At 41.0% G+C, this 60,948-nt stretch overlaps 2 protein-coding genes across 10 annotated transcripts; one reads left to right on the top strand and one right to left on the bottom strand.

Annotated features, from left to right (window-relative positions):
• Window positions 1-632: 632 nt before the first annotated feature.
• Window positions 633-8,318, bottom strand: RSPH1 (radial spoke head component 1). The gene is made up of 9 exons (XM_027448666.3): window positions 8,123-8,318; window positions 7,863-7,976; window positions 7,631-7,736; window positions 6,686-6,776; window positions 6,352-6,487; window positions 5,509-5,580; window positions 3,024-3,249; window positions 2,476-2,619; window positions 633-823 (listed from the first exon to the last, which is right to left on the bottom strand). The coding sequence occupies exons 1-9, from the start codon at window positions 8,240-8,242 to the stop codon at window positions 774-776; spliced, it is 1,059 nt and encodes a 352-aa protein (XP_027304467.1). The 5' UTR covers window positions 8,243-8,318; the 3' UTR covers window positions 633-773.
• Window positions 8,319-15,492: 7,174 nt separating this feature from the next.
• On the top strand, window positions 15,493-51,717 carry SLC37A1 (solute carrier family 37 member 1). 9 transcript variants are annotated; one of them, XM_072028444.1, is made up of 24 exons: window positions 16,045-16,198; window positions 16,601-16,656; window positions 18,304-18,480; window positions 18,806-19,041; window positions 19,626-19,885; window positions 21,508-21,589; window positions 22,501-22,627; window positions 24,530-24,608; window positions 25,455-25,590; window positions 27,096-27,172; window positions 29,002-29,168; window positions 29,934-29,971; window positions 33,080-33,118; window positions 35,150-35,233; window positions 38,333-38,464; window positions 39,947-40,037; window positions 41,525-41,587; window positions 42,870-42,955; window positions 43,619-43,667; window positions 44,512-44,585; window positions 45,527-45,605; window positions 46,161-46,258; window positions 48,613-48,665; window positions 49,261-51,717. In XM_072028444.1, the coding sequence occupies exons 5-24, from the start codon at window positions 19,830-19,832 to the stop codon at window positions 49,274-49,276; spliced, it is 1,626 nt and encodes a 541-aa protein (XP_071884545.1). In that variant the 5' UTR covers window positions 16,045-16,198; window positions 16,601-16,656; window positions 18,304-18,480; window positions 18,806-19,041; window positions 19,626-19,829; the 3' UTR covers window positions 49,277-51,717. The 9 variants fall into 9 exon arrangements, with proteins under 9 accessions (XP_012964718.3, XP_071884545.1, XP_038028786.1 ...); XM_038172858.2 differs by lacking the exon at window positions 18,304-18,480; XM_072028438.1 differs by lacking the exon at window positions 16,045-16,198 and having other exon boundaries at window positions 16,275-16,656.
• Window positions 51,718-60,948: the final 9,231 nt, after the last annotated feature.

Here is a 60,948-nt window from a genome sequence, read left to right as displayed (position 1 = left end):
ACAGAGTAAGAGAATTAAGAGAAGGTGATCATAAACTGGAAGACAGGAAGTTATAACTGGATATAAGTAGAAAAAAAGTATTTACTCTGAGGATACCTAAGCTTTCAAATACATTGCTAAGAGGTTGTGTACCTTCCATCCTTAGAAGTTTTCTGGACTTCACTGAAAAAAAAAAATACTAGATCTGAATTTAATGTTGACCCTGCTTTGAGCAGGATTTTGGATTAAAGAACTCTTGAGTTTACTTCCAAATTAAAAGATTCTAAGGTTGCCTTCTAGCATGTTAACTAACTCCCAAGATGGACACCATCTTCTGAATTTTGGGGCAATATTGAGGTATTCATCAGGTTTGAAAGACATCTTCCTGTGAAGAAATGAACATAGATCTTCAAAAGCAATGTACTTGCCACAGGCACTAAGGGGTCTGATCTGTTGCTGAAGGCATAATATATTCCATTTTAAAACTATCATGAATAGTGTTTCAAAGGTTTGATTCTGCAAATGTGTAAGCACACAACTTTATGGACCCAGAGTAATCTCATACTGAAATCAACAACTGACTGCCTGCTGCGTGGAATAAATTGGTCTTGAGACTGCACAGTCTGAGATCATAAAAGTTTCAGAGAGATATATTCCAGACAGAACAGTGACAGAAATGTTTATTCAAAATATCTTAACTAAGGTTTTCATTAATGAAAATATTTCAGATTTACCATAACAAATGATTTACTCTGATTATTTTTTTGCCTGTTTTTGTTGTTGGTTGTATCCAATTACTCTGCTTCCTGTGATTCATCCTCCTTATCCTCTAAATTAGCAGTTCCTGTGGAAGCAAAGAAGAAAAAAAAATGGGAAACTGAAAAATAATAATATAAACTACTGGAAAATAATCCTAGTAACCTAAAACATAACTTTAGGATCACGCTGTCTACCACAATCCTCCTTCCCACTGCCTTTCACTGCCAATACTTGAACTTAACTGTTATACATTGTTTGTCAGCTGCCAGACAGACTCAGTACACACAGACTGACTGCCAGCCCGTCCATATGTAACTCTGGAATAGCCAAGGAATGTCTCCTATGTAGAGAAGTAGCACAGAAACATGGAGTAAGGATGGAACTGCTGTCTGGAAAAAAAATGATGGTAATGGGACAGAGAAGGCAAACCTGCAAGAAACCAGATTTTGTTACATCTGCTCCTTACAGTTTGCATATTTTCTTCAGATCATTTTCTTTTACTATAACTTAATCTCGCTAAATATAAAGACAGGGGAAGAATGTATAGCCTAAATAATTATGGCTGTAGACTTATGCTGAAAAATATGTAAACTCCGACTCGTTAATTCTAGAAATAAAGAGCTGGAAAGACCTTCAAAAACACTTATCACATTGCTATGTTTACATGCATTACAATATGCATCTGTACTGTCTCTGAGAGGGAGACATTTGTCCTTAAAATATACAAAAAACAATGGGGATACCAGAACTATTTTATGGTAGTAGGCCAGAAAATTTGTTAGAATCGAGTTCAGTCAAAAATGACTATTTGAGTCCAAAAGACTTTGAGACAAACCAGGTTCAACGAACTTTTGCCAAATCCAAAGCAGAGCTATTCAGGAAACCTACTTAGATTTCTGCTGGATTTGATCCAAACCCGGGGATCCTGTAAGATATCAGTCCTACATACCAGATCAGCTAGTTGGCTAGTCTGCCCTGAGTTACAAGAACTCTATGCAATTTTCAAGTGAATAGTCTTTCAGATCTCTATGGATAGTGCTTTGCTTTAATTTATTGTAAACTGGATGAATAACAAATGGAGAAATTTATCTGATGTTTTCCTGCATCAGAAGCTTGTAAATGGTAACATTTAACAAATGCAAAAAGCATGGTTGGGTGGAATCTTATCAATTAAATATGGGCAAGCATAGCTTTTATGTTGCTTTTTAACAATTTTGTACAAAAATAGGCTTCTAAAGTCCCCGGTAGAAAACCTTAGCGTCCAAATGCCAAACCAATTTGCTCTGCAATAGGAACAATCAACCAGACACTAACTTTTGGCTATCCAAATCATAATGTAGAACAATAGTTAAGACTTGTTTCTTCAGAAGATTTTGTCTGTGTTTCCTGAGAACAGGAACACACATTTCCAGTCACGACAGAAAAGTGGTGTGCTCAAATCCCTGAATTCTCCAGGGTCAAAAATCTGCTCTCTCCGTTTTGTACAGAAAGAAGCTTGCAAGTGCAGTCACCTCTAAACTCAGTTCAATCAAATTCAGTCAAATTGAATTTGATTACTCAAAAACCATTTATATCTTTAGAGAACTGGTCTCCTTACAAAGGGTGGAGCTTCCCACGTTCTCTTCAGCCTTAAAATGGGCCTTCCAGCAGGAGCAGCATGTCCTCAGCTCATTGACATGCACCATTTCCAAACCTGTTTGCTTATTGCAGAATGAGCATGCACGCCCCATTCTTCACCTTGCTCCTCCTGAGCTTCTTTGTTTTCTTCTTCCCCTCTGCTTCCCTCATCTTCCTCCTCTGCATGCTTTTCAGAGCTAAAAACTTCACTGGATACTTCATGAGCAGGCTCATCATCCCTACCGTCAGCGGTCTCATCAGTGACTGAAATATGAAAATTAAAAATACTGAAGAAAATTAATTCTTACAAATTTGCACTCATTGTTTTCACGCAGCAACTAATAACTGACTGAAGTCTGCAGTGTTCACTCACATGAGAAAACCCACAACATTTTCTGCAACTGTTTATAATGAAGTTTGTATTACAGGCCATGTAGACTAAAATGATTCACAGGCTTCCCAAGACAGTTGTTTCTTATTATGCCATGTGAGATAAAACTGACGTATATATATATTGTGCCATTTATGAACAGACTTGGTAGCTTCCAATACTGAATATATGGTAAATAATAGGGAAAAAACATCTCACACTACTTGAAATTAAACCTGAAAAACATGGTTTCAGGGGATAGTCAAAGCACAGTTTCCAGCTGTCTGTCAGAACAAACCTGCATTTGCTGGCATTGTCTCCTCTCCCTCTACTGCTCCTCCTGTTTCTTCCACTGCTTCACCTGCTGCTGCTGCCGCCTCTGCTGCTGCTGGGGAGGCTTCACTGGGAGGTGTTTTTTTCACACTGGGTGTCCAGAGTGTTAATTTAGTAATTTCTGTTGCTTTCCATTTCAGTGCAGCAGGTAATGAGGGCTCCTCTTCTTCTTCTTCTTCCTCCCCTTTATCCTAAAAGACAACTCTTAAAATCCAGGATCTCAACTTACGGGTATTAAGGCAGTAGCTAAGATGATGTGTGCTTATGTACTAAGATTTCTTTACCTGGGCTCAAAATGGCAATAAGACAGACTTTTAAAGCACTGACAGCTGGAGGAACTTCAGCAGTTGCACATCTTGGAAGAGAACACTTTGAACCTTGATGAAGTCAGTTTATCAATACTACTGATCTGTGCTTTCCGGACTTCTTTTTTAAAGGTAAAATTTTGTCTCCCCCTCAAACAAAATGGCTGTGAGGGGCGCATTGACCATGTCTCCCCTTCTATGCCTGTCTACAGCACAGCAGTGGCAAATTAAGACCTGATGCTCTGTCTGGTAGATGCTTCACTGTCTTTCTCATACAGGAACAGAGTGGTAAAACAGCTCATTCTGTCTTTGTCTTTGATTATGGAAGACTTTGGAATGGATCTAGGTAAATTACTGCACAAAGCTTATGGTTTTGAACTTTGAAGATAAAATTTTTCAATTAAAAAAAAAAAAAGCTTTATCAAAATCTGAAGGAGCATTAGCAATAAAATCACTACCTGTATTGTAAGCTAACTTCTCTTAAAGTGTTCTTTATTTTAAATGGGCCTTGATTTGTAGTTACTTCAAGTAAAACAAAAAGCAACATTTAATCTTACTTTAGTGACAGCACTGCTCCTTGCTCTACACAGTCACTGCAGTATTCATATGAGAAGAGAGGACTTTTCCTGAGAGTAATGATTTTCAGAATTTGGATGCTTAAACTTAGGTTCTTAAATTCGTATTTAAACTCCCACACTAATGGCCTAGTATTCCAAAATCAGGACATCCAACAATTCCCCATTGCCTGGGGGTATTAGATACACATCACATACTCATGCCAGCTGTTGCCAGGCACCTAAATACAAATCTGATACTTGATTAGAGGCTCCATTGCTTTTAGCCAAAAAAGCAAAACAGCCTCTGTGTTTTGCAAATCTCTATCACTAATGACTTTTATTATTATTATTTTGTCCTGTCCTAGGAATATTTTTACTTTGTTTTACATAATATTTAAAAAATAACAATTTTGAAATTACTTAACTAGGACTTAGAGAATGGTATTTATGTACAGCTACATTTAGTGGTGGAAATATAGGAACAGGTATCATTACTGCTGTCAGAACAAGCTGGCCTAAGAAAGCACCTGGAACAGAACCAGGGCTGCACATACTGCAGAATATGTATTTCTACTAATCACTCACTGCTCTTCCACCCACCAGAGAAGAGGGATCATGTCTCCTCCAGAGGCATAGTGTATCCAGCAGTACTTCCCAAAAAGCATCATTTCTACCACAGGAATATCATTCTGGTTCTTAAAGCTAATAGCCAAGCACTATTGATATAAAATTAGAGGTCCAATGTGGAGAGACAGAAAAATAAAAAGTAAATCTTGCTTGGAAAAGGTAAAATATACACAACAGAAGAAACTTGAAACTTAGTGAGATTATGTTATAAAACAATTGTTGCATTAGAGAATTTTTTAAGTTGGTATTGGGAACTAATGTAACAGAGGTAGGAAACTCTGAGGTAAAATGTGGCATATTTTATTGAAATCAAAACGGTAATATTAAAATATTTTTCTTACTTCTACAGTTATTTTGTATCATTTCAGTAAGAAAGTTCACGCTTGAAGAAGGATAAAGAGGCTGTGATACCAGTCGCCCCCTATGATTAGTAGCTGTGAATATTAAGTTTCCAACAGGACCAGGACAATGATGGGACATGTTCCAAAACGAGAATCTTCTGGAAATTACCTTTTACAGACATAGCATCAAGCAATTCAGAAATATAATAAGAAATGATTTTCATTGTTTTCTGGTGTGCAGAACAAAGTGGAATACAGGTTAAATGTACAGACAGACATTTAGGTTCGTTTGTGGTCTGAAACCACAGAAACCTAAAAATTTTGGGGTAGGTCCTGACTCTTCTCAGGTTTAAGGTTTAAGCAGAAAGCATTTCTGTCTGCAAGCAAGGCAAAATCACACCTTTTAGTTGTCAAAGTTTGTATAGTAGAGAAGCTAAAGAAAAATGTAAAATGAAACCTTATTTAGTACTAAAGAAAGCATAAATTTCCACCTTTTTTGACTGGTTAGATCTAAGATACTTTAACATCAGTATCTATAAGGCCTTTTATTAATTACTCAGCAGTATATTCAATTTACTGAATTCTCTGATATTCAGTATAACTTTCGTTATTTCATTTACCTCTGCTGACTGAATGTATTCACCTTGCTGTTCACATCCAATATCAAAGACATATTTTCCTTGACCTACAGGCTGCACAGAGAGATACAAAAAGGTCAACAGAACTATCAAGTCTGTAAATTCTAAGCATATAAATGTAAAATATGCTTTACTACAAAATTCATATAATAGTCAATAACAATATTGTACAAGTACCAGAGAGACATGGACATACTAGAAAAAGTCCACCACAAGGCCACCAAGATGAACAAGGGACTGGAGCACCTCTCCTGTGAGAAAAGGCTGAGAGAGCTGGGACTGTACAGGCTGGAAAAGAGGAGGCTCAAGGGGATTTTTTCAATATCTATAAATACCTGAAGAGAGGGTGCAAAGGCTCTTTTCAGTAGTGCCCAGTGCCAGGACAAGAGGCAATGGACACAAACCAGAGCACAGGAGGCTCTGTCTAAATATCAGGAAAAACTTCTTTACTGTGAGTGTGCCAAGCACTGGCACAGGCTGCCCAGAGAGCTATGGGGGCTCCTCCTTGGAGATTTCCAAAAGCTACCTGGGCATGGCCCTGGGCAGCCTGCTCTGGGTGGCCCTGCTTGGGTAGGGAGATGGACCAGATGACCTCCCTTCCCACCTTAGCCATTCTGTGATTCTGTAATACTGTTTAAAAGCAAAATTGCAGAAACTTGGCTTCCTGATCTGCAGATCAATGCAGTTTCATCTGCTACATTTATCGTACAAGAAATACTCCACATGAACAGGAGCCTACCTTGTCATTTTAAATGCAAACAGATGATATTAAGACAATTCTATGCTAACTGTTCAAATGAATAGAGAATTTTCCAGCACACTTACATTTCCATTCAAAAACTTGCCCCTATATCTGTGGTTTAGGTGAATAAGTTCAGCTTCTCCTTCCTGGTTTCCATTTACCCAACCACCAACATACTTAGATCCAGTGTCTTTATACACATATGTACCTTGCCCATGCCTAAGGAGAAAAAAAAAATCTTGCTTTATATTACCAAATAAAAAGAATGTAGGATGTTGTTATACATAAGGTATTAAGGCTTAATACCAACGTCATCCAGTAACACTTGATTTTCTCAGTCATCTACACTTTGAAAATAACCATCATATTGTAATGCTACTGGGTGACTTGAAACATCACTGTAAGAATGAAACAAACCTATAATTGTTAAACCATTCTCCAGCGTAGGTGTCTCCATTTGCATAGGTATATTCTCCATAGCCATGCTTCTGGTCATTCACCCAGCTTCCTTTAATGAGAACACATCAGAACTAGAGTGAGATGTGGTATATTTCATTGTGTTATATGGTGGCCGGTTTATAAAGTTATCATACATGGGTTTAGCTAATTTCTAAGTGAGTGGAAGATGCAACTTATTAGAGAAGGAAAAGAAAGCTATGACAGCATAATGACTGGCTACTAAAAAAAACAAATTACCACTTCCTCCCACTAAACACAAAAAATCTCAAATGAAAGGAAAACATGTCTATTAAACTCTAGGCATATCTCATTTGTCTATCAACCAAAATACATTAAATCAAAGAAGTACTGATACTCCTCGGCAGAGAAAAGTTTAATTTATCATGTATCTGACAAATGGGTGAGAACCCCAACAGACAATGAGAAGAGCCATCAGTGGATGTAACAGAGTAGACAACAGCTCCACGTGCAAGATTATCCAATAACTTTCCACCTTCTGATTTGGGTATGTGTGTAAGAGCAATTCTCATTTAGGGACAAAAAAAAAGTTTGAATGTTCTCACTTAAGATGGTTTTGTTCCTCTATTCAAATACTGTCTTTGCTGCCAAGGAAAGACTTCCCCATACACAGAATTTCCAGGTTCTGTTATCTATCTTGGAAGTTCTGCCTTGTGATTCCCTGCTCATTTACCTCCTTCTCACAATAATCCACATAAATCCCCATAAATAAATTTAAAAAAAAACACTGTTCTCAGAGCTTGTGAAAAAGGGATAAAAGGAAAATGTTACATAGCAAATTTATCTTCTTAAAATAATACACTCTTCGCCATCTCCTAGTATTCTGGGGGCTGCAGAAACATGTCTTTCAGTTACGGAAATCCTTGCTACTGCATTGTGTTTTACCTTCATATTTTGATCCATCTGGGTAAAAGAAAACACCATGGCCGTGCTTTTTGTTTTGAAGATACTGTCCAATGTAGCGAGCACCATTTTTAAATCTGTACGTCCCCTGAAACATATTGGGGATAGATAAAATACGTGTCAGTTCTCGCTCTTGTTTCGATAGTGACCAGACTGACAGTACTGTGGAAACGTGAGGCAAATGCTGTCTTGGGTGATTCTGCCTCCACCCTACCTGTCCGTTCCTCAAACTGTGCTCATATTCCCCATCGTACGTATCACCGTTGGGCAGCTGTGCTTTCCCACGCCCATGTCGTTCCCCAGCTGAATTGCGCTCACCATCATACTCCTGATGAAACGTGATAAAACACAGGTTTGTGAGGGACAGCCCTGCCACCACACACACCACTCAAGACCCCATGGCCGGCACCACCCGCCCTTTCCTTTACCTCCCGACCCTCCCGCCCTGCCCCGAGGCCCCGCACCCCGCCGGACCCCTAAATCGGCCTCGGCCTCCTCGGCCTCGCTGTCCTCGGTCCCCTCGGACTCGGACTCGGTCTCGGTCTCCTCGGGTTCGCTTTCCTCGGCCTCCCCCTCGGAGCTCAGCTCCGACATCTTGCGGCCGCGGCGCCGCCGTCACCCCGGCAACCGCGGCGCGGGGCGGGGGTGTGTGTGGGGGGGGTGCGCTCCGCCGCCATGTTGCTGCCGTGGCAACGGGCGGGGGCGCGCTGCTGTCCCGGGTGCTGAGGGGCGGCGGGGCAGGGGATTGCTGAGTGAATAAAGGATTAGTCTGCCATTCCCTGCTCTGTGCTTCTTCCCTTTGCCTGGGCGGGGTGGGCTTGCCTGTTTTGTGCTTCTTTTGTTTACCTAAGGGTTGTGAAAGCGGCTGGTGAGCTCAGATCTTTCCCCGTGCAGGGTGGTGGGTCCCACTGTAAACACACTTCCTCGGGTGAAGCCCAACAGCCTTCAGCCCCAAGATCTGAAAGCCCTCAGGATTTCACTTTTCACTTTCTGCCTGCTCCACAGAGCCTGCAGGAGCCTGGTGGCACTGGGGGCCTGCCAGTGATAGCAGGGCTCCTGCACAGGGTGACCTCCTGAGGTCCCTCCCAACCTCAGCCATCCTGGGATTCTGTGGCACAGGCAAATCACCTCACTGTCATTTTGTGAGGTGATTTAATGGCTAAGGTTTCACAACAGGGGGTTTCACAACGTGAGGGTGCGCGTGGTGAAAAGCAGCTAGCTAGCTAAGCACCGTGCAGAGGTGGCGAGGTGTCTGAGGTAGGCAGCAAAAGGAGTGCCAGGTGGCTGGCAAATGTGTTGTAGGTCAAAGATTTACCACCCAGAATAGAAGAAAAACAAAACCTCTATACAAAGATATGCCATATATCCGGGTCATTTTGTTGATTTTTACAGATAGGAATCTGAAGAGCCAGTATCAAGGTGTGTCACTTTTGTAGCACGTACATCTTCTTGTTTTCAGCTGGGCAAAGATGAAAAAGGCATCCTGTTCTTAGCTAGGAGGAACCCAGTGGGCTCCCAAGTTAGCACTCAGTCGTTAATTTGAGAGTGCTTTCTGTCTGAAATATTTAAGAGCACTGAAATTACTTTTTGTTAGCTGGCAGAGCATTATAACGCAGCTATATTTTTTATTAACTCAAAATCGTGTGGTTATTTCTGTTTCATCCACTTCCCCAGCATTTGACAAGGGAAGTCTGATTTGCATAATGGCTGCAGTGTTAATAAGTAACTGCAGAGTATGTAAATTACTACTCTAATTGCTTACCTCCTGCACAATTGGATCTGAGTACACCTTCCCGAAGCACTGGTGTTTTCTCCTTTATCACTCTTGATACCTAAGTTTCTTCTTTCACCTAAGGAAGGCTAAATGCCTTTATCTACAATAAGGTAATGTCTCTAACTACAAAAGCACTTACTTAGTCTGTGAGTGGCACGTTAGTTGGAAGCAGACACTGTGACTCAGAGCTATAAGGGAAAACATGTTTGGGATGCCTATAGAGGTGTGCCCTGCTCAACCCAATGACAGAAATAACCGGATGTGTGTTGTAGCTTCAAAGTTCACGTAGCCAAGGGGACCAGCTGTGACACACACAGGAAGCAGGGACAAGCTGTCAAATACACTCCCCTTCACTGTCACTAAATGTTCTTGCTGGATGCCTGGTTTCAGAGCCGTGAAGGAGGAAAGGATCTGAGGGAAAAAAACAGTTCACTTGGCTTGCGAACCAGACAGGAGCTCTTTCTTTATAATTTCTCTAGAAATGGCAGATAGCACAAGCATCTGTATTGCAGGATCACACAGCTGACCTCAAGCACCATTTGAAGGTTTCTACAGCTAGCTCTCCTGTGAGGACAACTACAGCTTGTATGAATGCACATAATGACAAGGAGGGTATATTTTGTAGCTTCTGTTCTTCCAGCTGCATTTTGGTGTATTTCAAAGTCAGATGAAAGTTAAGCTCTAAGTATGAAACTCTTGAAAAAAGGGCTATTACCATCCTTATTTTCTTGTTCTTTTTCCTTTTCTGTCAAACGACTGACATAATACTGTAAGTGCTCTTTAGGTCCTGCTGATCTTGGACCTCTGGAGAGGGAGCCCCAGGGAAGAAACCCCTGAGGCTGTTGCTGCCAGAGATGTTTGCAAACAGGGAGAAGTAGCAACACAGCAAAGCAAGAAGCTGTGAGACACAGGACCCTATCAAGTGCCTATGGCGGGAGAGGACAGCCTTGGCTTTCCCTTTAACCTGCTTTGCAGTCCTCCTTTTGAATTTAACCAGTGCCCTATGGGGAGGAATGGCCAAAATGCACGCGTAAAGCCTTGCTGTGCTCCTGCCTGTCTTTGGACTTTATTCTCAGTTAGGAGAGGGGAGACTCTGGGCAGTGCAGGGACTTGGGGAGGAAAATGTTGTGCCAGGCCTGGCCTCAAGGGCTCAATTCCAGCATGGGCTGAGCTATGAAACCACAACGAGCGTCAGAAATGACGGTATGTGCTACCTCTGATGTGGTAAAGGCGGCGTGCTCACAGATTCATGCTGGGCGTGCTTCGTTTTCTCTGCCCGCTGGGAGCTGCCTCTCCCACCCCCTGTCCTGCCAGGCGTCCTTTCCCCAGAGGCAAGCAACGCACTGTCAGTCTGCTTTTCTCCACCCAGCCAGGGACATGGCTCCAGGGGCTCTTCATTTTAAATCCTGCCATCAAAATAAACAGGGAGAGTGGGGGTAGCTTCCCTGGTTGCTGGTTTCAAAAGTTGCTGTCCTTGCTTTCCTACTGATAAACTGAGATTCTCAGGCCCATGCCTGGGGGTGCTAAGTCACTTGGAGTTGTGCTCTGGGCTAAATTACAGCTGCAAGTGACGAGTTATTTCTCTTGTTAGGGGAGGGGAGGCCCAGGCAAGATTATGGCTTTCGCCAGTTATTTAAAGAACAGAAATCTGCAGGGAAATACTTTGTTATTCCATAAAATATCTTCATTTACATCCTTCTTCTTTTAAAAGCCCAAACCACAGTCTGGTATATGGCATGGTCAGTATCATCTACTTGCAGACTGTAACCTGGAGTTGTCAGAAAAACTTAATGAAATCAGCTCACTTCCTCCTGAAACTGAAATATAAAGCAGGTTGACTTCATCAGCCTTTCAGAGGAAAATTGTGGGGTTAGGGAATTAAAATAATATCTTAAGGGGAGTTCTTGTTTCAGAATATACATTTCAGGTCTTTTTATTATTCTGCCATATATACTGTCAGATGCAATTAAAGAATTCAGAATATTCTGAACAGAATATTTTCTTAGGTTATGGAAGCAAAGAGTGGACAAAGTAGAATTTGCTGTCATTAACTTCTGTATATTTTTTTCTCTCCAAATCAGAATGAATCCAGATTCGGAACTGTCAAAGTCCTTTGCAAAATGGGAACTTCTCTCCATACAGCTCTGTTTTAAGCCCTTTACAGGCCAAATGAAAGCTGCTGCTTAGTTTGTTTGCATGCCAAGCAAAGATAGCCTCTTTCTGTGCTTACAAGCAAGCCAGAAAAACAAGTAAATGACCTTTCTAGCCACTCAGTTCACAACTGCCTCCTCCCACCCAGTACAAGTAACATTGGGATATCCTGAAAGCCAGATGATAAGGAAAGAAAAGACTGTGTGAAGGCTATTGTTGAAATATTGGCAGTACTTCTTTGTGTCCTGGCTAAATTTAACCCTTCAGCTCCTTCCTGTAAAATGGCCAAGGAAGAGCGCGCTGTTGTATTTATACCCGTATTTATACTGCCTCCCACTTCTCTGACCTTACTGCTAATTTTGAAGTATGGAGTACAATCTATTCTTCAGACATACGGGAAATTTTTCAAATTTTTCTTTTTCTTTCAGGTTTTCCTTTCCACTGAAGTGCAATTAGGATGCATACCTCTGCTACTCTATTTAGGAAATTATTGCTAATGTCTTTTCCCAAGCCTTTTAAGACAGTCAGCGTTGCTACTTCTACCAAGAAAGCAGTTGGCATTCATGAGATAAAACGTATCTTTTGGTCAAGTAGAAGAATAAAGCAGTGTTAATATTAAGTTTTTCTCTGCAAATGAGTTTGTTTATTTAAGGAAACAAACAAAAAGCAACCAACCAAACCAAAATGAAACCGCAAACCTAAGCTTCTTGTTTATGCACAGTTTATAATGACATAAAGATAAAACAGCCCAAACCTTTTTTCTTTTTTTTTTTTCCTTTTTTTTTTTTTTTTCCCCAAACATCTGAAGTTCTAATCTGGTATCTCAGAATGAATTCAACAGAGAAGAATGAAATGATTGAGGTAGATGGGACTATTTGGCTACCTCCTCATTCCTGTCAGCTTGGATACCTTCATATTTTATCTTCTTATTCATGACTTTCAAGGAGATTGCTTTAGTGTAGGCTCTCCTCTAGTCTGCTTTCTATTATACCATGGTATTTGTAACTGTTCTGGTATTTGATTTCTATCTCAAAATGCCACCGTCCTCCATTCTCATATGACTACTCTCCAGTGATCAAATCCACAACCAAGGGAAATGAAATCTATCAGTAGCCTACCTCCCTGGTTTAATCTGCTTACTCCTCAGTAATTGTTTCTATAGCTACTTCTTGCACATTCACTCAGCCCTCTGGCCAATTTAGGAAGGGTAGAAATAAGCGTAAAAAACAAAAGAAAGTCTCCTGTTTCCTGATGGAAGCAGAATGAATTCTTCAAGATAAGATCCTCAGAATAAACGTTTTTCTTTTGTAATGTTAGATGGTATATCTCTTGGTTTGCATATTCCATTTATAATAAAACTGCTTGATTATATGTATTAATTCGGCATTGTCAGTACATTCTTGACCATTTTTTCCTGTGAGCAGGTGGCTGAAGGTACAATAGAGCTGTTTGGTCTCTATCCAGCAATCTTCCATCCTAACTACAGGGCCACAGATCATCCCCATAACAACAAGACATATGCAGTAGATTTGCCTGGGACTTCATCCAGTAGGTCTTACCCTAATAGACACCCATGTTGCTATAAATGCTTTTTTTACAGGTCCTTCTTTAGAAAATATGAGGTGATTTCACAGTTCCACTCTCCACCCCTCTGGAAAGCCCCCACAAGTGTCAAAGTAGCGTCCTACCAGCAAGACTGACCCAATTTTTCTGATTCTGAACTGACAGGCAATTCTTGGGCTTCAAATAAATGCCATATTCCTAAATGTCTCCCATAGTTGCAGCAATATCTGTCTTTAGCTAGGAGTCATGGTGACAGTTCTACTGCCACCTCCATGTTCTACTGGCTACAGATTTTCTTTGTAAGCAGCCTTTAGTACCCAGGTACTGACCTGATCTGGTTGGGGGAAAGGCTGTGCTGGCACCGTGGTCCTGTCTGCCCATCTCTTTTCCTGAAGACAACTCCTGGTGTTTCTCACTAGCTTCGTTGAGAGCTAGATGTGGTGATAAGTACCGGTCTGGAAACCGTGTAGTCATACTATTGTGGCACCGTGCCAGAGCTAAAAATTCCCATCAGCAGGCAGGACACGCCGTGCCAACTCAGCTCTACAGCTCCCAGCCCAAAGCTGGCCTACCTCCAGCCCTGTCTGAGGATGGCTGAAATGGGGCTCTACCTGTCTGCTCCCGTCCATACAGACACATCCTTCACAGCCTCTTTCTTTTTTGTCTCTTTGGGTATATATATACGTATATATATATATGTTTGCCAAAGCCTGATATAGCCAGGCTATATTTGGATTGCACCCAAGCGTTGATGTGAATTGCTTATACAATATCCCAGCTGCTCTGTTGGGAAAACAAAGATGCAAAACCAATAAAGGCAACTAAAAGCCATGATTATACCAGTCCAGGGAATTCTGCTACTTGTGTGGAATAAAGTCTGAGTAAATATTACTTCCTATGTAGTAAAATGCTATCTAAAACCCATTATTATGTAAAGAAGTTATGAACTTTTTAGATCCCCTAAGACAATGAGGTTTCTCGGTGGCTATACAGATTAGCCTTTCCCATCTGTGCAACCAGGAATCATAAAATATGCTCATGTAATTTGCTGGAAAGAAAATAAATACATTAATCAGCTAAAGGATGCAATAGTTTGTATTCAGACCTCAGTTCGGCCAACGTCACCTGTGCAGCAAACAAAAGACTGTGCTGACATCCATTGACTTCAAAGTGTTTTGTGAAGTCGGGACTGGAGACGTTAAAAGCACCACTCTTGTTCAGCAGAAATACAATCTAGCTGTCCACCGGGAAATTAGGTTATATTTTCAGAAAGCAGTGCCAGCAGAGGTGTAAGTAAGCATCTGTCGGTGCATATACCTTTTCTTTTGTTTGGTTTGGCAGAAAAAAGCACGCCCTTTCCTATTTCTTTTACTACGAATGTTTCCAGAGGCTTAAAAAGCCAAGCTGCTGCCACAATTGCTACCAATACAACTATTTACTGGACCATATCCTTCATTTGTGTTTTCTTCTAGAAAGGAACTGGCAAAATTCCCTTTCTGTTCTTTTCTGCAAGGCTCTAGATCATATACGCTATTTTTAAAAATGTTTTTTGTGCCTTACTTTTTAACCACTCCCTCCAGGCCATACATTTCTGTCTGTCTCCAGCTGATGTCTGGCCCTGCTTTGCTGCTCCCCACCAGCACTCTGTTGCACAAGCAGCAGTACAAAGCTCCCGTCACCCATTACATGCATATTCTTACCCTTTTTTGCAGGCTTCTGTCAACTTTAGCTGCTAGTGACCAGTGCTGGCACAGCAGAAAGCACCTGTGCCAAGTGTAGCAGCCAGCAGGACTGGGAGAGTACCTGTATTTTAATGGGAAATGCAGTTTCTACTTTAAGTAGGAAAAATACAAGGTTTTTTATGTTGTTTGGCTTGTGCTTTTTGCAAGTTGCTTGTAATGGAAGACAGAAAGATACTTAAGCAAGGCTAAATTCTTTAAGGAATTAAAAAGAGCCAAGCCAAAATACATTTTAAAAATATGAGGATCCTGCATGATGATGGTAGTTGCCATGATAATTTGGGGTGACTAGCCACGTACACAAACAAATGCACCGTGATGGGTCTGACCTTCTCTGCTGTAAGGAGGTAAATCTTCATTTTGTGTGTGTGCTGACTGGGGTAACTGCTGCCTGGATGCCTTCCTGTGCTGGTGCAGAGGTGCAGCGACATGATTCATGCAAGCCGCTTCCTGGGGAGCATTCGCTTTCTATTTTTTTCTCTGCTGAAGAGCTGTTCCAGCAGAAATGCCAAGCATCAGCATACCCAGATGTTCTGCTCTGGCTGTAATTACCCCTCTATACCTGATGCTCGCCTGTGCCGTTCCACCTCGGGGCACAAATGCCCGCTTAGTGAGACAAGGGCATTTCCATGGCACACCTGCACAGCATTAGGAGGCCTGAAGTCCTTCCTTGGTCCGGTTCATGATGGTAAATGTGGAGGGCAACTATAGACACAGACACCAACAAGTTTTTTCCTATGTGTGTGTCGTGTTTGTTTTTTTTTGAACCTCAGCTTCAGGGCTCCCAGATCACAGCTAGACAGCCGTGAGCCTGAGCAGGAGCCAACATCTGCTGGCGACAAGCAGGAAAGCAGCAGGAAAGCAGCACCCAGCGGCATTGGCGATGGCGCAGTGTAACCCCGAGACCCTTGCCCTCGCTATTTGAAGGGAGAAGGGCTTGGTTGCTCAGCGATGAAACCACCAGAGCAGGGGCCAGCTTCTCACCCCTGCAAGCCGGGGACGGCACATCACACGGACCTTCCTCCATGCTTCCCCTTCCCTCTCCTCAGCCCAAACCCCAGAACCCAGCGGCAACCCCACGCTTTCCCCGTCAGTTTCCCGAACCAGCCTGCCCCGGGGGGCTCCATTTCCCCCTCAGGGCCCTCAGCGGGGCCCGGAGCCGAGCCGAGCCGAGCCGGGCCGTGCCCGCCCTGCCGCCGCGGGGCGCTCAGCTCCCCCCGGCATGGCTGGGCTCGGCTCGGAGCTCCGGGGAGGGGCCCGGGCGGCCCGGCAGCCTCGCCCGGCCGCTGTGGGCTCGGGCACGGAGCAGGAAGGCGGCGGAGGGTAGGCTCCGAGGGACACGGAGGGAGCGGGAGGGGACCGGGAGGGAGCGAGGGGGGGGTGCCGTCCACCTGCCGCGCCCCCCCGGGGGCCGATCGGGAGGCGGCGCCCGTGCCCCCGCCGTGCCTTTGTGCTCGTCCCGGTGCCGCTGCTGCCTCGGCCTGAGGCCGGCATGAGGCAGGCCGGGCTCCCTGCTGCTCCCCGGAGAGCCCAGCGGGTCGGGGTGCTGCTGGTTGGGGTGCGGGGTCCAGCGCCTGAGGTCTGTGCCTCAGGGTGTCTGCAGCCCCTGCCCCCATGAGGAACTGAAGGAGCTTCGTGTGGTGCCTCCCAGCACCCGAGCCAAGGCTTTCCAAGCATCTTCAGTGGGAAAAGCCGGTCCCAAATGACCCTGTTTTCCCTCAACAGGGGGGGAGCTGAGCTTCGTGTGGGACGCCTTGAAGGAGCAGCGTGAAGTTTGGGAGGTAAGTAGGGGCGCAGAGGATGGCAGCGTCGCCTCACGCGTGGCAGGAGGAAGCAAGGCTGCTCGCCTGCCATCAGGTAAAACGGGTACCGAAAATGAAAGGCCACGTCAAGAGGCTGAATTTCGTCCTCAGCCTTCATTAGTGAAACCGAAATACAAAGGGCACCCTGGTTATTTGTTGTGGCTGCAGCAGGATGTGTGCCTAATAACCCCTTCGCCAGTTTTACTGCTACGAGTTTCCTCGCTGTGTTGCGTTTATTTGTCAATAAATGCACAACCTGCACGGCAGGGGAGCTTGTGGAGTTACGGGGATGGAGACATGGAGCTGAGAAGTAAGTGAGAGCTTGGGTCACGCAATAACTCTCCAGACACGGTAAGGCCAGTGTCTGCGTCCCCGCCTGCAGAAGATAAGATGAAATCAGCCCCTGCCAAGTAGAGTTAGGGTGTAGCTCCCAAAAGGCTGCTGATAGTTCAGCCCTTGGACTGCTGGGGCCTCTGGACTCTGGATTTACAGTAAGGAGTTAGGAGGTGGTTGGTGGTGGTGTGTTTTTTGGTGTTTGGTTTTTAGAAAAAGCAGGAGGGGGCGTGAATATGCGCTGTGCAGCAGGTGCGCAGCCTCCTGCGAACACCTAGCAATGAAACCTTTTGTGAGATGGGTGAAGTCTTTTTGAGACTGTTTACACTAAAGCTGTTAAATAGTAACCTAATAGTAACCTGTTAAACAATTCCTTTTCTGTGATGGCCCTTGCCTTACCACATTATATTTAAAGGGAACCATTTGAAGAGGCTTAAGATATCTTTTTTATTTATTTATTTTGCTAGCTTCTTGCTTTTTTTTTTTTTTTTTTTCCCAGTAAATATTTCTGCCCCCTCACTTAGAGTAAGGTCACTTAAATAATAGCTCTGTTGTTTGAGTTAACTGAGAGAGAAGGTAGGGTTGGGATTCTGAAACAGGTGTGCTACGGGTGGAAGAATCTGCTCTGTGGTGGTTGGTCGTGCCCACCTCTTTTTTCCTCCTGCATTTCTTCTCCCACTGGAGCTATCCAGAGCTTACTTCAACCAAACATGAAATTACCGATAGGCATTTGTTAGTTTGAAATTCAGCTGCTGTGACAGCTAGCCATTGCTGCGGTGCCCCCTACAGCCCCTGTCTTCATGCTCCTGCTGCTTCAAATAGCAGTTTTGTGGCTGCAGAGTGAGTTCACGTCTTCTGTTGGATCAACTGTTTCTCAGGGCAGGTTTTCTGATAGATGAGCTGTTTGGACCATCAGTGCATGGCTGTAAGGTCTGGCACGTAGGGAGTTGGGAAGCTATGGTTGGGCTTGGATGAGGGGTGAAAGGTAAGGTTATACTCTTCCTAGCCCTAGCAGCCACAGAGAAGAGGTAGGAAACTCGTGGCAGGAGAGGTGGGAATGATTATGAGGTTTGCTGATTAACTGCACAGCCTGATTCAGGGCAGGGGGGGGAGGTGGAACGTGCCAAACAAGATTAGCAGGTCTATTCGCTTCCGGAGAAGGGAGATGTCAAGGACATTACGAAAAATTAAAGGTATGACAAAAATATGTGTCTGCAAAAGGGACCAGACCCTTGGGCTTTTGGTGTGATAGTCTGTTATGTGAAGAGGTGGTAGTTTTCTACCACTTCAAAGGAAAAAGCCTGTGTGGATACTGAAGTTTCCAAGTTGCCAGCGTTGACACAACAGAATCCTGTTCAGTGTTGCCACTCAGCTGGCTGCGGACAGACAATCAGCTTTGCTTTCTGCAATAGAGGAGAGGAGAGAGGCTCATTCATCTCCCTGTCATGTGGCAGCCTCTAAAATTCCCAGGTTAGGACAGACCCTTAGTTTTGGCCAGTGTGTTGACTTCAGAGGTTTCCCTTTAGCTCGCTTCCCCTTGTTTGCCGGGGGAGCTGGTCCAGGAGCGTGGCAGTGGCCGGAGCTGGCTTGAAGCCTACCAGTTGTGCTGCCAGCAGGGTAGGGGTTACGGTGCTGATCCTGGTCAGGGAGACTGCTGCTGATGTCCTAGTCCTACCTCGTACATCATTTACCATCCTGCTGGGAGGGCTCTGCTGTTGGCACACAGGGAGGCTCGGTTTGCTGGCATGGGTTGCAGGCACTCCCTTTGCCCACAGCGCCTTTTGTCATCTTACAGCTGACTCAAGACTTGCTGCGAAGTCACTGCAGCCAGTTCCTGTTGCAGTACCTGCAATAAAGGATACACTGCGGTTTTGTTTCTGATGAGGGGTTTTGGCCAGAGTTTGAAGAAGCAGGAGGAACCTTACGATGTTTTAAACCAAACTGGATCAATGCTGACATGGTCTCACAGTTTCCCTGCATGTCGCATCTGCACGCAAGCCTGCCTTCTCCTTTGTGCTGCCTGGCCCCTGGGTGAGCTAGTGGGGAAACTTTTGGTTTGTTTTTCCAAGTTTGCTGATGATTTGGTGCTTTGTGCAGCACTGGTACTGGGACAGGGGAATCAGGCTGGAGGAGGGAGTGCCAGTCAATTCTTGCTGGCAGCATTGTTCAGCCACACAGGACCTCAAGCTGGAGGGTTCTCTGTTCTGGGTTGAAAACACTACAGTCACCTTTGTAGCAAATTTCAGCCTCATGAATGTTTCTGATATGTTAAAATAGATCTTTCTAAGGTGGATAATTACCTATTTGTACTCTTTTCTGGGACAAAAGCAGTGTATTGATGTCAGCAGGCTTTGGAATCATGTTCTAAGTGCATCTTTTCCTTCTGCCCCTGTTACCTTATCCTGTGCTTGCTTCTCAAAATAGATTATCCATGATAAAATTCAGAAAAGGCTGCAATTTTTCCTGGCTTAGAGTTCTCCATTACACTTTCGATATCTAGAAGTTATGGTAATGGCTTTTATCTGGAATAGGTCATTGCAGTTGAAATATTGTGATTAGAAAATTTTATAATACCTTGATGAGAATATTTACTTACCAGCTTTTCTTATTTACAGATCAGCAATTAACAGAAACAGGGTAAAGAATTGGAAACGTAGTGACTGAAGGTGAAAGAAAAGGATCTAAAGAGACATCTTCCGAGTTTGTGAACAGCCTACAGTTGCACAGCTCGGGGAGGATCTTTGTTACACATTCTGAACAGGAGCTAACATTTTCACAAGCGCGTAATCGTGTCGCCTAAAATTTGATACCAGCTGTAGATGGCTCAGCTTCCTCCTGGGATTCGCTTCATCACTTCATTTTCACGAGATCAGTGGTAAGTCTTCAAGTATGGTGCTGCTCTTTATTTTAGACTATATGAGTTTGTGTCTGGGGAAGATGATTCTGTTGCCTTGCTCTGTTTTTGCCTTTTCATCGCTGGGTATATACAGCAAAAAAAATGTAGTCAGTTGTAAAACGTGAGAAATACTTATTTGTTATACAAGTATTTGTCAGGTGTGCTAGACAGTAAATTCTTTTGTCCTTTTCAAGTTGTGCATTTGAGGAGATAAATTTCATCGTTCTGCTTTCAAACTCATAGTTGAGGGGGATGCTCGAGATTAGCCTTCTTGTATTAATAAGAAGTACATAGTCTTCCCCATAAATTGATGTGTGATACAGACCTTTAGAATTATGATCTTAGTTCTTGCTGCTGTAATATTTTTTTTAAATGCTTTTGAAAGTTAATCCTTAAAGGTGGATGGCATTGGTTCTTGTTCTTTTGGAGAGAGAATACTGAGTAAATTGTGTGTGAGTAACAAAAAACAAATGAAGGACCAAGCAATTCCCATTGGAACAATTTATCACTTACTTTATTTAGTAAAGCAGCAAGGACAGAGTCATTGTGTTTTTATCACTCGTGAAGATGCCCACAGTAATGGGAGTGAATAACCCATCTTACAGGATAACTCTCTTAACCCACCTTTTTTTTTTTTTAGTGTCTTTATGAGTATGCCTGAACTATAAGACAAAACACTTGTTATGTAGAAGTTTATTAGGCAAAAAATGATTGAAGATTAATTGACAATGAAGGACCATACTAAGTTATCAGATTGGTATATAGTATGTATATATGCGGTTTTATTTGCAGATTTTTACATTAAGATCAAGGCTAGAAGGAGACAGGAGATTTGCTCTGATCCCATTGTATTGTTAAAAATAGAAATCCACAAAACTCTCCTTAAACAGGGAGGGAATAGAATAGATCAGTTTGCTGTCTTTGCCTAACCCTTGCAGTGGCAGGGAGTTTGAGATTCCCTTATAATTCAGGTGAACTGCAGGAAAAAAAACAAGGGTGCCAGCAAGGTGTGAGGGGAAAAAGTCTTTTCAATCCCAAGGCTGGATAATTATGTTCATGTGCTCCAGTACACACTGTCAGTGTCTGTCTGTACCTCAGTCTCTAGAAGTGGTTGATTTCTGTTGATACAGAAGAAGGCAAAAATAAAGCAAAAATCCACAAAGCAGTAAGGAAAGAAACAAATAATAATCCATAGGAGCTAAATTGACAACTCAGCCATTATTTATGTCTTAATTGTAGCAGAAACCTGGGTGAGACTGTGAAAAATGAGATCTGACTGTGTTTAATGTTGAACTGCCTTTTAATAGCCCGCAAAGAAAGGTTGTAAACAAGGCAGATTATCTCTGTAGTATATCACAAAACTCCTGTCCATGTTTAAACTCCTGTCCATGTTTGTACATCACAAAACTCCCTTCCAAAGCCGGGGCAGGTGTTCTAAAGCAGTACTACTGACTGTTAGGGTGGTTCTGGCTGTTAGAGAACATGAAAAAAGTTCTCAAACTATTCCAAGGTTACAAATGACTTGTGTAACATTTGTATGTAACAGCAGTAAAATCCAAATAAAATCATTTTCAAATATGTATCTATTTTTTATATTATAGGTATAGAGCCTTCATTTTCACTCTCACCTTCTTCTTGTACGCCAGCTTCCATCTATCAAGGAAACCTATCAGTATAGTTAAGGTAAGCAAGGTTGCTATGTCGTTGTTTAAACATCCTTCAGCTGTTATCAGAAGAGGAAGTAGTCTTCTTTTTCAGTGCTTTCTTTTGTGAAAGACAATGTTAAAGTTTAACTTGGAATGGTTTTAAAGATGAAAACCTGATAAAGTTGGCACACAGTGACATTTACGTAGTAAACGTCAGTGACACCACTCCTAAAATACTGTTTGTACTTCTATTCTTTGGAACAGCTATGCCTACACTTGAGACTATTCATGCGAATTAATCTAAACTCTAGGTATGTAAGAGTTTACAGCCTGACATTCTTATGTTTGAGAAAGGCTCTTGTAACTGATGAGTTAAATGTGATAAAATTGAGTTAAATACAATAAAATTCTACCGACGTTTACAAGACTGTTCCAAGTGCTGTTGAGCATCATATTCATAGTTGTATATACAGTTGGGATTTTTTGTACATTGCTGCACACTCCATGGGATTTCTTTTTTTTCACTTTGGTTCTCAGTGAAGCTGGTGACAAAATATTATCTATACCTGTTTTTTTTTAATTATTATTATTCTAATCTCATGCATCTGTAACTTACCAAACACAAATCAAATCGCCCAGGGTGGTTATATATAACTGATGAGTAAAAATGGGCAAAATAGCTTGATGTTAGTGACTAATTTTGAAATCCTGCAGTTTCAGAAACACCAATTCACTGTAGCATATTACTGGCCAGGTGATTGCTTTTAGATGTAATGGTGGCTTCACTCAGCAAAATACCAAGCAATTAATGACTTAACATTTTACTGGTTTTAGTGGATTTGACACAGGTTCATGTAGAACTAGAATTATTAATTTTGTTGCTGAATGGAGTTTAACAGGTTTCTGTCACGAGTAAATTTTCAGTCTCAAATTTCCTTTCTATATCAGGGAGAGCTGCATAAGCATTGTGCTGCTTCGCATGAAGTTGAGCTCAGCTCCTACAGAGAATATGCTGCCCAGATTCAGCATGTCAAAAAGCCATCTAATGCATCTCAGTGTGGTTGGGAACCATTTGGTAAGGCGTTTTTTTCCTTTTTTGTTCCATAACAATGTGCTGATATTAGTAATTAGGTTATCTGTCTCTTGCTATCCTTCTTATGTGGAGGGATTCAGATGTATATGGGAAGGGTATTTTTTCCAATGTTCTCATTAGTTTTTCCAAAACAAGTTAAGTCAAGACTTAATGTCTTGCCTGCTCTAAAAAACTGACATTACTTTACCTGTTAGAGCTTTGAGGTGGTTTCGGTAGAACACTTTCAGTCAGTAAATGGGACTATGTAGAGGTTTAGATATGTCTTTAGAATGTTTATTAACGAAGAAGAGGGGACAGAATAAAATAAATCATTATGATTTTCTGCTGTGTTAGTTCAAAGTTCAGCAGTAATTTAAATGAAATTACTTAGTGTTTATCTAAACTGGAACTTTTCAGAGTCTCTCTCTGCCAGAAAGATTTTTTTTTTTTTGCAATTTTAATATAAAAAAAGTGGCACTTTATTACAGAACAGAGTTGCTAACTTATAAACCTGGTCTTTTACTTTAAAAAAAAAAAAAAAAAGTGAAGTTACTTACAAAGTAACTTCAAATTTCATTATATTTGAACTTAATAGAGATTTTGAATCATTCCTTGGTACTTTCATCTCTGCCAAGAACGTCAGTGGAGTGGAGTAGTCCATTCTATCAGTGTGCTAGTTCACTCCAGTCTATCTGGCAATCAGTTAATCCATTCTAATTGTTCTTTAATTATCAAATTACAAAAAAAAAAAAAAAAAAATCCCCCTCTTTTCCAAGGTAATTAAAGATCTGAGCTCTTGGTTTTCTGTGGACAGAGTTCTATGTATTAACTGCCTGCTGCAAGGTAGTCAGTATACTGAAATGATGTAGTTTCACACGTTTTCCAAATGCTCTAGGTTGCAGTAAAACTTGATTGCTGTTTCTTGCCTCTTGACCAAGGGGAGACTGCGCTTGCTTGTCTAAACCACAAGTTAGCTTTCCTAATTTTGAAAACTTCTGAGCTCATGTCCTTCTTTTTTTCCATGAACACGTGTGTTATTGCAAAGCTGCCCCTTGGGGTGTGCCCTAGACTTGTTCTTTCAGCATAACTGGCAAGCTGGTAGCACCACTGAAAGAGGAATGTTTTAATAACTTTGCCTTTATTCTCTCAAAGTCAGTGGAAATTGTGGCTCCTTGCAAATACACAAATTGTCTGTCTTGGTATGAGCTCAGGTCACTTGAGACTAGACGTGGTGTTTCTAACTGGGTGGAGTTCTGTCTGCTGCATCCCTGCCTCTTCCAAGTGCCTTTTGCTGTGATTATGGTCATTTCTTGTACAGAGCTGGACTTCTTTTTAAAAAAAAAACAACAACAACAAAAACAATACTTCTATCACTGTGCTTTGTGAGAATTTGGGGATTGAAATGTGAAAGATTAACCATTTTATAAATTGTACTAAGATGACTACTCAGAAGCCTGGATGATGATGGATTATTTAAGCTGTTTTGGCTTTTAGGACCACACATTTGAAACATATCTTTCCACTGTGCTTTTAAGAAGACCCTTTAAAGTTTAGGGCTTTGTTTTGTGTTATTTGTTTGTTTTGTCTAAGGAGCTGTAAGAAGAGGGGACCTTGTTAATAACTGTCGTTTCTTCTTTCCTAACAACTCAAATGAATAAAGTGGAATCAAGAGTGTGCCTAGCAATATGTTCCTAGTACATTACAGATAACAGCATAAATTGTAGATTTTTGTTATTGTTATTAAATGCGTTTTGCATAATGCATGCTTAAGTCCCTTTTAAAAGTGTCCATTTAAAATTAAATGTCAATGCATATTCACTAACTTTTTTTCCTATATTATGTAGAAATGTTGGCAAGTTACTGCTATGTTTAGACTGATGATTTGTTTTGAACATATATTCTTAGATAAGAATAACTACAAGCAGTTATTGGGAGCACTGGATTACTCATTCCTGTGTGCATATGCAATTGGAATGTACTTAAGGTAAATCTCGGAAGGCTGCTTTATCACTCACTATCAACATAGGTGGCTGTACTGCTTCTGAGATGTTGTCCTCTCTGATTGTAAAGTTTCTGATGGAGAGAATGAGAACTTGGATGTCATTCTCCCATTTCTGTGCTAGTTGCTGGGGAAAAAAATGCAAAATCCTGAGTTCCCAGTGGTAGCATACCTGTTGGTATGTAGAAAGATTTTTACCCCCATCTGACTGCCTTATACAGGAATGCTTTCCGGCTTGTGGTCTAGCCTGTCTTCCTTCATGTTGCACTGGAGCTAGGATACATATCCCCAGACTTTATCTGTGTCAAACGTGCATATGTGGACAAAGGTGACTGTCCTGGCTTTCTTTGTAGTCGAAGAACAGTACCAGACACCTCATAAAAATGCATCAAACCTATCGTAAAGTGTACAATATTAACTCCCATTTGGAGATGCCTCTTTTTATTCACTAAAAGTGGGACCTTCATAACCAAAGTCATTAGCAACGGAGGTAAGTCTCACTTTAAATGGGTTCAGATGTACTATGTCATGGGTCATTGGGAAAATAATTCTCCAAGTAGTCACTTCCAATGTGCTGCAGGTGAGTAGCTCCCTGAAAGATGGTTGTGCAGATGACAGCACTTGACAGTTAATGAACATGAAATGTTTGCTGCTTTATTCTAACAAGTGCTAAAAAAAACATTTGCTTCTGCGAGGAAAAAAATGAGCTACCAGTAAAGTTTTTCCTCAACCTGAATTAAGCAGCACAAAATATTCTTTCTTCCTGAAAGCTTGGGGTGTGATCTCATTTTTAATTATAGCTTTTCTTTTTCTTCCCTTCCACATTTCAAGTGGGATAATAGGAGAACGGCTACCTATCCGCTACTATCTGACAGTCGGAATGCTTGCCAGCGGACTCTTCACTGCAATGTTTGGATTGGGTTATTTCTATAATATACATAACCTGTGGTTTTACATAATGGCCCAGGTAGGCACAATGTTACCTAGACACTTGAGTTTCCATGGTGTTTTTTAGTGTTGTATTGTTTTTCTTTCTTTTTTTCTTTTGAGTTGCAAATTGTGATTAGTGGTTAGATGGGAAGATCTGAAGGCTGGGATACATTGCCATTGACAACAGTCGGAAATGATTGAGTGGATCACCTCAGGTTTTATTTTTAAAAAATGTTGTTTTTATTTTTTTAATGGAAGAAATCTTTGAAAACAAATTAGTGTTTCAATCTGTGTCAAATCATTGATCAAATCTTTGCAAGCTTAAATGTGGGCGAGTTTTAAAACAAATGTATTTATTTCTGTCAGTCTGCCAAGACCTGAGTGACGCATCCTGGCTTTCTGTGCAGGAAAATTACATTTATGCTGCTAATGATGAAGTCTCCCACCTTCGTGTGGCTGAGAACAGGCAGCTCCTGTAATGAAAATTCATCGCGTGGGATTTTTCAGAGCACTTGCAGATCTAATCAGGCATCACACAAATATTTATGATTGATCTAAAATGGAGTTTAGGTCGTGACCAGGACATGACTAGCATTTGAGTCATTTTGAACAGGTCTGCACCTCGCACTGCTGCTTTCTTTGCGTTATCTCAGTAGCACTTTCACAGCTGGCATGTTTGCATGACGTTGTGCGACATGACACGCAGCAATACTAACTTGGGCCCTGAAAGCTTTAATAACCATTTCACTAAGTCACCTGTTTAACCATGTCACTGCCCCCAAGGCTTATGTGGTTTCCAAGACCAGAGCTAGCACCCTTAAGGTTTGTCTAACTGAGCCTAACAATGCTGCGCCACGTGATGTGGACAGCAAATCCTGTAATACAAAGGACAGCCTCACACCACCAGCCTAACTGGTAGATGCTCATTGTACGTGTGAATTATTATGCTGTCGTCTTTGTTTTAACGTGTAATTCTAGATAGGGAGCTTTTTAGGAGTTGAGTTAGGATTTCCTTACGAACTTTGCAACATGCAGGCTGAAATAGTTCTCACTTCAGCCAGAATACAGTACGTTAAGTTTCTCCTCTCAGTTTATTTGCATATGTCTTTTAATCATTTTTAAACTAATGTTCAGTTGTCCAGTCTTCCCTAAAGCTTTTTTTTTTTCCACTTTGATTGCAAACGTGCTTTGCCATATGTTCAAACCAAGCAAAGCTTTATATAGCTCTTATCATAAAGGGAATTGGCTTGTCTGTTCAGTTCTGTGAAATGTGTTTTTGGATAAGCATGTGTTTTATTTTTTTGGTGTGTTTTACATCATAAAATAATTGGAAATATTTAGGTAGAGGGAAGAATATCTGTGAAATACTGTAACCTGTTTGTTTCTTGGAAAAGAATGCTTTTGAAACTCCTGTACTAAGTTTCTAAATTCGAAGCAGTTGCATAGGCTTCCTTTTCCCAGCACAGCATCCAGCAGGAGTTCTGTAGGAACCTGACTTAATACTGGGTATGTTTGTTTATTATTATTTCTGTATACTTTCAGATAGCTAATGGGTTGGTGCAAACTACTGGCTGGCCAAGTGTCGTTACATGTATTGGCAACTGGTTTGGAAAAGGAAGGTAAATAATCCGTAATCCAAAATTTCGGAAGTACAAATCAACACATTTTGGGGCTGTAATATTATAGTCAGTTTAAGTATCTATATGTTGCTTCAGTGATTTGGTGATAAAACATGCAGTTAGGTGGATCCTTGAGAGGAGTTATCCTTGTTATGCTGGTTTGCTTGCACAGAAGTTTGAAATATTCTCTGTCATGTCAAATGAGTGTTCTCTGGTGGCTCCTTAGTCTGATGTTTATTTTTTCAGAGGAAGTATTTTGGAATTGAATTGAGAAGAATTCTTGCAAATATCATCAATCTAAATCCACTTTTAATAAAGGCTGTAATTGTGCCTTTTTAATATAGAATTTCCTGTGTTTTCATTTGTGTTTCAAAGCAGTTGTTAGGCTATAGCTCTAAAAATATCTTTTTGTCTAATATCTTTTTCCTAACACACTTACAAAAACTTGAAATTTAGTTTAAAAAGGAAAATAGATGTGGCAGCTGACTTAACCTTTCTTTAAATCCATCCACTTTCTTTAAATCCATCTTTTTTAAAAAAATCCTAACTAGAGGTCACTCATAATGCTTGTTTTGTCATACCACACAGAAACTTTCCATAAATTTTGTGAGAGCTGCGTGCTGAATTCATTGTCTCTGATAATGGTTGATGCCTGTAGCAATAATGCTGCTGTAGTGGTGTCCACTGTAGATATCACTGAATGAAGTTACTGTCAATCACTTCAAGAGGAAGACATGAAAATTCAGTGTGAGCTTTCTATATAAAATCATGGGACAATTAAGAAAATACAGTCTCAAACTAGTTTTCTGTAGTCCCTGAAGCCTCTTTAGTTACAACATAGAGAGAATGATAACCATCATAAAATACTGAACAAAATTGGTAAGTCTGTGCACAGCAGACACATTCAGATTGTTTTGTGCAAAAGCAAGAGTCTGTATAATGGATTTTTAAGAGTTTGCATAATGGATTGGTGTGTAGGGCTCTGGTCTGAAAGTTAGTGAGCTGGTTCCCATTTTCATTTTGCCACGGATTCCTTGAAACACGAGCAGACCTCTTGGATCTTGTCTTCAGCCAAAGAAAAAGACTTGTTTTAGTTAAAATTAGGTTGTTCCAGGTAAACTCTTGGGAAAACTGCCTTGCCTTCAGTAGGACTTAAAAGGATAAAAACCGCTAACTGCTGTGACTTCAGTAGGATTTTTGTGGTTTACATTAGTCCTGCTGCAGCTATTCTACAGCAGCTCTACTCTGGGATTTCCAGGCTGACAGTAGTTTGATATCTTGGAGCCAGTCTTGCACAGGTGTTACCTTAAACTAGTGCCTAGCAAGCCCAGGATGCGATCAGAAATCACTGAGTTTGCTTTACCTGTCCTGTACAGATAGTTTTCTTCTGTCTAACATATCCCCAAAGCATCAGATTACTTGTGCAATATGCCTACAGGACTTCCATTCACAGAAGCATCAGACTTAGCATGTATATGCTACACAATATTTGCATACATGTTTTTATCAAAGAAACTCTGTCCAGGAATGTGGAAGCCCTAATGGTGCCTTTAAATGCCATTAAATGCAGGATGAGCTCTGTCATGTACAGAGAAGTACTTCGAACACTTCTATTAATATTTAGGTGCTTTGAAAGATGAAAGACTAGCATAAAGAAGTGTTTAGTTGCAGAACAATAAGATTTCAAGTATTTCACAGACATCACAGTTGAGCAGTCTTTTTGATATACTTCTCTCAAGATAATAATGCTTATTGTTCGAAAGATAAGAAATGTTTGTGGGTTTTTTTTGTGTGTGTTTTATTTGTTTGTTTGTTTGTTTTCTGTGCAGGAGAGGATTGATCATGGGGATCTGGAATTCGCACACTTCAGTGGGAAATATCTTGGGATCCTTAATTGCTGCTTATTGGGTGTCTACGTGCTGGGGTCTCTCCTTTGTGATGCCTGGTGTTATCATTGCAGTGATGGGAATATTTTGTTTCCTCTTTCTTATTGAACGTAAGTGCTTTAGTGTAATAGAATCGTGGAGGGGCTCCTTATGGTGAAAGAACACCAGCAGTTTAAGCAAGATGTTCCAGGGCATAGTTAAGGAATATTCCTCAAGGTACACCAGTACTGAAACACCTTACTCCTAGAACCAGATGGAGAAAAACCCGTGTATGTCAGAAGAGTTTATACACTCAGACTTTGGCATACCTGAAAGAGAGAGTAACACTACAGAATTCAGTCCACTGCCCTGTCTTTACTTCCCTGTCTTTATAAATCCTTCAAGTGAGGTACATTTGAAAGTAGAATACCCCACCTAGCTGTACTGTATGCTCAGTGCTACCATTCAACCCATGGCATCTATATCCTGTACTACAAAGTACAGGAATCAGCCAATAGAGCATCTTCTGTCACCTTAAATAAGAAATTAAAAAGGAATGCCTTCTCTTTTTCCTCTGTGGACTCAGAGATACTATGAATGCTTATTTTGCTGTAACTGTCCTATATGAGGAAGGAAAAAGCTCTGTAGACACAACTAGAGTGCTGCAATGAGCTGGACTGCCAGAAGAGTACTTACAGTGGTCTTAGGATGGGAACGGTACCATGGAGCTCTCTTTTCTTTTCCCCTAAATATACAATTAAATGTTTATATCAGGACTACTTTTGTGTTATCGGTACTGTTGGCATATTAGTGGTAAATGACACTACTGATAGGTGTTTTAAGACAGGTTCTTTGTGCTTGCATTCAGTTTAACTGTGTTTGTTACTGTGTTTCAGATCCTAAAGATATAAGTTGCTCCTCCACACCATCCAGTGTAAGTGAATACATTTTCTACTCTGATTTTTGCCTTCTAATATACAGGTTTATAGTAGTTCTGGTAATCAGATAATCTGCATGGCCCTTATGCGCCAGGTTGTTATAACTGACCCAAATTTGAGGGAATGATTTGCCCTCTGTGCTTCAGAAGTAAACCAGGAGCTCGCTTTCTATCAAAGCAGTATGAATCAAGAAGGTGAATGAATGTATTTTAGCTAAGGTTTTGTAACGGATGAACTTAGTACAGTGAACCAAGTAAAAACTGTTCATCTTTCTTTGAGTTACCTTATTTTCTTCCACTCTTCCTGTACCTTATTTTCTTCCACTCTTCCTGAGTATATTCAGATCATTTTGACCTGAATATTGACAACACAATATTGTATGTTCTGTGGAATCAGAAAAAATCAGGTTGGAAGGGACCTCTGGAAATCATCTGATCCTACTTTCTGCTCATAGTAGGTCTACCTTTGCCATTGGATCAGATCGCTTAGGGCTTACCTAGTCAAATTTTGAAATCTTCAAGAGTGAAGATGCTATTTATACGCAGATGATTTATTTTTAAACATCAGATGAGTTTTAAGAATGTATTGATTACACACTTTACTGGTATCAAGACAATGAATGTTGCTGGTTTAGAAGAGCTTATACTTCAAGGGCTTAAGTTTTGGCAGGATAGTGAACTATTTTGCAAGGTAGCAAACCTCACTAGGCTATAAATGCATTATCATACACACAAACTGTTTTTTTTTGTGGGACACATGCTGCCTGGATCACAAGGGCACATACCATGCAGGAGTTTGAAAATCCAGTATCAGAGATTGACCACTCAAGGCAGTGGTGAAACAGGTTTAAAATACGTGCCTGAAGCTTTCTGAGCTTTCTTTGTGTTGCTAAACATTGCATATATGCTTTCTCGTGACATTGTGGCAGCAAAGTTAGAACTTTTATTTGTTTTCAAAAGGAAATCCTTCTGCCTTAAATATTAGTACAAGGTTGTTCAAACACTATTTAAATGTAGGTTGGGAGGTAGTTACAGGCTGGTATTTGCCCAATGTGTTTTACACAGAAGATCACAAGACTTTTTATGTGCTCAAAATTAAGTAGTGTAGAGAGCTATGTCAATGACAGAGAGATGTGCCTTAGAAAACTTTAGCTACTGCTACATGAGAAGATGATTCTTTTCTTGCCTTGTGCTGCTATAACCCAAGAGGAGGGAGGCCATTCAAGCAGAAAAAGAGAAAAATAATAGACAAGAGAACAAAAAGGAGAACATTAGGAAAAGTAGCTGTGTAACAACCAGTTCTTTGGAAGTACAGTAGGGCAAAAGAAGGTCTTGGAGTTTCCCATGCATGAGAGAAGTGTTGGAGCAAAGGTCTTATGTGAATCCCACGTGTGTTTTCCAATACTAGAGGATTATATATGAAGGTTGTTTGCATGTGTATGTAAACGTGAACTATGCCTTCGCGTTGCAAGAGGCACAGGTAGATTGTTCAGGGATAATTTCTGTGTCTTGCTTCCCCCCCAGTAGTTTTAGACAGATTGATTTTTACATTTTAAATGCACTCAACTGAAGGTGACTTTTCTGCTCTCTGTTACTTCTTCTTTACCAGTTAATGGACTTTTTCCTCATATGGAAGGCGTCTGATAAGGCTTCTGATTACCTGTAATGGGCTGTGGAAGTCCTATTCTTAGTTTCTTACTGTGAGATAAGCTACATTCACTCTGTATTTTTCATTTAATTCTCTTTCACTTCTTAAAGGTAAATTCTGCTAAGTATGAGAATCTTTTATGTGACTCTTAGAGACTCCTAACAGGAGGCATTTTTTCCTCAGCTTTTCTATATTCTGTAGGTGCTCCCATGAACGTGTCAGCTGCTTTTTATAATACCTGGAGCATAATGTTAACAGAACTCACTCCTAAGATTTATAGAATTAAATGTTTACTTTTCATTTCAAATACACTTTTACTGGAAAGCACAACTACAGAGTTATGCACAATGGTTTGCTTGTATGTCTTAAGGATCTGCTATGGAAAACTTTGACATTCAATATCTACTCATCATGATGTTTTTAAAAAATCCAGTATTTTAGGAGGTTTTTCCCCCCTTCCATTCATTACACTTTCCCCAGTTCCCAGGAAGAGACTATCATTTGACCTCATCTTCTCTAGGACATCAGCAAGATCACTGCACCATGTGCAGTCTCATTGTGTAGCAATGCATTTGACGTACTGTTTCCCTGGAAACCTTGCTCTCCAGAGCAAGAGGCATTACTTCTTCCTTCCCTGTTGCATATATTCATAACTATGAATCTTTAAAAAGGGGGCTTTAAAAAGTACTTCTTTGCCTGCCTTGGTCGTTTTTCAGATTAAGACTTGTCATTGTCTTGGGAAGCTGTACTCCATCTGAATTGCTTAAGTATCTCACTTCAGACCTGTGTGGTCTGCAAAGTACAATAGGTAAAATATAAAATCTATAAATCCTTTAATAAATATGGCTCGCAGTTTCTGTTCACTGGGGGGAGGGGGATTGTAGAAGTTGAGGAAGTGAAAAAGACTAGAAAAGAAGTTCAAGAAGATCTGGAAATGCAGATGTGGTAGTGACCGTGTCTGATTGCTAAATTAAAAATAAATAAATAAAAATTGCTAATTGAAGGAAGGTTCATGTAATAAAACAGACTCTGTAAGCTCTTATCACTGGCAACAAAATTCCAGCCTTGCTGAACAAGAGGTAAAATTTGTTGGCAGCCCTAACTGCCCTTTTGTGCTCAGTCATATCAGGTAACACGCTTTTGTAAATAGTTAGAAATGTTTTTGTTTTTGTTTTTTCTAAGAAATTAAAGAAACATACCTCTTTGCTTTGCTCATAACTCTGTAGCAGGTCACTTCAGACAAATGTTTTGGTTATGTTCAGGCAGCCATGCCAGTGGGTGCCAAAAGCTGAACCTCGCAGTAGAAGAGTGAGGCTGGTTTTGTTTAAAAACAAGGGAAATAGATACTCAATGCAAGGGAATAATTTAAGGTAGATTCATACTAAGATGTAAAGATTAGATTCATCTCTCTGTGGTATCACTATCTTGGATGAATTTGGTCTACTGTTTGTTTGCAGCATGGTCATGAGCCCAGTATTTCTACAGAGTTTATAGTGGTGAGTAATCTGATTTCACTGAGTTGTCCAGAAGAACAGATGGAGAGACAAGCAGAGATCCTTGGATGTGCAGTTCTCATTCTTTTTTCAGTGATTCCTTCAGCTGTGCTTTCTTTGCTAGTGTTCACGTTGGCTCTAATTTATGAATTTGAAATTTGTTTCAAAACATTTAATGATGATAAAGTGATTTTAATGACTAGAATTGGAAGTTTAATCTGCAGCGTTCCAGAAGGATATGCCCACTACAAACGCAAGCAAGGAGTCAGTGTGCCTGATTATGCATTGGTGCACTTCTATCATCAAAGTTGAAGAGAAGGTTTAATAGCATTTGTAAAACATGATTATTTAGAACTTTTTTATTGCTTCTAGTCTTTTCTCCCTGTGCTTCTTTTTCATAAGTACATGTGTTCATTGCAGCATGCTCATACAGACCTGTCTTTATGTTCTAGGAACTTTCTTTAACCTGACTTTGCATTTCCAGGAAACCTACATCTCTTAAACTCCTGTGGCAAAGTGCTTGTGCATTTAGAAGAAACCAGACTGCAGTTTTTATCTTTCTGAAAAGAAGAAAGAGGTCTTAAGTATTAAATGTGCAGCCTCTGAGTCTAGTCCTTATCCCCAGACATTTCCTCCTTACCACAGTAAATCTTACTTTTGACAGGCAGATGAAGAAGTCTTTCTCTCTTTTTTTTTTTTTTTTTCCTCTGCTCAGCTGCTGGTAACTTTTCTCTAGGTGATTGATTTTCTTCCCCACAGATTGTTGTAAATCACTTTCTGACACGAGCTTAATTTTCTATAAGATAAAATTTTAAAATCTGTCATTCAGACCCTATGCCCTTAAGTGTTGTTTGTTTTGGAGAAACAAGATTTTTATGCCCAGGATTGCTTGTGCCTCAGCTCTGCATTGAGCAGCACCAATTTTGAAATTTATTCCCACCTCTCAAAAGCTTTTTGTATTCTTAGAAAGATTTGGGTGATGAATGGCAGTTTGTGTAAAGAAAACCACAATATATATATATTCTTGTGTTTGTGTTGGGCAAGAATTACTTTGTGATTCATTTTGAATTAAAATACTCAGTGAGGATGGGTGATCTTTTCTGATTTGTGGTGGTTTCTTTTTATCTATTTATTTGTGGGTTTTGTCTGTCTGTTTTTAATGTGGCATTCAGAATGTGATTTGACACATCAGGAGCATATATCTCATCCCTAAGGAATCCACAGTGCTTCTTGTGGTCTTAGCAATAGGTTGTTCCTACCTGACTCCAAACCTCCTTTGAAGCTGTATATTTATTTCAGTGCACAAACTGTAATCTCCCTGGCAAATCCTTTTAAGCCAAGGATTTCAAGATAATGTGTTCTAAGGGATGTAATTTTGGTGTGAAGCGATACGCTAATGCACGTGGTAATAAATAATGTGTAAAAACCAGTGGGTTAGTTGAGGTCCATCTGGGACCTAAAATACAGCTTGTTGCCTTGGTTTCTGTTCTGAGCACCCCTGAAGCACTCTGACTTTGCTAACCTTCTAGCCCATAGGAGCATGGTCTCTTTCCCATTTCTGGGTTAGAACAGTGTGAGAGTAAACTAATGGGATAATCGTATCATAAATGAAGAGAAATGAAGAAACAAGGTTTTCCTGGGGGCGGCGGGGAAATCTGTAGTTGCTACTAGGATTATCTGCTTATGAGAAAAATTGTTAGCACTGCCAAGAAAAGTTCAGTAGAGGAAAAAGCTGCTAAAGATGTTAAGAATGGCACAACTGTGCTCTGAGTTCAGTATGCTGCTGCTCTATAACAGCAGTATAAAGTAAACCTTCAAATACAGCTGTAATGCATTTTCTGTACATTGCCATAGGTCTGCATAAAAGCTTAAAAAGGCAAACCAAAATGCACAGTCGTTTAATTAGAGATGCATCCATTTATGTTACGATGCACAAAGACTTTAGTTATAAAGTAATGATTAACACTATGTAATCCTTTAAAAAAAAAAAAACAAGCAACAAAAGTATGGGGAGGTGTTGTTTGTTTCTTTCAGAGTTCTAACGCCTTCCTGAATGGTGCATCTCGATTCAGAGTCCACATGCCAACCTTAAATGCTAAGGAAGCCAGCAAGCCTCAGGTAAAATGCAATGTGTTATTGTAAAATAGCATAGTAGACTTCCTAAAGTTCACGTGGAAAGTTTACATTAGATTTATAATTGGTAAAGGTAGATCTTTATTTTATAATGCTGAAAACTGCCTCCCTTTTCATATACTGGTGTACTGTCAGACAAGAAAACAAAGCATTACCTAAGAGAAATACTACAAGCCGAACTGAGTAAGATAGCATGCTTACTTTTTTGGTCTTTAATTTGTGATCTTCATACAGTTCCAGCAAAAGTAAATGCTGCCAGATATTTTCAAGACAAAGCATTTGAAATCCTTTAACTACTTCTGTGGTGTCTGTCCACTCCTTACAGTATCATGTCTTCTTTTTTTGATGTACTAAAAGCATGCACTTAGTATGCATGGAGGCAAAGAGTTGTAAATAGGAGCAATTATTCATGGGAATCATGCTTAAAGCTTGTAACCGTCAGTGCTGGTGATTCTCACTGGAAACTGATCTCTGGATTTGCTCTTTAATGGGCAAAATGATTTTTTTTCTTGTGATGAAAATTAACTGAAAATTTTCACTTGAAATATTGTACACGTTTGAAGTATTCAGTGCACTTGACACATCATATCCTGAGAGGATAGGGTAGGGGAGAGAGCATTTTTTTTTTTTAACACTTCTGCTTCTTTCAGACTGTTACAGGAAAATAGAAACTTCCTGTTCTTTTCGTTCTTTGCCCATAGATTGTTTCCCAGAATTATAAGCAGGGATGGAAAGGTTTTGAACTTTTTAAGGAAAGGCTCGGCTAGTAATTTTGGTTGGCTCTCTCTCTAACCCCTGTGACCAGTCTAACTTCAGTGACTCGGAATGAAACTCAACACAGAAGGTACCCTGAGTTTACTGAGCGTACAGAGTTTATTCCTGTTCATTTTGAGCTGCCCAAGAGCAGACTCCAGCCCAGAAATCATTTGTCACAACTAGCGGAAAGATAAGGGGAGAAGACATAAGAAGATAAGTAGGTGACTGTAGACAAGTCATGAAGACAGAGCTAAAATACAGGCAGCAAATCAGCTGACAAAGTTTCCTCTTCTAACTCAGCTGGTACCTCAAACTGGCCCCCTCCCTGTCAGCCTGTGCAAAGAGCCTGCAGAGCCAGTGGGCAGGGAAGATGTGCCCCTTCCCACACTGACTGGTGTTCCCTTGTGGGCACAACAGGGGGACAGTGCTGACAACAAAGCCATCATCAGCCATAGCCAGCTAGGTTATATGCTTGTGTTATGGAGCTAACAAGTTTTTAAAACAAAACAAAAATAAAAACAAAAAAGAAAACTTTTTTATTACTGCCTAGGACCCCCAGATTTTTTGCCAGTGACAAGAGATAATCTTGCTCCTGTCAAAATGGAGTTGAACACCTTTTTGCAATGGTTGCGTTACGGCTGTGCTGAGCTGGTGATCACTGTCAGCTTTTGTGTTTGCACAAGCAACAGATGTTCTGCATTTATGAGCTGGTCTGCTGCAAGGACACTGGGGTGGCAGCTTCTACTGTTTTGTCTGTTTGTTTGTTTTCCTGACCTCTTCAATTACTATAAAAATAAATATTCAGGATAGGCAATGACTGGAAAAAAAAAAAAAACAAACACCTGTTTTTGGCTAAGCGACCTGAATACCTCCATGTGTTTGTTACCACTTGTGTCACGTTGGCCTCTTGAAAATTGTACAAAATTGAGGGATAATGAGTCCTTCCCCAGAGATCAGTAGCGTGCCATATGCCTAATCACAGTCCATGACGAACTGACAAGGCTGAACAATGTTATCCTTGCTCAGTACAGGCTGATGTTTTTTATATATCATTTAGCTACATGCAGTGCAAAAATTGTTGGTAAAGGTTTTCAGTATGAGTTGCTAAGTGAGTTATTTGGATTTTGGTTGCTTTCACTGTTATATTTAACCCTCTATACTTAAATAAGTTCAGAGCTACCTGTCAGGGAAATGAGCAGCGTTACCTCAGACAATCCCGTTTGGGTTTGCTGAGTAAATTCTGCAAGAGACGTGCCCTAAGGCATTATCTAGACTTATCTTCCATTGACTTTTTTTAATGTTAGTAGCTGGTATTTTGCTTTGCTACTGTTAAAATAGTTCAAATTTTGAAGTTGCTCCAGTAATTCAGAAGATGAATGCTGCTCCTGCTGGAGTGACTCATGTACTGTAACACAGATTTACAGTGCCGAGCTAGATTTCTGTTTATATTTTTTTTCCTGTCTTCTGGCTCCTGCTTCGTCAGAGCGTAGGGTCTCCCATAAATCCCGCACCCTGTCTATGAACTCTGTACAAACATTTTGGATAATATCACAAATTTTAATCTCATTAAAAATAATGAGATCTGTCTGTGGCTAGACTGGGATGGCTTGTTCTTGTTGAGTGATAACTTGCTCCGCAACTGTTCTTAGCAGCCAGTGGAGTTACTATTGGAGTGAAATCATTCCTAGTTTAGACCTCAGGATTGAGTTCTCAGGTAATATTGGTAAGCTTCAGACTTTTTTTGAATTTGTGGATTGCAATGCTCAAACGAGACAGGTGAAAAATTCATTATTGCTTAACAGAAAGCGTTCAGTATCCATAACTCAACTGAAAATACGGCTTTGCCTGTACTTAAATTATTGAATAAGATGTTACAGAGTCTGAAAAATGAGCTTGGTGTTAAAACATGAGGAGGATAATACATGGTTTTATACAGAAATGTGTTGTAGGGCTTTGGAGGTTTTAATTTTTAATTACACCACGTATAAGTAGTAGTGCAAGGGAAGACTGGAAATTTTGTTCCTTTAGACCGTACTCTGTATGTAGTTTTGTTTTTTTTTGCAACTTGAAGTAAGTCACTGTAGAATGGAGACTTGATTCCATAACGCTTAACACACAAGCATAAATGACCAGGCTCATTTCACCCCATTTTCTGCATATACTACTTTCTCTATACTCCATTCATCAAAATCAAGAGATTTTAAAAGCTGTAACTTTCTGTAATAAAATGAATACTTTTTTAAAAATAAATTATTTTAGAATGATTTGATAGTTTGATATGTATTTTAATACATTGTTCTCTTCTTTTGTATATGGGGGAAATCGCAGGATCCAGAGATGCAGCATTTGCTTATTGACAGTGAAAACTGCACGGCGTCACAGAACTCGAGCAGTGCGATCACTGGGGAAGGCAGACATGGGACATCAGCTATCAGCTTCCTTGGGGCCTTGCGAATACCTGTGAGTCTGTGCTATTCTTCCTTGTTCCTCCAAGAGTCTGGTTTTGCCTTGTTTCCGTGAGGTTCTAGACAGAGTGCTAGATGACATTAACTTTGCATCACAAGATTTGATTGGCAATTCTGGTATATGCAGGCTAAAGCAGATTTTGATACAAAAGACAAACATCTAGGCTCCAGTGGCTGTATAAATTGCTTTTTTTTAACCTCATTATAATTAATACTATAGCAGCCTGTAATGTAAAAAATCACTGTTCTTAGTTATTGATATGAGTATTGAGAATGGAAGAGTAGGCTGAACCTGTAAGTACTTTTCTGTGTCAGAATTTTTTTCCGTGGCTTCTCTTTTCCGCTCCTCAACATTGTTTTTATTTTATTTTTTATTTTTTTATTTTAAAATCTCTTGTATTGTTTATATGGAGAAATATGAGACAGACCAAACATTTAGATTGCTGCTAAAAGGAAAGGAAATAAGTTTCCTGTAGTTCAGGGAACTACAGTTGATTGTCCTATCAGCTTGAAGTCTATCAGCTTCAATACAATGCACAAGTAGAAAAAATTATACTCAACTTGATTTGGACCAGGTGTAAAGGTAGCAGAAGAAATCCACTGTATTCCTGCATTCTCTCATTCTGCCAGTCTGATCCTCTGTCTCAACCGATCTTCCTGTGGCGGAGTGGAAAAATAGGTAGAAAAATTGCTACTGCTGCCTCTTTGAATCTCTGTAACTCCACAGTATTTTTCCTGCCAGCTTTTGGGAAGGGTCACGGCTGTACGTGAAGTGGAGCCAGCTGCGTATGTGTGTTGTCCCTGCAGATAACTGCAGTACACCATATGAGAGATTTAAAAACACCCATCTCCAACAAAAAAAATATATATATATATCAGATGGTAAGGGGAATGAAGATAGGTTAATTTGGCAGTTTAGTTGCAGCTCTGTCCAATAAGTAAACCTTTCATATACCCAGCACAAAAGAGGATGGAACAAATTAGTGTTTGAAATAGGCATCTGCCCCATCTGCAGTGTGCTCTTGTCACATACTAACGTGAACTGTGTCATGCCAGTGAACTGGCTGTTTGTATAGAGTTAATAAGGGAGAGATCTTTGACCCCATCTGAAGGGCAGTTCTAAAGAACATAAAAATACATCCATTCCTCTGGAATATGCTCCCATACAATGCTGCATAAAAAGTCTCTAAATGAGGAAAACAAGCTATGCAGGTGTTCCAGACAGAATCAAAACCTTCCTGTTCATTTTGGTGTTCTCTCTGTTCAATTCATTATAATTAAAAGAATGTATATAAGTAGAATATCGCAGTCAGCTCGATTATAAACTTTATGCTCTTGGGGAAGAATGCCTTCAGGGATTTTTTTAGAGGAAAAAAAAAGGGTAAAATGCTTCTTAGAAACAATTTCATAGTGATCTTTGAAAGCAGATAACAGCCTCTGTTAAGATACTAACTTCGTGTTTCCTTTGTTATCTTAGGGAGTCATAGAATTCTCCCTTTGTCTTCTGTTTGCAAAACTGGTGAGCTATACTTTCCTCTTCTGGCTTCCCCTCTATATCACAAATGTGGGTAAGTATCACAGTAAGGAGAAACAGAATTATGACTACAAAGTGTGTAGAAATATGAGCTTGAAATAAATAAGAAAATAAACATTACTGCTTCTGAAATGGGCTATCTTTGCAATAGTAGCAGGAGTTTTAAGTCACCAACAAACATATTTCTGAGTTTTACGAATTCAATTTTATTGGAAAGTATTTTCAAAAGGGAAAAAAAAAAAAAAGTGGTTTATCATCAAGAAATCCAAATTGCAATGCTGTGACTTCAGCCCTTGCAAGCAAATCAGAGAACTATACTTTTTAAAATAATGTTTTAAAATGATCAAGTGCCTAATTAAAACATATACCAAAAATCTAAATGAGGTTCTTTATGTGTTCAGTAGCACTGCGTTTTCGTTTGTGCTGTAGAGTACAGAGGTAGGAGTTCTCCCTAGAGAAATTACTGTTCTTGTGAATCATGATGTGACCTTTAAGCCCCCAGCTAACTAAAATGCTGTGCTGGACAAGTGTTGCAATAGCAGCCAGTGGAGGGAGACAGGTTAAACAATTTACTGAAGTGCACATAGCTGAAAATACTACAGCTAAAGGCTGTTCTGTGGACTCCAAATAAACAATAACCTCCTGCAAGATAGGATACCTTGAAAGCAGCTGGCTGGCAACAGAAGGATTAATGAAATTTATCACGGTTCTCCAGTGTGTGCTGTAGCAGATTCATTGTTGGTAAGGTTATGGTAGTGCCTCTGACAGCACTATTTTAGCGGATACTGTTCTATCAAATGTATTTCAGAAGCTTTTAAAAACTACCAAAGGTGTTTAGAAATGTAGCTGCTTTTGAAATGTCATACTTAACTTGGTTGCCAAACTTCCTGATACGCTCTTGGAACCCTGACCCCATAGTGCATGAGTTAGACTAGACATCAGTATATGCAAACAGTGGTCCTTGCTGCCCATGGCAAACAGTGGACTTGATGAAATTGTTGTTTCTTCGTATTCCACGTAAACTGCACGGTGCATGTTACACCGAGCACACGGCCAATAATCTAATGGCTGACATCACCATCACCTGTCTGGTGATGGAGGCCTCCAGGATGAAGCTCTGTAGGTAGTCCAAATGTATACTAATAATCATTTTAGAGCCAAGAGCCTCACTTAGGAGTATATGTTAACTGTTCAGGACTCTGTGGCTATTCACAAATGGGAATATTGTTAAGCCAAACTTGAACAATCAACAGCTCTATCAGTTGGGCTTTATCTATAACTGAAGTGTTAAAGTGTCCTGCCATGGATATAATTGCATTCGAAAGATTGTATCACTGAATAACCAGTTATGATACGTTCTTGTTTGCTCTATGGAATGATACCTTACAACACCTTCTGTTAGCTTATTCCTGTGAACAAACAGTGCTGATGTAAGATGTATTTACCTTAGCATGACAAGACTTGAGATACCTGCTTTTTGTGGTTTGGAAATTATGGAATTATTTTTTTTTCTCTTGCTAGAACATCTTGATGCCAAAAGAGCTGGGGATCTTTCTACATTGTTTGATGTGGGTGGAATCTTTGGTAAGCTTGAATATCAATCCTTAATCAGACCAGTTTAGCAAAAAACATTGGTACACACAGCTTATATGTATTATTAGTCTTGTACCTTATATAAACGGAAGAAGAGTAGCAGTAAAGGTACTAAGTAGAGAGCTGGATTGGACATTGAGAATCTAGCATACTCATCTCAATGCCCAGCTGACCCCTACCTTCTCCTCCCCCTCCCTGAGTGCCTTTTGGAAATAAGCCCGGTATCAGTCTATTGGAAAACAGTGCTCATGGTGGGGAAGTTTCACTGGATTAAGAACGATGTAGACCCTTGTAGTTCAAGATACAGGTGTCAAGGTGGGTTGCATTTACTGTTCCGGGCTTGTTCTGGATGTCACTTCTGCCATTTTTCACTGCTTATTTCATCCCAGAGTCAGAGTTAGACATCACCTTAGGGATGTGAATGACCTCTTTCAGCAGCATTTCATTCAACTGTGAATACAAGCTTGTGCTTGTGCTGTTTGGGCCCTTGGCATTTATATTTAAATCTGAGTGGGATGTAGGCATTTTGGAGATGGGCAGCTGGAGAGGGAGAGGCAGGCCCAGCAATATTGAGGAATCTGGAGAATCCAGGGAACTTCCTTTCCTTCTCCCTTTATATCATTGTGGCAGCTCCTTTCCCTCAGTCCGTCCAGCCTGCTCCTGCCACACACTCCAGTTAGTGCTTCTGTGTACAGTCATTGCAAACACCAGAAGGGGAATTTGAAGAGCCTAGAGTGACTGCCTGGAGATAAAAACAAGTATTTAATTTGCCCTGGGATCTAAAATAGCTCATTTTCCCTTGTTGGGAAATGAACAGAGCACACTACAGCTAAGTTTACTGTTGCATGTGAGGAGTTAAGGGACCAGTGACCAACTGGGCACAGATGGATCCCAGAATTCTAGGCAGAATGGGACCACCTGGTGCAAAGGCATTTTGCATTCAAAAGCAGCAGAACAATGATTTCTAAATACTTCCACCTCTGTTTTATCCCCGTCCCTACCAGCTTGGAAATTCAGTTGCAATAACCAGTGAGGCAGAAAAACTGCCCATTCCTGCCTGACCTTCTGAGTCAACCCTGGTTGGGCTAATGGGGTTGTTGCTAGGTGCAAATTGTGTCATCAGGCCCGAGATCTGTGCTGCTGTGTGCAACTGTACATTAAAAGTCCTATTACATTGTTTTAATCTGGGTTGGGTTTCGTTAAGTATAGTCGATATCTTCTGTGTAAAACATGCACAGAGTATTCTCCTCACGTACCTGTCTCTTGCTTTCAGGTGGAATTTTGGCAGGCCTGATTTCAGACAGGCTAGAGAAGAGGGCATCGACCTGCGGAATGATGCTGTTGCTGGCAGCACCCACAGTAAGAGTTCGCCTCTCTCTGACAGCTGTGGCTGGGGCTTTGACAGCACTCAGGAAGTTCTGCAAGCGGCATTTTCTAAGTTGAACATGTAGTTCAGGCCAGGTTAAAAGCGTAAGAAGTTGAGCATGTGAACAAATATGGACATTTGGGCTGCCTCTACTAAGCAATGAAACAAGCCTAATGCATTGCTTGTTACAGGATTATGTGAAAAGTTTATTGCTCTTTTGTAAAATATGATGTCCAGTTTTTAGCCAGAATTTTAGTTGCTCAAAGGCTAAAACTGCTGTGCTCTTTTTGGAAAACTGACAGTTGGACACATGAGGTGCATTTTTCTGTGAGTTTTGATTCTTTTGTGAGCTCTATTCAGTGCTTTGTCGAAGCTGGCAATTGGAGAGTTTAAAATTGAGTGTTCTCATAATATAGCCCTTTCTCCTGAAAGAACACCTGGGGAAGAGGAGCGTGCTCCTTATCTCCCTGATCTGTCCAAATCAAACAACCATTCTGCTGTGGTCTAAAAAGGTTTTGTAAAACCTAGGATGTGAGAACTACTTTTCACATAATACCAACAGATATTTTTTTTTTTAACTAAAATGGGGAAAATAGGGATTTTACCATTAATGAGGGTGTTGGTATTATAACACGTCTGTGTTTTCATTTTTGCAGTTGTACATGTTCTCTGCAGTCAGTAAAATGGGCCTTGAGGCTACTGTAGGTGAGTATTTTTAAATTATTTTCTGCCTCGCTTTATGTGAACTTTTCATTTATGATCCTTTGCCCTTTCATTTTTTCTTTTCCCCTGAGAGGAGGAAGTGTGGAATGAACACTGTCTCTTGGAGGCTTTTTGAAAGAGAATAATAAGGAAATAAGGAAAGAGAATAGGGAATAATTCAATGGTGACATGATTTAGTTAACAAATAATGTTAGTTCATGTCTGCTAATCACTGAGATAAGAGATTTAGGTAATATCATTAGTCTTTTTTATGGAGCTTGTTTATGTCTGCATAGGCTTTATTCTATCCACTTTTCCAAATATCAGACACTTTAAAAGACTACTTACAGTGGTTTAAAGACTACTTACAGTACTCTTGAAAATGACTTAACATATGTAGACTGAATCCCGTATCTATTACGTGAAAACAGAAGCTGAATCACAAGAGCTGACAGTAATGTCTCACCTACATAAAGGCCTTGATAAGTTTTAGGGCTCTCTGGTGCTTGGTGCGTGCTTATGGTTGACTTCCTGTGGGCATCCTCTGTGCTTAGAATCAGTTTGGTTAGACTTTCCTCTTTCTCTGAACTACCATGATCAATAAGGGCCCTGGGAAGTACTTTTAACTCAGTCCTATCAGTCCTGTTATTTTTTGGAGTTTACACTGTGGAGCAAACATTGCAGGGAGATACAAATGTGTGTTGCTTTTCTTCCTGTCCCCTGTAATGAGGCCAGGGGAGCCAAGGAAGGATTAAACTGTTCAAAAACCACAGGCTGACGTTTCCTGTTGTTACAGTTTAGTCATTCAGGCAACTCACATTTTCTGTTTTTGTTCAACTTGCAACAGTGATGCTGCTTATCAGTGGTGCCCTGGTGAACGGACCTTACGCACTGATCACCACTGCTGTCTCTGCTGACTTGGTGAGTTTGGCTTCCCTTCCGCTTCCAGCATAGCAGCTTTGGCCTCCAGAGAGAGCCATTTGACTTCTGTAGGATTGTCAGTGAAGGAGCTGCACTGTCCTGAAGCAAAGTGAGGTGGATAAGCTGTGTTGAACTGAGCCACTGAGATTGTTTTAGAGTTCCTGTATTAAAACTGGTTAGTATCCTGCCTGTTTGATCCTTAACCTTGTTGAAGGGACTGCTAGCTAGAGAGTGGGGTCTGACATTACAAAATGCCTACCTGTTGGTTGGGAAGAAGATTGAAGAGGCTAACTGATTCCTCAGGTGTCAGCAACCAAACATCTGACCTAAGTGAGGTCTCAGTTTACATAATCACTGCTTACCTGAGTGTATTCTCCTCAATGTACGAAGATAAGTCTGTCTGATTAGCAGTTCTCTGAAATGTCTAGTTCATCTATCTTGTTGCAAAGTCATTCACTTCATCAGTTGTTTTTTTTTTTGTTGTTGTTTTTGTAGTTCTGAAAACCTGACTTTTAAAATTGGGACTGAAGGGCTTCTTTTGGCCCACAGATTCTTTGAATTAGCTTTTCAGTTTATATTTAAATTTCTGGTATTCTAGTATTCTTGTCACAGCAGAACCTTTTTTTGTTCTACAGAGCTTTGCTGTATTAGTAGAAGAAAAGATGGCCATGGAAACAGTCTTGCAGCATAATGCAAAGCGATAGTGTTGTCCTTGTTGCTTGAATCCACAATGCGCAGAAGAGAAAGCTTCACAGCTATTGTTGTTTAAACAAACTGGTTGAATAAAGGAGAACACTGTAGGCAACCATTTGATTGAGTGGAGGGTTTCTTTGAGTAGCGATAAAAGGATCTGAGCTAGGATATTTTAGGCAACTTCACAATGTGCATCTCACATAGAGGGTTCAGCTCAGGATGGTTCTAAGCAGTCTTTGTCTCTTTAGGGTACCCATAAAAGTCTGAAAGGGAATGCAAGAGCCTTGTCCACCGTGACAGCAATCATCGATGGAACAGGATCTGTAGGTAAGCCAGAGCTGGAAGGTAACCTGCTTTTGCTGGGGTAGGTTAAAACAGAAGATCTTTGTGAAGCTAGGCTCTCAATAGTTCACGCTTTGCCAAGACACAGTACAATTTTGGAAATGGGGAGTACAGCGAACTTAGCCATAAGCCTCCCTAATGTTCCTATATCTGAGGGAGGGAGGGAGAGGGTGATAGACTGATACTGAGTGCAGATATAAAAAGTAGATGCCTTGAAGGCTGTTTGTGAGACCTGCAGTCATGACCTCGGCACTGGCATGTAGAAGGGAAAATTGAGTAGGATTTATCTTGCTGTGGGATGGGCATTATTTTTCTGTGAGCCAAAGAATGGTATTTCTCAAACTTCTAGCCTTCCAGCTTCCCCTGCATTAGAGTCCCAGCTGTACCAGTTATGTTTTACACTTTCTGGGACATTTTAATCCATAGGGTAATACTGAGTTATCTAGGTGGATAAATTGATACTCTAACTCAGAATAGCTGTCTTTCAGCATAGTAAGTCTTACATTGCATCATTCTGACAGTATCAATATTCAATTTTAGGTGCGGCTTTGGGGCCTCTCTTGGCTGGTCTCATTTCCCCTTCTGGTTGGAACAATGTGTTTTACATGCTCATGGTGGCAGATGCGTGTGCCTTGCTAGTAAGTCTAAAAGCACTGCTTGGTTGCTATGTATTTTCTTTATGCTAAACTATGTATATTAAAATGCACATTTTCCTTTTGCAAATTCAGTAGTCCATCATAACCAACATCCAATTGCGTAGGAAATTTTCAATAAAAGAGCAAAGCAGCTCATTTTGAAATTCTCATTTAATTTTAATCAGAAGAGCAGATTAGTTCTGATGCACTTCCATTTCTGAAGAAATACACATCTGTTAATTACTGGCTGAGCTGATTACAGCAGGCCTAATTGTAAGCACACCTTCCTATATAGAGCTGGAAGATGCATCAGATTCCACTCATGAAAGAATTACTTCTGTTTTCTTTAAAGCTGGTTTACTGAAGTAGTAACAACTGTTTAGCTACATTGCTGTATCACCAAAAACACTATGATAATGAAACTGCTGAAAGTTAATACATCACATTCTCCAGATAGGCCCCAAAACTGCTGTACTAGGTTAAACAAAAACTGCCTTCCTCGCTTTTGACAGTAACCAGGCACAGATGCTTAGGGAAAAGGAGCGTGACACACATTGTGACACGGTACAGAGCATATCCACTTTCCTCCCTCCTCCTCCTGTTTGAGATCCTGTATGCTGGATGGGAAGATCTGAAAAGGTTTTTTACTCCTTACATGCCCTGCTTTGCTTTAAAGACCAAAGAAGACACAAGATGAGGCAAAGAGTGCCTTGTTGTACCTTTTGAAGTCAGTCTTGCTGCAGCCACCTGCAGGTTAACCTGTAGGTTATGTTTTTGTGTTTGCCACGGATTTCCCTAGCAGGCATCTGTACCAGCTTTGTCTGCTCCGCTCCAGCAGAGCAGAGTGCTACTATAACTCTACCTCAGAGATGTCCTAAAGTGTCACTTGCTTATCCTCTGCTTTTGAAGTCCTGGATGGAAGTGCTCATGAAAGTGTGGGGTGACTGTGAAACACTTGAGAAATACACCTTCCTCTCTACTGGCTGTGCCCAGACCAAACCCTGTGCCTGCAGGGTATTCCACTAAGCCCTGTAGTTCTGCAGAGGAGCTGATGCTCAGTGTGTCAGACCACTCTCTGAGACGAGCAGAATTTCTTGTTTTGAGTTGGGATTGAGACTTTCTTTCTAAACTGAAGCCCAAATTTGTAAACTATGTATTTCCACATGTAAGATGTGAAATCCATGGAAATTAATTGAATTAGATAAGTTAATATTCAAAGTATGTTCCCTCTAATAGTCAGCAGCTCTATGGTTTGTACTGTTTTCAGTATTAGCCATTCTGTGCTGCAGTGGGGTTTGGGAAATTGTAGTTTCCCTAAGTAGACTTAAAACTCTGCTTTTTTATAGTTATTTATTAAAAAAAATTTTTTAAAAAATCCCACATTTCTTTGCTGCATCATTTAAAATGCATTTTTAAAGCACTGTTATTGACAGGATTGACTCTGCTCTTGTAAAGCTTTTTTGTAACTCCTTTCACTGTCATTGTCAGTGCAGAGTATAGATGCCTGTATTCAACTCCTATTTACTCAAAGATATCTGGAGGGGGGTTAGCCTTATACATGGTATTCAGATCAGTCATGCTTTGCTGTTCACATATCTCCAAAATGTTAGGTTTAATATCTTAAACCTTAAACCAGCAATACTTAATAATATTCTGATAATAACGTTGAAGAAAACTCCATTTATAACAGTGAAACTCTGAAGGTAAGGGAACCTTTAATAGTGAGGAATCCTGGAATAGTTCTAATTCTGTCTTTAAGGTATGTGGGAGTCCTCAAATTTTGTTTCTGAAATCACTTTCCTGGGGACTGTCTCCACAAGCACACCTTTTAAAATGCATTTGAAATTCCTGATCCTGCACATGCAAGTAAACATGACTAACATCACTCATCTTGACTAATTGTGTGATTAAAGCTTTTCACACACACAACTCTTCTTCAGAATAGCAGCTGAAATCATTTTAAGATCCAAAATTTCCATCTGCCATGTTTTCTTGATCTTGAAGTCTTGGGTTCCCTCTGCTGGTTTCTTTACACATCTGCTGGTTAAATAACTTTGGAAAACCATTGTATTGTGTTTTTTTTTTTTTACACAGGAATTGGCCTCTCAATTGCAAAAAGGAAATTTATTTTTTGTTACAAGTTCATTGTGAAAACTCCTTTTCCAAACATTGACACCTATATTAACACCTATAATTTTCGTATTTATTTATTTATTTGTTTTTTACTGATTTCAGCATTGCAGGGTAGTGTTTCAAATGAGGAACTCTTTGAATAAAAGTGTGCATCTTAGCCAGAATTTTAACTTGTTGGTATATCTGTACAGATAGTAACACAGATACTGTGACTCTCTTTACAGTTCTTACTCCGTCTCATTCAGAAGGAACTTCGGTGTAATGCAGATCATACCCTGTAAGTGTTATGTAAAGCTGTTGGTCTTTAATAACAGTTTAAGAACATATTACTAAGCTAATACCCCTATGTAGACAGAATATACTTAGTTTTGTATATGTCCATTTGTCTCTTTCAATTTTTCTTTAAAAAAGTAATCTTTTTTAATGTTCTTAAATCATAATTATTTTTCTTTAGAACCTTGTATTTTAAAAAGCACCTGAAAACAGACTTGTCATGGTCTCTTAGGGTTTGTTTTTTTCCTGAATATGGAATATTTCTGATTTTCATCACGGAGCGTGCAGGTGGGGAAGAAGAAGCTACTCTATTGCTTGCCTTCTGTGTATTGTTTGGTAGTTTCAAATGTAACCTTTTCTAAAAGGCCTCTCTAAAGGAAAGGGTGACTGAAATTACAAGGTTTTGAAGAAAAAAAACCACCAGTGAATCACAGGGGTTACACTTACCTAAGCAAAATCTAAATTGGGCTCCTTGGCTGTTTTGGAGCAGTGAAATAGAATACAAAAACACATAGCAAAAGGCAAAACTTGCCTTTTAAGTTAGTGGCTGTTACACCTCACACCTAAGGCTCTCCTGCCTGATTGCTCTCCTTTCCCAGGTTCAAAGAACACTGAGCTGAGAGACCAGATTTGGAAGAACGACTGCGTAAGTGACCAGAGCTCTCCCCTGAAAAAAAATCTTCACGGAATGTGTTATTCTATACTTAAGAGACTCTATTTGGTGAAGAATTTTTGCACGTTTACTGGAAGCAATTTGAGAAACGCAACTGGCAAATCCCTGAAGCTCTTATTTTTGCACATGAATAAGTACCTCAGGATGGCAACTATTCATCAGATGGAGGGACAGGAACTTTGGGAAGCTTTTAGTAGAGCGCCTCAACTGAGCCAAAGAGAAATACCAAGTGCCTTTTCATTTCTTTTGATAGGATGTTTTAATTAAAGCGCTGTACTGTGTGTTTTCCAAAAACAAGTCAGAAGTAGAGCAGAAGGATGTTGAAATCATAACAGACAGCCTAGCAGTGAAATGTCCCTGTGTCAGTGAGCAAAGTATCCCTTATGTTATTGTGTGCATCACTGTGATCAAGGGCATCGCATTATAGAGGGCAAGACCAGCTGGTTATTAATGTACACTGCTATTAGGATTTCAAAGCTGCTCAGACAATAATAACCTCACCATATTATTAGTTTTTAACTATAGCACAAATTCTGCTCCCAAGGACAACATCCAACCTTGCGGTAGGTAATGAAATGGAATTTACAGCTGCGGTGTACCACAGCTAGCGGTTTCCACAGACTCTCTGGGTGGATGTTAGCCCACAGTTAGGATTGTGTAAAACGGAGTCCCAAGCAACAAGAAGAAGTAGGTTATGAGTCAGAATTTCCTGTGGGGGGCTCTAACAATTTTCAGGGCATTATAAACTGGTAGTGCAAACGTCGTGTAATTGTTGTGCTGCTCCTCTAGGCTGGGTTTAAATGACAGGTGGTTCCTTTGGGGTGGCAAAGAACTGTGTGCTGCCACACTTCAGCATTACAGGATTGAGAAAGAGTGCTGCTTTAGTGCAATGATCTTTGTTGGGTACTCCGGTGGTGGTGTGTGCGCTTGGAAGTCATTGTCAGATCAGGGCCTTAATAACCAGAAATCTCTTTCGAGTGGCTAATTTCAAGTGGCTTTGAGTTTCAGATTCAGAGCCAAAATATGTATGTATATAAGAGAAGAAAAATTACCTAGGTGGTAGGTTGTAAGAGAACATTTCAGTAACTAGTGTTACCCAGCAAATAGACAATTTAATGTCTTCAGAACATATCATTTCTTCATACAGGTATCTCCTTTGCAAAACAGATGCTTCTGTGATCTTTTTTTAAACTTGTAAAAAGTAAAAAGGAATTTTTTGTATGAGGTGTTTATACTTAGATTGTGAAGGTTAGATAATTTAAACTGTGTACTGTTCTTAAGTGTATTTATTGAAGTTCTAGGCACATGTCTTGTTCTGAACTGTGCTGTAAGTTCTGTGAAACAATGCAGTAGTGTTTGTACTTGATTAACAAAACAGCACTCTAAAATAGCCTGGCAAAACACGGAGAAATGTCTCATCAGCTGCTGGTATTATGTTCCATGTGTTGGCACAATACTTAATTTCCAGGACTGTTTTGTAATTGTTCAGTCTCTGATCAGTTATTTCACTGTTTTGATTCAGCATGTGCTTTATGCTTGATTCGAACAGCATAAGAATGTGTTTATTTTTCACTGAACGGAGACATAGGGAAGACCTCAGTCCCACAAAGATTTATGGCAGGTACCAAAGTCTTTTGCAAGTGGATGCTCTATGTAGGCTCTGAAGCTGCAGTTACCTAGATCACTGGTTAACTGTACACCTTTTGAATAAACCTCTTGAGACCGGGGGAGACACTTGGTCTGTACCGGTAAATCCATGCTGCATTTAGGCTTTAGGATGTATTTAAATGCCACAGAATTCTGCAGCAGATCAGGGCTGAAGTCTTTGGTTGGGATGCTTTCAGTCATATTTAACAGCTACACGTTGTAAAGATGTTTAACTGTGTTTTGGATTTTACATGTTTTACTTGTTGGGGCTGCTGCTGTTATTTATTTATTTATTTGAATAGCTGTTGTGCTGAAGTGACTTGGATATGGGACTGTGAAAACATTTGAGGTGCTGGGCTGAGTCCTTCCTTCCACTGATGGCAGGAGGGATTTGGGACTCCTGCTGCACCGACGTCTCTTTCCTTGCTAACGTGCCACATTTCAGTTCCTCCCAGCAACGAATGTGTTCAACGAAAAGATGAAGATTGCTGCTCTTTTGTAACAACCCTAAGGGTCCCCCAGGTTGTGAACACACTGTTTTGTTATTACTGGGTGTCAATATTCATTCATTCATTCAGCAAGACTGACAAAATTTTGTCTATGGAAACGTGAATGACCAGTAGGTAGAGCCGAATTGGAATAAGACTGCAGGGTTTGGTTTTTGTTTTTAATGCCAGTAATTGTGAATTTTATCTATTTATCTTCTGTGGAGAATAAAAATGGGTTCTGCTGTAAAGTGAGAAATGTTGATTACTTCATCTTTTACATCTCCATGAAGAAATGCTCCATTTATTGTTTAGAGGGTAGACATCCCTGCTGAGACAGCGCTCCTGTCTCCTGTGAGGGTAATGAAAATAGTTCATTAAGAGAACAAATTAGAACCTTTTGTTTTGATAACAATACCCTTCTCAACTTGAACAGGTATTTATTTTTTTTCCATTTAATGGGATTGTGGGTTGTGCAACATCATTATTTCCAATCAGATGGGTATATTCTGCCTCCTTATTTTCATCTAGGAGGGAAGGAGGACGGTCACCTGCGTCAGGGGAAAAACTGCTTGGAAAGGAAAACAATCGTGGTTAAAACTATGTGTCTAAGGGTCTTGGACAGAATTTCCGATCAGAAAGTGCCCAAAGTGCCTCCAATAAATAGGCAAGTAACAGCTTGGGCCTTTATGTATAAGAAAGGAGACTCAGGTACAAGCTTCTGTTCTGCCTGATCTGGAGCAGGAGGCTCCACCAGAGTACCTGCACCCTCATATCGCTGGAGATGCTGCAGTGGAGGTTTGCCTCCTTTGTGCATTGGGAGGGTTTTAGGGTGGGGAAGAGATAAGCAGGTAGTGAGGAAGGTGGCGGTGTATTCACAGATCACTTTGATTTCTTTTGTCTTAAAGTTAAGCTACTGAACCTACTCCATGGACCGAAACATGCCTGTTCCTGTATATTCTGCCAGCTAGGAAACCCCAGAAGGGATTCTGCCAGCCATTTCTGAAGGTTACTGTGTGTATTTCTTGCATAATATCCTTGGAATAATAATGGGAATCTATTATGTGTCTATGCCAATGTCACACTACCTCAGACCTCTGCAGCAGCACTCACACTTGAGCATCCGTTCGGCTGGTGCTGGTGGTTTTCTCCAGTGATTGATGCCTGGAGTTGTTTGTATGAGAAGTGCTGCTCAAAGTTACGTAGGCGTAATATGGTATAAAAGAAATCAGAGGTTATTTAGAGCTGTTGGAGCCTGGCTGTTCTTCATACAGAGTTCAGCTGAGAAAGATTGTTTACAATCTGATCAAATTATTAGGCCTGGAACTGGTGATGGTGGTATTCTCTGGTCTGAATGAAATTTTATGGCCCACATATTATATGGGAGGTTAGATTAGATTAGGTAGTGATTTTCCCCAACCTTGAAGTTTATCTGATAGGTTGTTCTCATTCTGAACTATGTCACTTTCACCTCACAGCAAATCTATTTTGATTTTGTTTTGCTCTTCGCTAAATTATCAGGGTGATAGCATGGACTCTTTCTCCTCTCTGCTCCCAGGCTGCTGCGCCTGCAAAGTGACCGCAGACACAGGGCTTCATTGCTCTCACCGGGAGCTCTGCATCTCAGTGCTCTGGGGCATCAGTAACCTTGAGCTACATCTTCTGCCACGCTCAGTTAAAAATCTGACTGTCCTCCTTACAGCTGGGAAGGGAGAAGGAGCTGCTCTAACTGCTGCTCTACTTCAGCCTGGCGTCCAGCGACTTTTACAGCATGTTATGTGTCTCACTGCTTCAGAGCTTAATAAACTTCATTGCTGTAAAATGTCCTTATCCTCTCTTTTGATTATGAGTTGGGAATAAGGAGAGAATTAACATCATTAGCTGATGCTTGTTTTTTATTTTCTTCCTCTGTGTTTCTCTGTTGACGTATACATGTAGCGTAATTATCCTTCTGCTGCAGTGAAACTTTCATGGCTCTGTAGTCTATGGGTACAAGAGCCAAACTTTCTTTAGGCCTATTTCGGGGACTCTGCTCATCTCCTGCACCAGGATATTAGCTGTCAAATATATGTTGAAAATCGTCTTTGACACTGTACTGAAATAGAGAATTTAAAGGATGTTTTCTTCACCTCATGATGATATTGGGGCTGGTGTTTCTCTCCCTTCTTCTATTACAGAGGCAAGTTACAAATATTTAGCCACGTTTCAGTAATTCGATCAGTGGTCCAGACGTTTCAGGCAGCGGATGACACTAAGCTGTGCATGTACTGCCGTGTAAGTGTAAACACAGGGATGCTGTTAAAAGGCTGATGCTCCGAGTAGTGTGTTTCACTTGGATGGGATTCCAAAAGCATTTCCTTCCTGGTGGCTGACAGCAATATTCACGGCAAGTTTTTCAAGCCATTGAGAAATGGAAGATGTTTAAGATCTCTTTCCACAAATGGTTTACACCACAACTTCACATTGTAAGGGACTGTCTTTCTGGTTGTATTCTGTGGCATATAAGGGTGCATAAGCACACATCCATAGAATATCCTTTGTTGTGGCTGTTAAATAACTGTCCAGATAAAAATAAATACAAATGAGTCATTTTTTTCTCCTGGAGAGGTATATCTGCATGTCACAGTTTAAAAAAAAAAAAAAAAAAAAAAAAAAGCAAAGGTAGTAAAGTATGTGTTAGCATAAGTAAAGACAATGGATGAGGAAAAAGGGCAGTTGCTGGAAACCAGTGAGGTAAGTGAAAGGTTGGCATCAAATGCTGAATATCTCTTGCCTAAAAATAGCTCTTTCCTGTGCTTCTGTAAATACTAGGAAAAAGCCAAACTGTACAAATGAAGTGTGTTGTTTTGTGGGTGAAATGTCACAGTGAGAGCAGAGAGGATCACATAGCGGCTGGTCATTCTGCATCTCCAGGAATCACCGAGTTCCCGTCTGCCTTTACAAACTGTGTATGCAGGCTTAGGAAGAGGACAAGAAGGGAAGAGAGCAAGTGAAAGGCTCTGGGATTAGGCACATTCCAGCGACTCCGCAGAAGGCTGCAGTCAAGAGCTTGAACAGGTTTCATCTGAAAGAGAGCAAAGTCCTTTGCCTATGAAACATTAGCTACAGATTGAGAAAAGGCAATGCAGAGTTTGAAAGGTAGTTTGATACTGTAAATGAAAGATAAAGGAGGACATCAAGTGATGATGTAATTGAATGCAGGGTACGGCTGGGGTGCTATAGAAATGTGAATGTGGGATTGGTACTAGCAAAAAAGCCAAGACTGCAAAGTGCAGAAGACTGAATTGACTGAGAAACTACAAAGAAAAGTGAAAATCTGGTGTTGGGATAAAAAGAGGGAGGGGAAGGGCCATTTCACCCCAAAGGTCCTTACTGGCACCCTGTAGTGCTGAGCAGCACTTCCAGGCTGAGGTGAGAGGACCGCTGTCCCCAAATGATCTTCTGATTTTTCAATTTCCAGAGGGCTTATTTGAAGCTTGGCACTGTTGTGCTCACATCTATAGTTTCTCCTCTCCAAAGACCAGTTAGTTGATGGATGGAAGGGTGGAAGCGAGGCTGGATGAGCATCTAGTGAAGAAACCAAGGGAAGACGACATTTTCCAAGTACTTTTCAAGTAAGGTGCAAGGTGTCCTCTGTGAGTCTGAATCCCTCCATGATATTTAGGTTACCACGGCTATTTGAGTCTAGAGTTGTGGGTAGAGTTCATGCTTCAAAACTAAGCATCGTAGAATGTACATTATTCTGATAGTTGCATTTATTTACCATCATACTAGCTGATTCTCCTCATCTAATCACATTCATAGTGCATCTTCAAAAATGCAACAGGAAAAAAAGAAAGAACTAAAACTTCTCATTTTTCCTCATCCCTACAAATCACTTTCTGGCTCTGACTTTGTAGTTTTTCCTTGCAAGATTGCAGGACACCGATTTCATGTTTGCTAGATTTTTTTTAATTTTTATTTGTGGCCTGCGATCTCTGACCAAGTTAATTTCTGTTGTTTGTTGCACATAAAGATTCACAGCAGGTAAAACCGTGGAGAGATTGTATTAGACAGATGAACTGTGGCAGAGTGGAGTTACAGTGAGATGCTTAGCCTTTTCTAACTGTTAGTACTTTAGCAATTGTACTGACAGGCTACAGTAAAGATCTAATACCTCGAGATGTTTTTTCTAGGATGTCATTCTCCTTTCACTTGCGTAGCTCAGGAGCAAACATTTGGAGAATTCAAAAATTTTAAATGTCCTTGCCATCTTGGGCACTGCAGTTTTTAAGTTTATCTGGTACCCAAATCCTTAACAGGTGGCCTGAATTTCTCAGGTTATTCAGAAACCAGCAGCAGCTTGCATTGAGGTCAGAACTCAAAGCAGCAGCCTGAGTTCATATGCTAAATCAAGAGGGATGAAGATGCATTTCTGTGTGTGTGTGTGTGTGTGTGTGTGTATATATATATATATATATATATATATATATATATACATGAGTTACAGCATGAGTCAGGATCAAGCTGAAAGATGGACTTCACTGCCCAGTAGGTATGGGGAAAAAAAAAAAAAAAAAAAAGATGGGGTTACAAAATAGTTGATAACTTCTGAATTCTGGAGCAGCGAAGTAACATCCAGGGTAAAGTTTAGGTTTAGGAGGAGTGGGTTTCTTCTGATTCCTCTGCCAAACACAATGCTCTTATTTCTGCTGCAGAGGACAGAGTATTATGTTTGAGTCCGAGTCATCCAATTTTGCTGCAGGCCACGTGAGACTTTAGCTTAATAAGTACAGCAGGTTCTGAAGCTATTATTAAATCATTCCTATCATCTGGTAGGAAACATCTGAATGTTGTGTTGTTCTATGACAGAATCTGCATGTTTGGTTTTCCACTGATATCTGGGGCTAATAACCATGTAACAGAAGGTTTTGACTTAGCTATCACTGTTGGGAATCCTTGTTGGGAATCCTCCCTCTTCTCTGGCTGCAGCTTTCCAGTTACGTGAAAGCAAAAAAGCATTCTAGCAAATAATAGAAAAGCTCATAAAAATGGATTGAACACATACTCTCTGTCCTGAAGTGATGTGCAGGGTCCTCCGTGCTGGAGTGACTGTCACCCCATCAAAATGTGGGCATATTCATCTCGGTGCCAGCACGGAGCAGCTCTGTGTGAGGGGGATGAAATCCCTCTTCAGCTAAACGCCTAACAATGACGAATTGATTAAATTCCCTGATCAGTCAGAGTAAAGCTAACACGCCTGGTTCTCGGGATAATTTCCCCATCACTGTTGTTTGAAATAAGACCTCGTGGTAGGAAGGTTACAGATGATGTAAGCCATTCAGCAGCAGGGAAAACAAAGCTCCTATATTTGCCTGCTTGAAATCCCATAATAATGTAATGCATCTGCTGAAGCAGTATCTAAATCTCATTCCAGAGTGTGTCACCGGAAAGGACAGGGTATTCCTCAGCACAGACTGGTTCCTATACACAGTTTTATCAGTTTTCCCGGGCCCATAACAGCAGACAAAATGAATGACTAGCATCCAGTATGCTCACCTACGCATCCCTTCTGTGTTGCTTTTGCTGTCTGTGTTTTCCAGGCGGAGTTGAAATTGCCCATATAAATGTGTTTTGCTGAGAATAACAACAACAAACAACCCTGTGATCAACTATATCACTAGTCTTATTTTTTATGCCAAAAAATGGATCTGGTAAGTGCTCCATTGCTGCATGCCTTTCCAGCAATTTTCTTATTCTGTGACATGTGATTGTTTACAAGCAAGTTTTCCCAAGCAAATCCTTCATGAATGTTAGTTTGGTTCCCCCAGAATTAAATTCTGGATCTATATTATGGTGTACAGCCTTTGCTGGGCCCTGCTCATGCAGGTACCACAGCTTCCTGCAGCAGCTGATGCCCTCCATGGGGGATGTGATAGCCAGGCATGGATGTCAAAGGCAAGAAGTTTTCATACAGTGATGCATGGTGATGGATTTTGAGTCTCTGAAGGACTTGGCTGAGCTTACATTCATCAACCTTTACCTTATGCAGTGGAGCCAGTTGCTGAAGCTGGCCAACACGAAGCTGCAGGCTGCCATGAGGCCTCCCCTCAGCCTGCTCTGCTCAGGGCCGACCAAACCAAGTGACCTCAGCTGCTCCTCATACATCGTGCCCTCTACACCCTTCACCATCTTTGTGGCCCTCTGGACGTTCTTTCATAGCATAATAGTATTACGTTCTTCTCATACTGTGGTGCCCAAAACTGCACACACTACTCGAGGTAAGGCCGCACCAGTGCAGAGCAGCACAATCCCCTCCAGCTCTTGGCAAGGCCTCTCTGCCCTCAAGGGACTCAACAACTCCTCCAAATTTAGTTTCAACTGCAAACTTAGCATGCCAAATGGGACAACATTTGCCAGCTTCCAGTTGCCTATAGCAATACGTAATCTATGGTAGCCAGCGCACATCTCAGCTGTGTGTGCAGCGGTGGGGTGTTCATAACCCACGGCATACCTTAAAGGCTTGCAGAGACTCACCCAGTCACACCTCACGCAGAGATGCACACTCAAACCAGGCACATTTCTTTAAATACAGCTCCCGTCTTGGTTGCTCACTGCATGAGCATGGTGGTGGTGGCCTGGAGGAGGGGAAGGGATGTGTAGAAGACAAATAGAAACAGACCAAATGCACCATTTTATTAAGAAAAACAAAGTGATGTATTGCCTTTGGCTTTCTCCCTAGCAAACGCAAGGGTCAAACTCTCATAGGCTCCAAAGCAAGCAGGACTTGGCTTCTCTGTAGGAATCCTATTTTACTGATAAAGTAATTCTGGCTCTGCAGCTTTTTATCTGCTCTCTAGCACTGCGCCTTGGGCAGAGGGACAGAGGAGAGTGGGGCTGCACCGCTGGCAGGAGAGACTAATGGCAAATGGTTGGGAAACTGCATCCCTTGGATGAAATGGGACGAGGGAAGAGCATGAAGCACCCCCAGCCATGGTGGAAGGTACCAGGACAGGTAGTGAGGAGCACAGCCCTGGTCAGAAAACATGATGAGAGAATGAGCAAGAGAAACAAAAACAGAGTAAAAGTGTGGGGAAAAGGAATGGGGTTGGAGAGCAGAGCTGGCCACAGATTTTTCCCCTTTTTAACAGAGGGCTGTTAGGGTTTTGCTTTGTTTCTATGTGCTCAGAAAGTTTCTTGATCTTCTCAGCTTCTCACCAGAAAACTTGTTTGCTGTCTGTGAAAAGTTCATTCCTCTCTTATGAGACAGCGGCCGAGAGCCAAGAGTGCATTTCCATCAGACGCTTGGGCAGAGGGAGAGACTCAGGGAGGGGGAAACCTCCCTGCCCAGTGTCCAGACTGTGGGGAAGAAACTGACAATGAAAGGATAAGGATTTTTTAAAAAGAAAAAGAAAAAACAAAAGAAGAAGAAGAGAAAGAAAAAGAAAAAGAAAAAAGTCCAAGGTGAATTCAGGGAAATCCACTCAAAGGAGAAGGAAAAAGAGGAAAGAAAGGAGGGAAAGGAGAGAGCATGAAAAACTAGCATGGAGACATAGCTTTGGCTGTGGTGGAGAGTGGCAGGAGAGGATCCAGCTACTAATGAAACCTCTCTGGGAGAAGTTTCTCACTAAAGGCCAGCAGCTGTGGACTGTCAGGGACGGCATCAGGGGTTGTCCCTGGTGATGGTCCCCGAGGTGCTCTCCTGGCAGGGTACCCAAAAACCACCACAGCGGTGCCCCTGAAGGGGAAGGTTGCTCTTGGTGGTCAAGGCTTCCCATGACGGCCCTTGTCAAACCCTGATTTCCCTCATGTGGCTGCTGGTCAGTCCAGGGTTGTGCAGTTTGCTGTGCCCATAGCTTGTAGGGACACTGCCATGGGGTGGGGACCCTTGGCCTGTGCTACCCATGCAGTTGTGAGAAGAGAGGCGAGGCTGTGGGACAGCCCCAGGGGAGCCAGGAAATGTAAGGGGCTCTCCAAATGGCTTGTGATTCATGGCATACAGCTTAGCAGGTCACTGGGATACTAGGACATCTACCTGTTGTTACACGAGGCCATGGGCTGAGACCCAGGCCTGGAGGTGAAGAGCAGTGATGAGACCTGATGACTCCCAGAGGTGGGACAAGGGCTGGAGAGGCTGACCACTGCCAGCCCCAGAAGGGTGCAGAAGACACACCCAAACCCTGCACATGGCCACCAACCCAGGAATAACCCATGAGATGTGAGGAGGACTTGGAAGCTAGCGTCCCTTATCCTCCGTTTCATTACAGCTGGTCCTGGGCCTAAAATCTGGGCTCAATCCATGGCATCTGGCTGCTGGGCAGGTGGCCTGGACACACTGCCCTGGTGGCTGGGTGGGCTTCTTGGACATTGCACATGCTTGCTTGTGTGGGAGGTAGGAAGGGAAGGGAAGCAGTTGTGAGCTGCTTTTCTTTACCTCTGGCAATATCTTGGACTTTAATGTTGAAATAAATGTTATCAGTCTTGGGGTTCACCTGGCACCACCCATACGAGCAGGAGGGTGCAGGACGGGAAGGAGGTGTGGGATGAGACCCAACACCATAGTGAAAAGTTAGGAGGAGGCTGTGTGGGGCAGAATCAAATGGAGATTCATGAGAGACCCACCCTCACCATAAGCTGCTTCCGTTTCATTTTCTGTAATTCTTCAGTGCTGCCCTTTCTCCTGACCATACCATTAATTGTATGACATCTACTGTTTTCCTCAGGAACTGGAGCCTTATTATGGCATGAAAATCCTGGTTCAATTTTGTTCCTTGGCTAACATCTCTGGCTCTCAGAGTTGTAGACGAAAGCTCACGTACATGACCTGGATGAACAGCCAGGTTCAGAAATCAGGAGGCAAGTGAAAAGAAAAATGAGAAATGTGTTATTTGAAAGCAGGCACTAATGATCTCTCATCCAATCTTCTGACTTGCTGTGGCCGTGACCTGTGACTGTCAGAAATGGTGACAATGCTAATGGAGAGGCACATAATGGGTGATTGTCTAGGTAACACTCCCGGGAAGCAGAGTCACTGAACTCAACATGGTTTCAGAAACTGCAGGAGTGTTAGAAGTTTCCGTATTTCGTACAGCCTTCAGCTCTCTGGTGAAGCAGGTCAGACACTTTCTGTACTACCTGGGCCTACAGCCTTTTGTCATCCTTTTCACACGGTATCCATGGCTCTCTTCCGGCCTCCCATGCTAAAAGATGAGCCCCTCTAATCTGCTGCATGAAGAAAATACAACGGGCTTCTGCCTTTAATGGCAACAGCACCGAATGCTGTATGCAAACAGGATATATATCAGCAAATATGTACATTGTGGAAAAATTTTATGTATGTGTGAGGTATTATCCTGCTATCTATGAAAACATGTATTTTAAAAATCACGTTAAAACAGAGCGTTTCTTTTCTTGTGTTCTGCAAAGGGTTGTTCAAAGTCCCTTTATACTGACCCACCAGATGTTCACACGGCCACTCAGACCTAAACCAGTATCAGCGGTTG

The sequence above is a fragment of the Anas platyrhynchos genome, chromosome 1 (assembly GCF_047663525.1).
Source record: "Anas platyrhynchos isolate ZD024472 breed Pekin duck chromosome 1, IASCAAS_PekinDuck_T2T, whole genome shotgun sequence".
NCBI lineage: Eukaryota > Metazoa > Chordata > Aves > Anseriformes > Anatidae > Anas > Anas platyrhynchos.
Note: the sequence above shows the minus strand (reverse complement) of the source record. Positions and strands in the feature narration are given on the sequence as shown.

Coding starts and splice junctions, on each gene's coding strand:
- RSPH1 (XM_027448666.3), bottom strand. CDS start 8,242: ATGTCGGAGCTGAGCTCCGAGGGGGAGGCCGAGGAAAGCGAACCCGAG. Junction 6,488..6,685: donor GAATGGTTTAACAATTATAG/GTTTGTTTCATT, acceptor TTTTCTCCTTAG/GCATGGGCAAGGTACATATG. Junction 3,250..5,508: donor AATACATTCAGTCAGCAGAG/GTAAATGAAATA, acceptor GTTGTCTTTTAG/GATAAAGGGGAGGAAGAAGA.
- SLC37A1 (XM_013109264.5), top strand. CDS start 19,830: ATGGCTCAGCTTCCTCCTGGGATTCGCTTCATCACTTCATTTTCACGA. Junction 21,590..22,500: donor AACCTATCAGTATAGTTAAG/GTAAGCAAGGTT, acceptor TTTCTATATCAG/GGAGAGCTGCATAAGCATTG. Junction 35,234..38,332: donor AGGAAGCCAGCAAGCCTCAG/GTAAAATGCAAT, acceptor GGGAAATCGCAG/GATCCAGAGATGCAGCATTT.